The 71857-nt window shown below is 37.2% G+C and overlaps 6 protein-coding genes across 10 annotated transcripts; 1 reads left to right on the forward strand and 5 right to left on the reverse strand.

Annotated features, from left to right (window-relative positions):
• Window positions 1-3085: 3085 nt before the first annotated feature.
• LOC105391254 lies at window positions 3086-11578 on the reverse strand. Its single transcript, XM_011562716.3, has 2 exons — window positions 11370-11578; window positions 3086-3703 (listed from the first exon to the last, which is right to left on the reverse strand). Exons 1-2 carry the CDS (start codon window positions 11416-11418, stop codon window positions 3447-3449), a joined length of 306 nt encoding a protein of 101 aa, XP_011561018.2. The 5' UTR covers window positions 11419-11578; the 3' UTR covers window positions 3086-3446.
• LOC119694322 (protein enabled homolog) lies at window positions 7575-9478 on the reverse strand. Its single transcript, XM_048633466.1, has 4 exons — window positions 8764-9478; window positions 8408-8645; window positions 7890-8321; window positions 7575-7673 (listed from the first exon to the last, which is right to left on the reverse strand). Exons 1-4 carry the CDS (start codon window positions 8941-8943, stop codon window positions 7645-7647), a joined length of 879 nt encoding a protein of 292 aa, XP_048489423.1. The 5' UTR covers window positions 8944-9478; the 3' UTR covers window positions 7575-7644.
• A 7319-nt stretch (window positions 11579-18897) lies between the features above and the next one.
• Window positions 18898-22330, reverse strand: LOC105391268 (glycine-rich cell wall structural protein 1.0). Of its 2 annotated transcripts, none has more exons than XM_048633454.1 (5): window positions 22057-22330; window positions 20551-20812; window positions 20114-20338; window positions 19601-19736; window positions 18898-19108 (listed from the first exon to the last, which is right to left on the reverse strand). In XM_048633454.1, exons 1-5 carry the CDS (start codon window positions 22303-22305, stop codon window positions 19093-19095), a joined length of 888 nt encoding a protein of 295 aa, XP_048489411.1. In that variant the 5' UTR covers window positions 22306-22330; the 3' UTR covers window positions 18898-19092. The 2 variants fall into 2 exon arrangements, with proteins under 2 accessions (XP_048489411.1, XP_037968930.2); XM_038113002.2 differs by having other exon boundaries at window positions 19982-20338.
• A 2878-nt stretch (window positions 22331-25208) lies between these two features.
• LOC105391269 lies at window positions 25209-33277 on the reverse strand. 2 transcript variants are annotated; one of them, XM_038113073.2, is made up of 5 exons: window positions 32826-33277; window positions 32374-32440; window positions 26824-26919; window positions 26093-26161; window positions 25209-25655 (listed from the first exon to the last, which is right to left on the reverse strand). In XM_038113073.2, the coding sequence occupies exons 1-5, from the start codon at window positions 32907-32909 to the stop codon at window positions 25597-25599; spliced, it is 375 nt and encodes a 124-aa protein (XP_037969001.2). In that variant the 5' UTR covers window positions 32910-33277; the 3' UTR covers window positions 25209-25596. The 2 variants fall into 2 exon arrangements, with proteins under 2 accessions (XP_037969001.2, XP_037969000.2); XM_038113072.2 differs by having other exon boundaries at window positions 32374-32443; window positions 32826-33253.
• A 12098-nt stretch (window positions 33278-45375) lies between these two features.
• Window positions 45376-50676, reverse strand: LOC105391255. The gene is made up of 3 exons (XM_011562717.3): window positions 50085-50676; window positions 48205-48385; window positions 45376-45623 (listed from the first exon to the last, which is right to left on the reverse strand). The coding sequence occupies exons 1-3, from the start codon at window positions 50513-50515 to the stop codon at window positions 45450-45452; spliced, it is 786 nt and encodes a 261-aa protein (XP_011561019.3). The 5' UTR covers window positions 50516-50676; the 3' UTR covers window positions 45376-45449.
• Window positions 50677-53304: 2628 nt separating this feature from the next.
• On the forward strand, window positions 53305-57284 carry LOC105391256 (pupal cuticle protein 36a). 3 transcript variants are annotated; one of them, XM_038112776.2, is made up of 8 exons: window positions 53305-53457; window positions 54194-54218; window positions 54769-54775; window positions 54909-55121; window positions 55541-55751; window positions 56006-56036; window positions 56117-56126; window positions 56816-57284. In XM_038112776.2, the coding sequence occupies exons 1-8, from the start codon at window positions 53409-53411 to the stop codon at window positions 57026-57028; spliced, it is 759 nt and encodes a 252-aa protein (XP_037968704.2). In that variant the 5' UTR covers window positions 53305-53408; the 3' UTR covers window positions 57029-57284. The 3 variants fall into 3 exon arrangements, with proteins under 3 accessions (XP_037968704.2, XP_048489372.1, XP_011561020.3); XM_048633415.1 differs by lacking the exon at window positions 56117-56126 and having other exon boundaries at window positions 53306-53457; window positions 56006-56035; window positions 56808-57284; XM_011562718.3 differs by lacking the exon at window positions 54909-55121 and having other exon boundaries at window positions 53310-53457.
• The last annotated feature ends 14573 nt before the right edge of the window (window positions 57285-71857 follow it).

The following is a 71857-nucleotide window of genomic DNA, read 5'->3' on the forward strand; positions in this document are numbered from 1 at the left end:
ATAATACATTATATAAATATATACAAACACATATATACATATACATACATACATAATACATACACATACATATCATACATATTATACCTACATACATGATTTTATAATACATATTTAATGATCTAATAACAGCTAAACAGTTGATTTAAGGTAGTGTTCCTTCACCATTCTCTTAAAGGTTTCCAGAGTTGGTGCTTGTCTGATTTTTGAAGGAAGATCATTCCACAAAGTGATAGCGCGTACTGTGTAAGAAGCACTGAAGAATTTAGTGGTATTAGGAGGGATATTAAGGCGGAGATTGTGGGTAGAGCGCAGTGTCAGGTTGTGAGATTCACAACGAAGCTGAAAGCGTTCTTTTAAGTAAGCTGGGTATGTTGGGTTAAAGAGTATGGAATATAAAAGTGAAAGAATGTGGGCATTGCGACGATGACGAATAGGGAGCCACTTGAGTTTCGCGCGAAAGTCGGAAACATGGTCATATTTGCGTAAGCCAAATATAAACCGTATAGAAAAATTTTGGAGTCGCTCAAGCTTATTTAACTGCTCCTCAGTTAAATCTGGATAGCAAGAATCGGCATAATCTAAAATAGGTAGAAGTAAAGACTGAGAAAGCTCAATTTTGGTGGAAGTGGGCAAGAAATTCCGCAATCTGCGAAGTGAACCTGCTGAAGCAAACATCTTTCTACTAACTACTTCCAGCTGCTTTTTCCATGTCATGGATCTGTCCAGATACACCCCCAAGTTTTTAACTTCTTTACTCCACTCTATATGTATACCATCAAAAATAACTGGTGGAAGGGTATCGAAGTCAATCATGGAAATAAATCTAGGGCTGCCAAGAATGATCACCTGGGTTTTAGTCGGATTGACTCTTAGGCCGAAGTCACTGCTCCACGTCAAAATATGTTCCAGATCAGTATTTGTTCTGTTGATTGCAACGGAGAGATCTGATAAAGGCGCATGGCTGTATATTTGTAGATCATCTGCATAAAGGTGGTAGGAAGAAGATAAGTGATTAGAAATACTGTTAATAAATATGGCAAAGAGAAGAGGGGACAACACGCCACCTTGCGGGACTCCGGCCGTTGTGCTGCACCATAGAGAGAATGACTCCTAAATACGGATTCGCTGCCGGCGCCCGTGCAAGTAACTATGAAACCAGTCAATTACCGTTGGAGATACATTAAGAGAGCGCAATATCCCCAATAGTAATGTCATAATCGACTGTATTGAAGGCATTGCTAAAATCGAGTAGTGACAGCACCGTCAGCTCACCATTCTCCATACCCTGACGAACGTCATCAGTGATTTTCACTTAGGCCGTTACAGTGCTATGTCCCGGGCGGAACCCAGATTGGTACGGATTCATTAAGTTGTTTCGCACTAGGAATGCATTCAGCTGGTGATGGACCAGACGTTCGAGTACCTTGGAAAGGAAGGGAAGGATGGAAATAGGACGGAAGTCAGCAAGAGATGGATTGGATTTCTTGGGCAAGGGAGTGACTTGAGCATCTTTCCAAGCGGATGGGAATGTTTTAGAGGAAATGGAATAGTTAAGGATGTGTGTGATTACTGGGAGGATTATGTCAAGAATAGGAAGAACCATGTTCCGACTGATACTGTCAGTACCGATCGCATTCGATGTGATATGTAGTATGCTCTTCTTAACGTCACAATCGGTAAAGTCACTGAAGTTAAATAAGGAAATGTCAGGAGTTGGTTGAGATGAAAGAAAATTCAGTGTGTTGTGTTTAGTAGCACTATTCATGGCCACAGAGGATGTGAAATGCTGGTTAAGACAGTTAATGTCTATGTCCTTGGGAATAGAATCAGAACGAGATTTACCAACTCCTAGCGACCTGAGGAAATTCCAGACTTTAGCTGGGTCACCGTTTTGAACCGATTCGTGAATATGGCGTCGTTGTGCATCCCTACACACCTTATTGCAGTGATTACGTATAGCAGTGTATTTCTGCCTATTTCTGTCAGATGAGCTACACTTAAACCTAGATTTGGCTGCAGCTTTTTGGCTAATGAGTTGCTTAATTTCATCAGTTAGCCAAGGAGCAGGGATATGTTTAATTTTAACTGCTCTCACAGGCGCATGGATATCATACAGCTGGATGATTAATGAGTTGAAGATATTAATCTTTGCATCCATCGTATCAGCACTATAGACAGTGTCCCAAGCTGAGTTTTTCGCATCACTGCAAAGATTCTCCAGCACCATTCCACCAAAATTGCGCTGAAGAAGAGTTTTAGGTTTGGCTTTGGGGGGGCGAATTTTATAGGATACGTAAATTAAATCGTGATAAGAGAATTGATCAGCCCCAAATTGACCGTGCTTAACTACATGTTGAGGAGATGACACTAATATTAAGTCTAAGAGGGTAGGGATACAATTGGGAGAATGATGCGTGGCACCGAGGGGAAGTACGGATAAGTTGCTGGCTTTTGTAGCTGACATAAGAGAAGAGGACCGACTGTCATTCCTGAGTAAACAGGTATTGAAGTCTCCCATAACTAAAACGTGCCGAAAATCAGGAGTTAAGTCTTCTAGGAGCTTTTCGAAAGAATGGAAGAAATTGTTATGCATGGACGGATTATAATATACTCCAAGCAACGTTTTAGTATGGGACAGAGTGACCTCAATTAAAAGATGCTCACCTGCATTGACAGGGGGGGGCTGGGTTGACATACTTACAATTGAGTAGGGAATATGCATTCAATTTCTTAGCATCTTCTTTGGGTAACATAGAGCAATAAAGAAATAGACAAGGTGGTTTTCCAGTGGCGAGGCGAGACGAGGCAAGATTTTAGCGCCTCGTCTCGTATTTTCAGTAATAACCACCGTCATGCTTGAAAATTATTAAGTTCCCATTGATTATCTGTAAGTAATTTAAAGATTTGTAGTTTAATTAACCACTTACGTCCCAGCGACCCACTGATTTCCCGGGATCAAATTGAACTCTTTATAAATTTACAAGGTAGGTACTACCTACTTATTGAGTTTCCATTTCCGTTTCCGACTAATTTATGTAGGGATGTACATTGGAAGGGTATAGGATTAAAACAAATTGAATTCAGTTACCTAATTTTAATGTTTTCTTTAAAATAAATAATAACTTACTATAGCTACTTAGGTATTCGATTTCTCTCAGGCTTTATTGATAGGTAGTTAAACCTACCTTCAAAACCATAAAGTAAGTAATAAACAGTTTCTTTTGTTTCTCAAGATTAGGTACCTTACTAGTCAACTGATGAAATATTGGTACCTACGTAATTTAGTAACCTACCTAATAAGTAGCTTTTTAGGTGCTAAGAGTATTTTTTGACATACCTTACTTTTGCTCTTAGAAAGTTAAGTTAGGTAAACAATCGAATAGCCGAACCACTGGCGATTCCACTCCATAAACTTAATCATATCACTATCATCCTAGACTAGCCTAAGCTTCTTCCGGTTCATCAGGAGTCTGCGGCGTCTCCGGATGGGCAGGGAAGCTGCTAGAGCTAGGCTCCTCGAATTGTTCCGAGATGTCGGAGGCGGCTTCTAGAAGCTTCCCGGCGCTTCGTCCCGCCGGCAGCGCGTGGAAGGCCTCAGCCAGGTCGGGGTTGATCTCCTCCAGTGGCGTGTCTCCGGTCCTGATGTAGACCGGCACGTAGCCAGGCACTGGCGGCAGGATCTGCCACTTGGGGCGCGCCTCTGAAACAAAAGAAAGTTCAATTAATTAGAGCACACACAGTGACATATAGAGTGGCAATGCGACCTGAGAGGAGGTATCCTTGCCCCAGACTTTATTCAAAGCAATAAATACCTACTGCATTTTTTTAACTTGTCATAAAAGGTAAAAAATCTGGTACCGTGGGTAATAAAATAAGTTGTGTGAATGGGAATTAGATAAAGAATATTTAAAATTGAACATAAATATCATTGACAACATCCTTTCATGTGATTTTAGATATTTGCAAACGATTATAAAGGTAACATAACAAACTACTAAGAATAGATAATTGCTACATCCGGAAATAAATTACCTATGCATCTATAAATCACACGACTCGTGTTTAAATGCAATCTTGCTAAGCGTCAATTAAACAAATCAGTTTAATTTATCTTAACACCACAAATATTTCGAGGTCCCTATCTTAGCTTCAATAACCGCGTATTGTGTGTCTAAGGTCACAGAGTCTATTATACGTAGAAATAACATTGTAGAGATGACCGCATTGGACAATAGTCATGATTGCAGTTCAAGTCATGTCACTTCAGACTGCGAATACGACCATTGTGTAGTAGGTAGGCACTCCTAGTCCGTATCTAGGTGAAATTTACCGGACCTAGCGATAGTTTATTGGTTCTGCAGTTCTGCTACTACACATACAAGAATAATATTTATTAGAAGTTTCCTAAAGAAATATACACATTCTTTCTTTAGTTGAAGTAAAATGTTAAATAAGCTCCAAAATATAGCTGATTTTTATTTGGAAATGTAACGAATTTTAGGACAAAATATTATAATTCCTTAGCTGAAAATATATGTACGGTAACGGTCAGAAGTAGTCAGTACTTACATACCTACACCAAGACATTCAGGACAGAGGTGTATAAATATTTTACAGCTTTACTTGCGAGCTCGTTACATCGGCTAGGGATAGGGCTAGCCGCATACTTGCCCACAAATTATTACTAGTGGGTACCGGTCGTTCAACTTAGACCTTTGCGATTGCGAAGTCTTGAACGATCTTTTATAAAACCACATGGCGCTACTTAGGTACTTAGATATCGTTGACATAAAGACAGAAATCCTATAGCATACATGTCGATGAAAGCTAACTGCACATCTCAAATGTTATAAACAACTTTTACGATTGTAAAAGTGGTCTTCTTGAACATAACGGCAATGAAGCTTACTTCAACTCTTAACGAATGAACATAAAAAGCGCTAGACGACAATATTTTATATTGTTTCAACTTTCCTAAACGTGAAACTAGCTGCAGTACAGCTTATAAACAAATGAAGCCTGTTTCTAGACGCACTAACAAAATTTATTAGGTAAGTATATTTATTGACTGATACACAGTTTATCATTTGAGTAAATTTACCTACCTTCTAAAGCCTTGCTCAGTTCATCAACTTACTAACTAAAGTCTTCTTTGTTTGTCGGGCTAAACACCCGAAAAATATTTTTCTCAAGTTTTCTTAATACTTGACATACCCAAGAGAAACTGGGCATTAATCACATATACCGGTGAAAGCTCAGTTGTGTGCAGAACATCTAAAAGCTGCGTCTGGAAATTTATTGCTAACGGGTTCAGATTGACGTTGAGAACTTATCCTCGTTAAATCTGCACTGCTAATAAATTTTAACTGTTGTTATAAATTCTGAATAGTCCGAACTCTTACACTATTTATGCAGGTACCTGTACCACCTCAGTTTCAATGAAGTTGGGCATGATCAATGAACATTTTAAGAAATTCGCGAGAACTAAGATAAAGTTGCTTGATTCTACTTATTTAAGAGTGTCCAATTATTTAATATTTTCTACAATGTTCGTCATCGCGGCTGGCGTGGCGGGCCGTATAACGGACAACTGTTCATTAAAGTTTTTGCTTGTCAAAAGTTAACAGCACCATGATGTATAAAGCGCGCGGCCTCGAGAGGAGAGCAAGTGCGAGCGAGCTTTTGTCACGTCTTGCACCCCGTACTAGGCATGCTGGTCCTGTTCTCGGCCTTCCCGAGAAGTCCATTCAGCTAAGGTCGCCTTTCAGGGGTGTCAGGACGCCGGACGGTGTCTTGACATAAGTTTTTCATCCAGTATTTAAGGCCCGTATTAATAAACCGCTCTCACCGCTGAGAGCGCTCTCAATCACGCTCTTAAGATGCTGTTCTAATTAATAAACCCTCAATAAACCGAACTTGAGTTCACATTACGAGATGCTGTCATCACCTGAGTGACGTCGTATTAATAAATCAAACTCGGCACTTGAGATGGCTCTCAAGATCCCGCGTAAGAGCGTGATTCCTGAGTGCAGTCCGAGGGTGACTTGAGTGTGTGTTTTTGGTACTAAAGTTAAGTTTTTGTAAAAATTTAAAAATGGATATTGAAAATATTATCAACGAAATTGATTATTATGATGATATCGATCACTACGATGATATTTTATGGCCAGATAGAGTTCGTTTGCCTAAAGTTTACATAAGGGATGCTCAGGATCCCTTTCAAACACCTATTGAAAGTTTCAAGAAAAGGTTCAGATTCTGTCAAGATTCTGTTATATATATCACAAATCTAATAAGAGTTCATCTGCAAAAAGTGGACAACAGAGGACTTCCAATTGCTCCAGAGATAGCAGTACTATTGACGTTGAGATTTTACGCCACAGCATCGTTTCAGGTAAGCCTTTTAAGTAATTTAACTAAAATTCGAACAAATACCTACTTTACATTGGATATAGATTGCTATGGTAGCGGTGGTAGCTCAACGGGTAACGCGCTCGCTTCTCACGTCAGAGATGGGTGTTCAATCCCCGTGACATATACCTATAGCATCGCTCTTAGGTGAAGGTAAACATCGTCATGCAACCTGCATATCTAGACGTTTCTAACTACCTATATAAATAGGTACCTAACCACCTACTTCTTTGCAGATTGTCTGTGGTGATCTAACCAAAGTATCGCAGCCTACGGCTTCAAATATTATTACGAAGGTCTCAAGACTGTTGGCCCAGTTACACAGAAGATATATTAAGTTTCCTGAAGGGGCAGAAGCTAATATAAATAGAGAGCTTTTCAAAGAGTTGGGGAGGCATGGACGCTGGCCTGGGCTTCCAGGGATTGATGGTGCTATTGACTGCACACATGTGAAGATCGTATCGACACCAGCATGTGAGCATCATGAGGTGTACCGCAATAGAAAATGTGACTTTTCAATAAATGTACAAGTTACGGCAGCATGCACGATTCTAGAATTTTTCAAATGTCTGCATTGTACATGAAGTACACACAAGGTATGCTCACAGGCAGGCTCGTTGGTGACAGTGGATACCCAGCATTGCCTTTTGTCCTCACACCAATTAGGCCAGAACCTGAAGATCCTCCTTCAATAAGGTACAACCGGGCCCAAATAAAAACAAGGAATATTGTGGAGAGGACATTTGGTATTTGGAAAAGAAGATTTCCCTGTTTATCCAGGGGCCTGGGAAACAAACTAGTAACAGTATCTAATATCACTGTCGCCTGTGCAGTTCTGCACAACATTTCATTGCAGTTAAATGATGATATGAGCTTCAATCCGACTCAACCTGATGATGAACCCGAGGCAATGGAGAATGTAGCAGCAAATACTAGGGATGGCTTTTTGCTGCGACAGTTCCTTATTGAAAATTATTTTCAATAAGGAACTGACATAATAATAACTGGAATAAGGAATTTATATTAGATTTATTTAGTATTTATTTTTAAAATTTTATTTTATTTTAAATTTAATTTCTAGTCTTTGTAAATATTAGATAGGTAAGTAGCTTTACTTCAAGCATTAATTATTGTTACCTGTACCAAAAATAAAACCAAAATCTTAATTAATCATTTATTTACATTATTACACAGTACACACATTACAAAGATTTAAAAAAAAAGTCTATTTTATTCATTCCCGCTAGCTGTAGGCATACCTGAAATAAAATATTTTGATCTATTAGGTAAATTATTATTAATTAAAATAAAATAAAACATATGCAGTGGTAGCTTTTCACCCGACTGTCGAAGGAGGATAATGTTTTTAGAAGTGGCTTATTTTCACTGACAATGGTATAGGTGGTAGTTGGTGCAATACAAAGTTCATACCTGATAACATTTTATTTTACTGAGTGGTTAGGTGGTACCCTTACCTGCTGTACGCAAATGTAGCTCCGCTAGATCAGCTTTGGCCTTAGCCTCTCTAATTTTGTGCTGAAGCAATATTACTTCATACTTGTGAATTTCCTCAGCCCGTCTCTGTCTTTCCTTATATTCATTTTCCAATATTAAATTTTTAGTTTTCTGGAATGATTGTGCAGCTGATGGTGGTGGTGGAGCGGGTCGTGGAGTTTGAGCAGGTAATGGAGTTTGAGGAGGTGGTGGAGTTTGAGGAGGTGGTGGAGTTTGAGGAGGTGGTGGTGATAGTGGAGTAGGTGCTGGTGGTGACTGAGGACGGTGGACAAGTGCGAATTCCACAACTGTATTGGATGTGGAAACAGTTGGGTATGGATGAAGGAAGGGGGATTCATTTGTGGGTTCTGAGACAGGCTGGGAATCTATTAATATGCGATCATATGTATTTTCTGAAACAAAAGATGTGCATCTGTTATTTTATTATTTTTATTTATTTATCCATTACAGCTTTACAACTTAAACTGTTAAAAAGTACCTTGAGTAGTGTCGGAATCCATAGCATCTTCGATCCCTACTATTAAAGCTGGTGCCACCTGCGACACATCTGGGTCAATGGCAGCATCCGAAATCGAGGGCCCTCCTCCAGTGCCAAGGCGATACTGCCGCTCTCTAGTGAGGGCCACCCGCTGGCCCTGCTGCCTTTCTCTAGTCAGGGCATCCCTCTGGCGCTGCTTCATATTCATCCAGAGACGCCTGAGTTGCTTGTTTGTCACCTGAAAGGGCATTGTGAGAAATGGGTTAAGTTTTAATATAGGTATTATAGGTTAGGTATTATATTTGGGAAGCGGCAAGTTGTTGTTATGCATTTAAAACAAAAAAGGTTTGACTTACCTGAGTGGTCGCATGAGGACTAGCATTGTATTCTCTAGTCAACTCTTCCCAGGCATTGTTTTTTTCTCTCAGCGTAGCCCCGTCCGTATTTTTATTTTCAATAATGCCGGTAAAGTTTTTTAATAATTCCACAAAGTGTTTTTTCTCCATTGGAGTAAAAATATGCTTTTTAGCCGCCATTAGGTACTACTGATTCGAATGCAAATAGAAATTTATAGGAAACACAAACAACACAATAAACAACAACAAACTTTTGTGATTTGTGTACGACGCGTCAAGCAAGTGACACGCTGCGTTTTGTTTCATCGTTTGTCGAAATTCAAAAACGATAAAATGGTTTTATGACTGTTTTAGCGCACTAGATAAACTAGCATTAAAGTAGTTTTATGTAATAACACATTTGTAAGTATTTGAAGTATTAAAATGATGCATTAAATTAGAATAAATTTATCAATAGTAGGTATTCAACTAAATACGTGAATCAAAAGCAGTCACGAAACGCTTTCTCGTTCGGTCAATCAATCATCATTCATTCAAAACTGGCGCTTACTTGAGATCCTGCACTCAAGATCGGTATCACGTGAGTAGAGCTCAATAACCGTCTATTAATTAGCCACGATCTTAAGATGCTGATTGTATCTTGAGAGCGTATCACCTGAGATCGCGCTTGAGAGCGGAGTTGAGATCGTTTTATTAATACGGGCCTAAATCTCTATTAGACTCTATCAGCTCTATGATGGAATGCACATTCCGGAATACTGTGTGAACTGTAGCTTAAAAATGTTCATTCTTTCAGCTACACGGTTGTAAATGCTAAGAATAAATTCACTTATTTTGTATTTTTAAGTTTGTGAATCATCTACCTAGCCTCTAGGTAGGTTTTTACATAGACCAGGTAGGTATACATTAAAAGTTTAAAAGGGTCCGAAGAGGATGTATATTTTTTATACCTACCTTTCCCAGAATCATAAACTGATGGTGACTCATGGTGATCTCACTGTTGATTAGTAGGTGGGTGAATGTAAAATAAATAAAGCAGTATAAACAAAAGCGCAGCTATTTCACTGGTTTTTTTTTACCCGCGACCGATAAATGTTATAATTTCGTCTGTATTATACATAAAACAACGCGGACTCGGGTATGTACATAACAGAAAGAAGACTAAGTAGAGCTCATACACTTTATTAATAAGGCCCGATTACAATATTTTACAGGGTTGGTAATACGAAAGGGGTTGACTCTGGGGGTTATTCTGAACAAATTTAGTTTGGTTTGTGTTTGAAACAACTGGTTTTATGTAGTGTAGCATCGACTATATATGACCTTAGGCATAATTATATTAAGTATGTTTTGTGTAGTATATTTATGGCGTACTTTTTATATTTTTATTACCTACTTACTTCTTATTAATCTAACGGGTTTTTAACGCTATACAATATAGGTAATAATCCATTATGTTTTTTATCTTTACTAGTTATATCAACGATACGCTACATCGTGATACTTTTTTGTTTTAAAGCGAAGTGCTGCTAAATTATATAGTTTGGCATAGTAATCCAAATTCAACATCCATTTTTTGCTCACTTATAGCTCGTGATTAAGTGAGTAGGTAGTATAGATACTTTAGGAGTTAAGTGTTTTGATCGATAATGTTTATCCATAGTATGTATGATTTGTTGAGCAAAAAAAGAGATTCTGATCCGGGGCCACGATTGCGGAAAATGAACATTCACGAACTGTCGGTTGATCAAAGTTTTTAAACTTCATTAAACAAGCTGATTCACACACACTGAATGGATAAATTAGGTATTTATTGTTCATCGTTTGTATATTTTTTTGCTCCAATACTTTTTATAAGTATTACATAGGTACTTTAATTTAATCATGCCTTTTGAAAATGAGTCAATGTTACGGTGTTTCGTGGTACATTAAGTAAGTGCTAAAATTGTTTTACTTCATGCCTACAGGCTGAATATTTCAGTGACGATGAGGTACCTTTGCTATTATCGATTTTACTTCTTATGCCTAAGTATACAGCCTTACCCTTATTAGGTTTGGCTTTGTTCCCTATATTATTATACCGGATAAAATGGTATTATTAGTAACTTTAACAACACTTTAGAAAAACAAAAATACAAGTAGTTAAGTATAGTCTGTTCATGAATAGGTTTAGGTACTGAAGTTATGAATTACATGAACATGATTTTCATGTTTGATTCCCGTTGCAGAGGCAAATATCATTACATTATATGTCTATATATTATAATATTATTACATTATATTATATGTATTATACTTAATTACCTACTACCGATTCTTATAATTTGTATGAAACTATGTTATGTTATGTAAGTAGATGTAAATAAGTAAGAATATTATGAAAGTACTAAGTAAGTACCTAGATCATATTTGTGTAAGGTTCAACTATATTTGCGCAAAAATTATAAGTAAAATCTAGCATAATATACTTAGAAATACAAAATCGCATGAATGCCCATGTAGGTACCAACAACCGCAACTCATTCCCATCTCACAGGAAACATTTAAAGGATACCGGTCCTACCACTACCATTAGCCAGGACGACGCAAACAAAAAATCCACTTACCAACAATAACACACATCACAACACACAGCACAACAGCTACTTTCAGCATGATTAAATGTTTTTTTTTAATTAAAGAAAAAAATCAAATGATTGTGTAAGTTAATCGATTATTCTTGGAGGTAGGTTGCGTTTGGCTGCAGACGGGCGAGTGATGCGCGCGCGGCCGCAACCCGGTTAAAAACGACAAGCCGGCGGACTGCCGGCCGGCGCGCCGCCAGGTACAACTGGACCAGTGAGGTTACCGCCACCGAACCATCGTCACCTGATAAAGAACATATCTATGTCAGATTCATACAAGTTACGTCAGATTTGAAAAGCGAGCGACGCGACGCTGCTTATGGATTGTTAATTGCAATTGCAATTACAAAAGCATGCTGAAGATCGGTGGTGGTACGGTAGCAGTAGGTGCAGCTACACTATTTAGTAGTTACTTAGGTAGGTATATTACCTACAACTATCTGCGTGTGTAACATATTATAATGTGTAACAAAAATATTATAGCTGACCGAGAGGGGCTGACTCAGGGGGTCTATAGCTTGGGTGGTTTGCAACACTCTGTATAAGTTGCGTTTTGAAGAAATTGTGAAGCAAGTCCCGAATTCATTTACTATGTACAGAGGAAAGGCCTTATTACCACAAAAACTAGACAGTATGTAACAGCGCTGTAAAACATCTACAAAATCTGTCAAATTTCATTTTAAACACTTGTTAAACAGTATTTAAAGTTTTTTGTGGTAGTACTCTGTATGTCTAATTATCTTATCGGACATCGACAGACAGACACATATAGAATATCATATTTTTGTTGTTAATATTAACTGTTGGTAATATTACTTACCTAAGTTCAACAAAGTTCAACGAGCTAAATTTAGTTACATTTCCATACTATACTAAACTAAGTAGTTTTATTACATACTATCAGTATGAAGATATCGTACTGGTTTATTTTACTATCAAGCCACCGGCAATTAAAATCGGCCGACCGTACGCAAGATGGGTATACATGGTGTGGCGAAAGCTCTTTTCCGTAGATCTACATGAAAGTTTTATTCTGCTGGATATACAACAAGATAGCAACAAAAATGTAGTAGTTGTGGTGGGGTACCTAGTCAGGAGTTAATTATTATTGAAAGTATAATAGTTAAAGTAATTACCAAGGAAGCAGTAAGGAAAAAATATAATAAAATAAAATTTCACAAATACCTAATACTAAAGTCACTTTTGCACTGTACAGTAAATAAATCTACGTTAAACAATGACCGTCTTGTTTTACCTGTCTCTCCAAATAATAATTAATTATCATTATTCTTCAGGAAAGCTTTAGCTAAGTGCGAAATTGTTTAAAGAATAAGAGCAAGTTCTCGGGTGCTCCTTGCTTATACCGCAAATGGCCTGCAAAGTGCTTTCATCTTGATCCAGCAGTAATAGTACAAATAAACTAAGATTGTCTGATTCGATGCGCTAGGTTGAAGTGGTTATCATTGGATCTCAAACTTGGTGTCAAAACATTCATCATCATCACCATCGATAAAAAAAACACATGTTAGCCTGTACCTAAGAAGAAATTGGAAGTAGATTTATGTATAAATACCAAATTGGATATCCGCAATCTTAATCAATAGGTCTCAGTCAATCACGATTATTTTATCGGAATTAATAGGAATTTGCACACCATTACATAATCTTCCTATCATATACTTATGAACCTACTTAACAAATTTTCCTTTAGTGGAGAAAAATATAAATGAGTATTTTTTTAAATCAAGTCATCGTGCTTATTAAGCTTATTATAAGAGTTCAGTGAGTGTTCAGGTCTGCACGTTTAATTCAATTGATTTATAATCGAATAAAACGTGAAGACTGAAGAAATCCTAAATATTAGTTTGATGAAGCTTACTAGCCCAGGGTTGAGAAGCGCTGGTTCGCTGAGATGACCAGTGGGCACTGGCCGGTGCGGTCATTGCACTGAGAGGTCGATGTTCGATTCCCGGCCTTGCTGCCGTCCTTGAGGACTCCATTGTTATGTAACGGAATATATCATTTGTGAAATTTCATATTATATACTAAGTACTTGCAAAAAAAAACTCATTATTTTAAGTTATGGCGCAGAACATTAATAATTATTATAAATAATAGGTCTAAAACTAAATATTTAATAAGTGGATGTGTGTTTTAAAATGGAATCATGAAAAGCCAGAGATAAAAAAATTACGACGTAAGTCTATAAGTAAAATATCGGTAATACCTATGTACTAGGGCATGCAATACCGGAACTATTTTTAATACCGGTATTGAGTTCCGGTATTGCAACTCAATACCGGGATCCCGGTATTAATACCGGTATTAGATTTCCTTGTAATAAATGGCATATATTGTGATTAAAGGTCGTATAGGTCAAAATAAAACGAGAAAAAGCAATGAAATGCAGTTTTTTGTAATAGATTTTTACGAGAATTGAGTATTAAAGTTTAAATTTTACAATAAATTATTATTTTTACATCCAGTGTCCGTTTACACATGGACAACAGTAGATATCAAACGGCCGAAAACTGCATCAAACGGTTAGAAACAAGTGCGCTTTCACAGTACATAGGAATACTATATCTTAATCGCTTTATTATAGCCTAAAAAAGTCCGATTCCGGTATTACTTCAATACCGGTATTAACTTTCAATACCGGTATTAAAAAAAGAGTGAATTTTGTCCCTGATACCGGTATTACGAATACCGGTATTACGGTATTGCATGCCCTACTATGTACACAATGTATAGGCACAATCTTTAAACACCTAAGTTTCGTTTGCTCAAATTTATGTTCGTCTATACCTATGTATAATCTTGTTTCTCCTATTGTTATCTTAATAAATAATATATTAAGTATGTAGTAAATGTAAAAATTGTGGTATTTTTCTCCTACATCCCGAAAATCACGATATTGTATGATCAAAAAATCGACAGTTAACGAGCAATATAATTATTACAAACCCCATGAGATCGAAACCTAAAAATAGGTGCGACGACGAGCAAAGCGAGGAGGAGCGTGTTAGGTGCACATGTTCATCAAAACCAAAGCGGAGCGCAGCGAAGCGGAGCGGAGCGTTTTTCAAACAGCGGAAACAATACAAGGCACCAGTTTGCGCTATGTAGGGAGAGGTTCTGTCAAAGTTAAAGCCAAACGAATATTATTACTTTATATAACCTATGCCATAGCATTATTAGGCTATTCAAGATTTGGCCATACCATTATTAGGCTAAACAATTTTATGCGAAATAACTTTTTACTAAACGAGATTTATGCCATACGATTTTCGGCGTAACGAGACTTTGACCAAACGTTACTATGCAATACGAGATTAGGCAAAAAAATCTTATGCCAAAAAAGGTAGAACCGTAATTTATGGTTCTACCTTTTTTTGCCTAAAGAGTTTTAGACGAAACGAGCCTTATGCCACATAAGTCTTGGCAAAGTGATGGTTCGGCCAAAAAAGTTTAGACCATACGAGATATGCGAAATGAGTTTTGGTCAATAAAGATTATGCCAGATGAGCGGAACCCGTAATTTATCATAGTAAACGAAGGTCTAAATATAAATGAAATGTTTGTACCTAAGTGTTCACTACGAACACAAAAGATTCATATAACGAGCTTGCATACAAATGTTGATAACCCAGAGAAAGGTGAAGGACTTTGCTCTAATAGATTAGACGCAGACGACTTTTGCGAGTGCGTCAAAACTCAAAACATATACATACTTACCTATCTATAATAAGACTCAGTGTATAGGTATTACGAGTAGGTATGTGTATTCTAGTAAAGACCTAAATACGATTAGGTATAATGCGAAAAAAAGTTGGAATGATTATGAATTTCCAAAAAGAAGTTGAAGTAGAGTTTTTGAATGTTTGACCACTTGTAATGAACGAATTATATCCAATGGTATCAATGTGTGTGCTACAATTTTGTTAACAAAGAAAAAAGTGTTCCTATCCTCCAATCTAGTCAGCTCTAAGTATACTCAAATCGAGCACCCTTCAACAATTTCAACATATCGTTTCCAGCTGCTACTTATATTCCACGAGATATTATAAGCATGTACCAAAAACTTCGCCTAGATATCTTTCTCAAGATGAGAAACGGTACCGGGGATTAGTCTATACTGTCGCAAAACGTTTAATAGAACGATACAGAGTCTCCCAAACTTAGTTTTTCGCCATATAGAGTGATCCCCAGGTGTCGAATGTATGTGAGACAAGATAGTTAGACAACAGCCGCGGGGCGTATGATTGATCCGACCTTCTTCGCGGCCGCCGCCGCCGTCGCCGCCGCCGCCATCTCGTCTCAGCGATAGATCATTTCAACCACATCTAGAATTTAACCGACTTCGAAAAAAGAAGAAGAGAGGTTCCAAGTCGTGTGTATGTTAAATGTTAACTGATATTATCGCCAGTTATGGACCGATATTGATACTTACTTAATTCATTTTTGTCACAGTAGTTAAACAATAAAATTGTACCAACAATTTTTTATTGATCGAGTTCTGTAATCCTGAAACAAATGAGATAATAAACTTATGAGGATTTGGGAGTCACCAGGAAACAAAGTGATAAATGCCTAACTAAAATTATTTAACTACCTACTTACTTATAACATATTATAACATATAAAATATAACACGAGGTACCTACAAGTATTTTTCTGCACTGTTTTTGCAATATTATAAGTAAGATATTTATTGTAGAACGTAGAAGTGATCACGATTAGTGATTACGTTAATTGTGGTTTCAACAAAACAAGCCATCGTGATCAGAATTCATTACCTTAGGTACGGTTTACATGCACTTACTTATTATGATTTTGTATAGACAGGAATGAACTTAACCATCAAATCACGACAACTCATGATCTAACTGATAGCTTTATAGATTTATACACTAACCTCTACCGTATACCTACAAATAGCTGTCTATATTCTAATCCTAACTTCCTAACTAATATTATAAATGCGAAAGTAACTTTGTCTGTCTGTCTGTCAGTTACTCTTTCACGCCAAAACTACTCAACGTATTTGAATTAAATTTGGTATACATACGGTCTAGACCCTGGGAAAGAACATAGGCTATTTATCCCGGAATTCCCACGGGAAAACTTTGTAAGGCGAAGCGAAGCGCGCGGGAACAGCTAGTTACTTATAAACAAGTATACTTATACTAAACACTACTAAACAGTGCAGTGTAGCGATGATTTTTACAAAATATGTATCAGCAATTATAAAAATGTGTTTCATAAGTAGCTATGCTCTATAAATGACTCGTCTCAATAAGTTAATCTGTTTGTGTGCAATAAAGAGTATTTTATATTATCTTAATCGTTGACTCTTCGTCTTCGGTTAGCCTAGTTACATTTGAAAACGTTAAGTAGGTATACCAGCATGCATTACCGTGACAGAAGCGATTAAAGAATGCCTTTACACTAACCCCCGATAGAAAAGTTATAGAACGTTTTAGCTAAGTAATGTAGGTATTGAACAGCTGTCCCTCTCAGTCAAAGAACACATTGTTCTGAACGAATAACTAACGTTCTACTTATTACTTTTCTATAAATAAGGGGGTAAAATATAAATATCAACATAAAATAAACAGAAAATAAAAAAACCTAAGAATGACACCACAAAAAAAACGAAATTTTATCTGGTTGGGTCCTAATTTTAACGTTACCAGTTACCACGCCATCTAGGTAAGTACATACTAGCTTAAAGTTATAACGCCCCCCTTTTGGCAACGGGGGTTAAAAAGGTTGAAAGACTATTTCTTAATTCATGGGCGTTGTTAATTATATTTTATAATTGTATTGTTGACCTACCACTTTTAGCTCAAGATTGTTATCTGAAAATTTGCATACAACAACGTCCATTTATCTGCAGTTAGTCGCCATAGATATACCTACCTACCTAGAATAATATGTGTATGAGTTCTTATATTAGGTTTTGATGTATAATTAAATAATAATCTTCAATTATAGGCAGAGACACCTCCATTTGGAAATATGTATATCGAACCCAGGGAGGGTAAAATATAGACTTTACTTTTGTTTTACCGAAAAGTAACGGTTAAATCGGTTTAAACAAATTTTTTATTTAGAATTCATATTATCCAGTAAAGTTATGAGCTAAAATAAAATTACTTATCGGTACCTAAGTAAAAAAAAAAAAAAAAAATTAGGTAAGTAGGTAGGTATAGGTACTTACTAGATACTCTGTGTAAAAAGTATCGGGAATGGATCAATGAAACAAAAAATGTTTGTTATTCATCCAAATTTATTTTATCACCTTCAAAGTATGCTCCTTCAGAAACGATACATCTACGCCAACGAATTATCCGCCGACCGAATGGCGTAGTGGTTAGTGACCCTGACTACTGAGCCGAAGGTCCCGGCTTCGATTCCCGGCTGGGGCAGATATTTGTTTAAATACAGATATTTGTACTCGGGTCTTGGGTGTTGATATTTATTTATTTATATTTAGTATCTATCTATATATGTATTTGTGTAGATATATCAGCAGTCCGACACCCATAACACAGGTTCTGCCTAGCTTGGGGTCGGATGGCCGTGTGTGAGATGTCCCCACATATTTATTTATTTATTTATTTTAACTAATTTATTTATAAATACCTACTGTGCAAAGAACTCGAAATCAAAAAGTGCCTGAAGTTATGGTGCTTAGCATTGCTGCGTTAGGAAACCATTGCTGCACACCTAAAGTAGTAAAACGGAAGTCGGCATGGACTGTAAACCCACGAAGAAATAACAATCCAAGTAGGTATTTGTAAGATAGAAACATTTTAGTAGTTCGAATTTAGGATTGCCGACTTACTGAAAAAAAAACAGTTAAATAAACAGTCCTCACAGGCAAATAGAGTTTTCATTGTTTGAATGAAAAATCTTTAAAATCAAATTATCTACTTAGTTTTAGGGATTTTAAAGACTTTAGGGAGGGAATGCGACAGTTGAACACTAATGTTAGAGTGTCTGATTATCTATTTTTGGATCGACAGAGCGTCTATGTCTGCTATTGCAACTACCAGGCTTGCTGCTCCAATTTACTCGGGCGCTAGGCTGGCTGGGATGAAAGTATAACGGGATAATTATGTGCATAGATTCCACTCCGGAGCCATGTTCAGGGATTTCATCCCCTCTAAGAATACAATTTAAATTGTACATAAAACATAGACCTAATATCATTTTCGTTACAAACAGAAGATTTTCATTTCCAGACTCTACTAAGTGCTACTAAGTTTGCTACGTTTTATACTCTAGTATTATAGTCTCGTAAGTATGCTACATTGTTCTACGTATTAGGAGGATTCTCTATAAATTTAAATTTTTTTTTTATTATTTTGCACCACTATATGTATTTTTTTAGGTTCACTAGGTAACATTGTTTACTGAAGTAAAGACTTAAAGAAATATTCATACAATATAGACAAGTAATTTACATATAAAAATATAGGAGATAAAAGAAATAGGTTAGTAGATTCAGTTATTTTACACTTATTTTATTAATATCACTTGAAATACACTTAAAATAAGTTTGACTTTGTCCATTAGGTCGTATAATACCGATTCACACACTGGGTAGCTAGGTATTATAGCTGCTTTTCTTCATACATTGTAGTAAGTAGTTGTGGCGTAATATTTTGAGTTTTTGAACTTTTTCTTCAGAATATTATCGTTTTCCATATCTGTGAACAAAATATTTCATTTTAGTAAAATGACCAGCAAATTTAATTATTTATTGTTACAATGATAATTAGATAAGTATACATCCTACTAATGTTAGGTATGTTCATTACTCTTTCACGGATCATCAAAATGGGGTTTCATGAAATTTGGTATGCAGTAAGCTAATACAATTATCATGGAATTCCCAAAGGTTACAAAGTCAAATTCGCAAGCTGGGGGCATAGCGTGAGTTTTTCAATACCGATCGAGCAGAGAAATCTAACGCAAAACGGTATGGCGCAGAGCTAGTACAGCTATTTATCGCAGGGTGAAGGATTACTCGCAGCTTCTCGTACGGTGAAAAAACTCGAACTCGAACTCAGGTCCCTGATCAGAATGCCCACCTATAAGGGGAGGCCAAGAGCAGATTTTTCTTAACCGTTAACAATTTTTACCTGATGATGCGATAGAATATTAGTCTAATATTAGATTATAAAAAAAACCCAACTAACCCTGAGCCAGAAGAGTAAGAGTTGGCGGTGGCCGTGGCCGTGGCAGTAGCAGTGGCAGTGGCGCCCCCGCCCCCGCCGCCGTTGTTGTAGCCCCCGGAGCAGCCGCCGCCGCAGGGGGATGGCTGCAGCACTGGACCTGGAAGTGAAAAACATAATGTTAGTATATATACGACAAGTCATTAAAAGTTTGAAGATAAATATGAATTTAACCAAGAGACATAAAAATGGCATAGGGTTGAACTATAAAAATAAGGGTAAGAAGATTATAACGATTGAATTAATTAGATAGATAGATATTCCTTAAAAAAATATATTCTTTTTTTTCATTTGTACACAAATTACTTATAAAGTAAAATATACATATTTTGCAATTTAACTTACCACCACCGCCATAGCTGCCGCCTCCTTGATGGCCTCCTTGTTGTCCACCGTAGTTCCCACCGCCATATCCGCCGCCGCCGCCGCCGCCACCGCCACCGCCCCCGCCGCCGCCTCCACCGCCGCTGCCGTAACCGCCGCCGCCCCCGCTGCCGAAACCACCGCCGCCCCCGCTTCCGTAGCCACCGCCTTGTCCCCCTTGGTAACCGCTTTGTTGATGTCCTTGGTAACCACCTTGGTGACCTTGGTAACTGCCTTGGTGTCCTTGGTAGCTACTCTGCTGGTATCCGCCTTCGTAACCACCCTGGTATCCCCCTTGGTAGCCCCCTTGGTGACCGCCGCCATGATGGCCTGAGTAACCTGGAATAATTTTAAACATTAACCTTAGTATGCATCAAACTAAACTTTGCAACAATAGACAAAAAATATTATAGCTACCTATACATTTCTTTCTACTTCGTCTTTTTTTTAGTCTGTATTTTATCCAAAATTATAATTAGTAAATAATCAGCTCAATTTAAATAGGTACTTTGATTAATAAGTTAATATGCTCAGATTCATTTAAAACTTACCAGCATCTTCTTTAATGACTTTTACGATGATAGTTTTGGATGGCTCTTGGTAGCCGCCGCCGCCGCCGTGGCCCCCGTACGACCACCCGTGGCTGTAGCCCCCGGAACTGTAGCCCCCAGAGCTGTAGCCGCCTTCGTGGCTGCCCCCGCCCCCGCCCCCGAGCCAGCCTCCCCCAAGGCCAAAGTGCAGGAGTTTCTTCAAGTGACGCTTGTCGCGACTCTTTGGCTGGTCAACCTCGTTTCTTTGTTGATCTTCAAGTTTCTGTAAAATGTTTTTTTTAAGATTAGTGTAAATTTATTAGGTAGGTAGGTTATATTATGTAGGTATTATCCATTTCTTTGAGGCAGTTTACGGATTTACTTATTAGAATTAGTTCCTACAAATTTAACGTTAAAGACAAATTTAAATATACCAAATAAACTAACAGGTATTTGGTGTTTTAAGGATGATATCATGTACATTAAGCCAATTATAGTACCTACTTATAGCGATGTTTGAAAATTGAAGTTTTAAATCACCTGTAAGTTTAGTAAACTTGCATATAAAAGTGTGTTTGTTTCTTAAAAGGTTTTTAATTGCTTCATTTGCCCCCGCGCTATATCCACTCAGAATTAACTAAGGAACCACCCTGCCAAGTATGAGCGCACAGTCCAATTTCTAACGTATAATATATTCGCACTGCAGATCCTACTATACCTACCAGGAAAACACAGTCAATGCACAATGATAAAATTGATGAGAAAAGTCAAAGTTTAATCATGCCACAAACACGCGTTAATCAATGTAAATGGCTTCTATCTATGTAAATAGCTTCTTATTGCAATATATTCATTTGTTATTACCGTAAAATATTGATGAGCATGTACCTAATAACTAAAAAAATTAAAAACATACCTATCCGATTATAAATGTATATTTTTTGAGATATTCACTGAAATAATTGAGCGCTTCTTTATGTCTGAGTCAGTGAGATGTGACTTTTATAATATGGCTAGCTTCTTAAATTGAAATTAATGAATTCAATTATATATTTGTTCATTAATGTTCGTATTTTTCGCGTCTGAATAAAATAATTGTTTACTTACTTATTAATTAATCGGGTACTATATTTATAATCAAACAACAATAAATTACTGATGAACATCTGCCCTGGCTGAAATTACTACCCGGCGATACCGCAGCGAACGCTTAACCAGTGCACCATCTATCTCAGCCAGGTAATTTTTATACGCTTAAGGTACGCGTTGCTGATACCGATAATTGTATGTCTACCGATTTTAAAATAATATGCTTGTTTCCTAAATTACTTTTAGTCCGCTTTGTAAAAAAAAATAATATGACCAGTATCTTTTTAAAATAATATCCTTAAGTCTCTAAAATACACACGATGTACATAGAACTTTGATTTTCATGCCATGGAAACTACCCCATTACAAGCCGGTGAAATATACCTACTATATATCAACTACAAACTCTTTTATTATTATTTTCAAACACTTTCTTACCTGCACATAAATGGGCTGCTGGGATCCGTGCAGAGACTTGGCTGAGGGCTCCTGCTTGGGGCCCTGGTTCTGCCGGGACAGCAGCACTAGCACGGGGAACTGTCGGGCGCGGTCCGTGACGTGCGTGCGCGCATCCCGCGGCGGGGCCAGCACGGGCGCCACGAGCAACACTTGTTCACCTTCACCCTGGTAGCCCGCCGCCACCGCCGCCAGGCTCAGAGCAAGGACCAGCACTCGGCGACCTTCCATGATGACTGCCGCGGGATGAGCCGCGCCGACCTATTTATACCGCGCCGGGTTTTCCCGGCTCCGCGGTATTGTCTTTGCGGCTGCTACTCGGAAGTAGGTCCGTGGGACGGTTTTCATATTTTGAATTTGTTATTGTTATTTTAGTTACGACAACTATTGGCACAATCCGTCAGGTCTCCAGTGTGCTTAGTTGTAGGTAAACTACTGTAAAAGTAAATAATAAAAACAAAATAGAGCTTTTACCAAAATGTTCGTATACTTCTTATTCTTACATTCCTGTTTTCCCTTGACCGAAAATGAGGCGTGTATGTTTTTCAGTTGTGTATATTCAATATTATATGAAAAAAATGACTGTCGTCACGTAGTGCAGAAACCGTTGACCTAACCGTTGCCTTTACAGGTGACGTGATCGGATTAAGTATCTGTTCGTTCAAAGATTAATATGTAAGTTATTGTAACGGTTGGGGTTTATTTTAATTATATTTTTATTTAATCTAGGGTTCATCATCATCATCAGGCCATAATAATCCACTGCTGAACATAGGCCTCTCCCAAGGAGCTCAGCAATACTCTATCTCTATCCTCGATCTTCCTCATCCACACACTACCGGCTACTTGTCTAAGGTTGTCGGTCCAGTGGGCTGGAGGGCGGCCCACGCTACGCTTGCCAGTTCGTGGTCTCCACTTGAGAACTCGCGTTCTTAACCGTGATACTGGTAACCAAGACTCAATAGTTAATTTATGATGACAAGTCAATAACTTCTTGCATGTAATCCAGTTATCGATCTATGTCTTTTCTAAGTGTGCAATTAAATAAATAAATGGCATTTTTCTCGTCTGTAGTACTCGGAAGTCTGGTCAGGAAAAAAGGATTCCCACATTATCTGATGGCGTAATCAAAAGCGATTCCACAAGAGTTCCACTGCCAGTATCTTCTGCGCATTTAATTAACAGGTTTTGTGATTCACAATAACATAGCAGTGGATCTAACTGAAATAATGACTACCTTCAGTCAGTGACCAAACCAGCTGATGCAGGTCAGGCACCAGATAAACTGTTTTCAAATAGGTTGTACCTATATACTTAGGTACATTCTAGAAGGTGAGGAAAATGTGGTAATTAATTCTGTCAGAATAAATAGTTCTTTTTCTTATTGAGTTAGATCTGAATAAGAATTATGTACCTATACCTGACTTAGATTTAAAGCAGACACGTGCTCATGGAAATTCTTTTACTACTTTTTAGGAGACCAAATTTTGTTTGTACTTTTGGTATTCACAATTTTTACATTGTTTATGTTAAATATTCTTCCATAACACCATACCATTGTACCCTCAGTTGGGTGTGGCGGAGATAACAATTCTCCATCTTTGCCTGTCGACAGCAGCCAGCTTTACATCAGACCATGTTGTTTCAGGACCTATCCAGCAGGAACATTAGGTATAATATAACCTATTATAAATTACATCATGATCATCAAGCACCATCTTCACCAGCATCCCATCATTGCCAATTATTAGATATTACATACTTTACATATATTGCATGATTAGATAATATTTATTTTTGTTCAGACCTGACTGGTTTTTTCAGTTAGTCATGTATGCAGGTAGGTAGGTAACAGATGATATGCAAATGTAACTAGGTAACAATTAGGTCTTAACTAATGATACCATCGTGCATGTTAGCTGGCAGTAAACACAGACAAAGCAAAGAAAACTAGTTTTTGCTAAATTATAATCAAAGTTAGCATCCGTTTATGAAAGTACTATATGAACTAAAACACCATGAGCTCTTCACTATCTTCATGTGAATTAGTGAAACTTTCCTCATCATCGTCAGCCCACCCTCATATAGCAACTGTTAGAAAGCATTATATATTTCTCAAATTTCTCTGTCCTGTGCTAACCTCATCCACACAATAATTATGGTCCAGTCAAACACGTGATAAAAGAGATTAAGATGCAAATTGGTTAGGTTCATAACGGCCCTACTTAACTGGTATTCTTATGGAAAAGTCTGCGCTGACCAATTTCGCATTAGCGCGAGCACGAACAGTCGAACACATAACAACAACAACACTATCCAACATGCCTGCGTCCTCATGACTCTGACAAACCAATTATAAACTTTTAAATTGAATAAAGAATGGATGATAATAACCGAAATTATTCATCAGACGCGACGGCCGGAGCGTGATGGCCGCGCCGCCCAGTCATTTGCACATCGCGCACGTTGGCACGCTGTACTTGGTTATTCCCTTAAACCGGATACTGGTACAAGCACATACTCTCTATTACTTATAGCATAAAGCGTAAACTTCAACGTGTAAGTAGAGTGCGTAATATTTTTTTTCGTCGCTCCTTGAACATCATCTCGGTAGCCTGTACCTACATTTATTTTGTTAATACAAAAAGCTTTTGCGTTTTAAAATGATGCGCTAAGCTACCGAACAAGTTTATCGTCTTGAGGTTTTTTTGTATTTGTTTTAGGTATCTACATAGGCAGGGCAGGTTGAGTTGTGTACGGTGTCAGCGGTAAGACATGCAAAATCTGCATTTCGTTTCAGTATAAAGCAAGTTTTTGCGTACTTTATCATCATTAGCTGTAATGGAAAAACGCCCCTCTATCTGGTCTATAGTTTCGGATCATATAAGGTTCATATGCAGTTTCAATCTCTGTTTCTTCTGTCCATGGATTGGCTCCACCTCGGCCATCACGTCACGTCATGGTGGCGATGAGACCCGGAGGATCCATGGGTTGACTCTAGCTTACGATTTCTTTTGTTTCGGAACGCTAGTGAGCTAACTCTTGTTGCATTAATCGACATACCATTGCATGACATCTCTTGAACCTTCAGTTTTTCTAAAGCTAGAGTACTTTACTCAATTAAAACATACAAATTCTGTCTAGAAGATATTTTATTGCAAATTGAAATGGTTGTAGAATAATTGAATACAGTGTATACTTACATACCTCTACTTAGTATAATAAAGCAACAACGTAACATTAGTAATCATAGTTTTACTGCCAATTCATAGTCGGGTATTACCAGTTAATACAATCAGAATAGGATTCCATAATTTGATGAAACACAACATGTTATTATACCTCTTCAGAGGTTGGATGAAAAACGTTTTTCACCGGAACGATTTTTTAACGTTTAAAAGTATGTTACGTATACATTAGATGTAATCAAGAGGGATTCCCTAAAATAGGTCATTGTTCTATGTACTTATTTATAATAATAGTTAAATATAGTAATACAGTAGGTATTGTTCCAGCTGGGGATTACATCCTGCGGTAGTAGCCGTAGCCGGTTCGTCCGGTCGGGTATCTGGAGTTTTGTTCTGAAAAATAATGATGTTGTCTGTTTAGTTCACAAGCTTTGTTTAATGCACGTGTGGTCTTTGACCTTGCAATAATAAGGTATTATAAATAACATTATTTTACTTTGATGATTCCTTTTTCATAGTTTTGTACAGTGTTATGATAAAATATGGCCTAGATGTTGTGGTTTCCACTCAAAACTATGTCCACCATACCATATCTCAACTGCATTACAATATGAAACAGACCATGACAATTTTTCATTTTAAAAAAAAGATAATCATCCACCTAATCAATAATGTTAAGTATAGGTACAGTGAAACCTGGATAAGTGGAAAACCTCTAAGTACTTCTGGTAAGTACTCATGCTGAGGTCACACCACTTTAACACTCAATTCATGGTACAAAGAAAACCTCTATATATCTGGTTTTAGTGGTAATTAAGTAAAACACCAACCTTCTACAACCACTACTGTTGTGCCACCATTGTTGTTAGGATTCCTGTAGTTGTTGTTGTTATTATTGTCTGAAAAATTTTAACAATTAAATTTTGGTAAGTCTGGTATTTCCACTACAGGCTGCAGTGATAAGTAGGTATATATTTTTCAAAATTAATTAACATTTTCCTTCCATTTAAGCGTTATGATTGGCTAATTTCGGTGTGAAATGCGTTAAAGATGGTTTTATAAATATTCAAAATGAGTTGAAATAAAAATAAAACTGATTCACACTTCACACGTTATATTTCAAGCAAATAATTCGAGAATGTGCAACTGCATCTTGTGTTTTGATACAGACCTACATAGTTTCCTTGCAATAACACGTGTGTAGAAGTTACATATAATCTATAATTTAACAGAATCATGGGTTTTTAAAACACTTCTGTTTATATGATGGTATTCTTAGAATTCACCTATTTACGCGCGGTGACTCTTCTCATCACGGATGTTCTTATTAATTTCGAATAAACACGTCGTAAAACTATAACTATGCTAACATTTTCCACATATTTATAATAAATATCAATGTTAGCATATACTCTCTAGCATAGAATAACGTACTGCTGTACTTGTTATTCTATGTCTCTAGGTATTTCCCTAGCTTTTATTTCACGTGGTGGAAACACTATGGCGGGGTCAGCGTCATTATCATTTTTATTTTTGTATAGCAATGTATAGTAATTATTACCAGGTACGTTGACGATGACTGTGTCGTGCTGCTGCCCGTAGCCGTATCGGCCATGCTGCGCTCCTTTCAACTCATGAGCTGAGACTAATGCATGGTCTGAAAAAGGATAAGTTTTCTTTATTTATTTAAGGATTACTTACAGATACACATTAGGTACATTGAAATGGAGCTCAACAATCTTAACAGCAGTGCGATTCTATAAAGCTAATTGTCAAAACTCGATTATGAATCCGGAGTGAGTTTTCAAATTGACACATCGAATTTTGAGATTTTGACAAATAATGTAAGAGATGACATATACACAGTGAAAGGTGAAGGGAGAATGAAGATCGAAGTGAGATGTCTGATTTTACAGAATCGCAATGCAGTAAATAAGGTTATTTGACTATACACTCTCGAGGTATGAAAAAGTTCCAGCGACAAACGGAAAAGGCTACCGTCGGCTAGCGCCGTCTGCAATATTGAAGTAGAATTCACATTTTTAATAGGGAAGTTATTCTTTGCTATAGAATATCGCGAGTGTATGTCCTATTTGTTTATCTAACAACGCAATATTTCATTACACGTAGCATGTAAACCATCCTGTAGGACGGCTGGACGATGCCCACCATCGCTTGGGTGAACGGGGTACCTGGATTTGGGAAGACAACCTGGGTGGTAAATAACTTCGATGTGAGCAAAGACACCATTATCACCACGACAACTGAGGCGGCCGTCGATATACGAAACAGGCTAGCGCATAGGATCGGGGACATGGTTAGAACTAGGGTACGTACGATGGCATCAGTCCTAGTAAACGGCTTTAGAGAACATGTCGGATGCCAACGCCTGATAATTGACGAGGCCCTGATGAACTATTTCGGGGCAATCGTAATTGCCGCCCGCCTGTCCCGTGCCAGTGATATTGCTCTAATCGGAGACATCAACCAGCTACCGTACATAGACAGAGAGAACCTATTCGAACTAAGGTACAGTCGCCCAACACTGGTAGCAAACATCACCCAGGAGCTGTTGTGCTCATACAGAAACCCCATGGATGTTGCATACGCCCTAAGAGAAGTATACTCAGGCATATACGCAGCCACAACGCGTATCCAATCCCTGCAGCTGAAAAGGTTTACAGACGCAGCAATTCCAAAATCCCAAACCAACACTCTATTCCTGACGCATACACAGGAAGAAAAAGAGACCCTGACCAGCCAAGGGTTTGGAGAAGGAACGGGATCACGCGTCTTAACCATACACGAAGCACAGGGATTGACGTACGAATCCGTCATTATCATAAAAACAAAAGATAAAATAAAGTTGCACGATAGCATACCTCACGCAGTAGTGGCGCTGTCGAGGCACACCTCCGCCTGCACCTACTATGCGGATGACACCGAGGACGCTATCGGCAACCTCGCTAAAACGGCAATAACAGCACCGAAGAAACGGATCCTCGAGTACAACCTAAAGATGGCAATAAAAAATCGGGACAAAGAGGTCGTTGCCCAGCAATCAAGGCTTTTGGCAACGCAAAATGGAGCGGAATAGGAGAATTTTGATTTTAATTTTATATTGACGGCCAAACCGTATTGCATGTATTTTATAGTTTTGTTATGTATAGTATATAGCATGTATTGTATAGTTTTGATATGTAGGTATTGTATAGTATATCATGAATTAATATTATCTGTATAAGAACTAACCAATAAAATTAAGATAGTTTTAAGAACACTGTCACACATTAAGGGCCCGTACAGGGTGACGTGCCGCGCCAATTTTGGGTTTTCAATGCTCTTCACACAGCACACGCAGTGACACGCACACATGTAAGTTTGCACAGTGGGTCGATAAACTTTTACTCGCCAACTTTATTGACAATTATGTTCAAGTACATTTTGGGTGATTTTAGGGTAAGTAAGTATAATTCTTACTTACACTGGTAGGCACCAGGAAAGAGTAGAAATTAATAGGGGTGCCACTTTACTCTATACTCGGAACCCGATTAGCTTTCTCAAACAAATGTGGTATTTACTTGTAGAAAGGTAACTACAAGTATTAAAGTGTAGATAATAAGTTTCGGGCATCCTCCAGCCAACTGAACCCCGACGACAAAGCAAAGTAAATACATAGTGTCGCAAAAGGGCTATACTAAGCCAAAAGGGGATGACTCAAGGAGTCATTCTGGACAACTTTTGTTCTACGAGATTTGCAAATTCGCGAAAAAAAATATTCGTTTTCCATGGTAAAAAGACACAGTCATGTCCAACAAAGTTTCTATTTTGATGTAAGAGGTATTGTTAGAAGCGTATTGATGGCGCGATGGTTATAGGCTATGTGACATTCCATTAAAATGTACATAGCGCCCTCTAGAGGACATAACGTGATGATCGAAAAAATAATAATTCAACTTTGCCGTGTAAGGTATCAAATGAAAGGGCTTGATTTTCACATTACAAAAATATGCATATTGAAGGTATTTAAATAACAACACCAAAATTATTGAAATAAAAAATGATCATGAACTACTGACGTAAAATTTCATAAAATAAAAACAACTAAAAAGTTACAAATAAAAAAATACAATTATAAACAAACGAAAAACCCGAATGTACGCTAAAAACATGAAAACAAGTCCCAATGTTAATGGAAAGTATCGCAGGCGGGGAACAACTTGACCGCCACTCAAGGCCGTTTTCTAAGTAACATTCAGCTAAATGGTGAACCCTCTGCTGGTCCCCGCCTACGATACTTTCCATTAACATTGGGACTTGTCAAGAAAACTCAACAGGGGTTTCCATACTAAAGTGAACAGGACTGAAAACCATCACACTTTTTACCTTTAAATTGCGCTAATTTTGTTAGTTTTTCTGTTGAATTTTGTCCACCTTTTCTGATTGTTTTGGCCATATCTTGGTGATACCTAAATCGATTTGATATTGAAATATCTCATTTGAAAGCTTATAAGTTGACAATGTTTTTAAGCTGAAGTGCACAAAAAATTGTTGTATGAAATTCTTTTTTAATTTAACTTATTTCTTTTTAGGTTTTGAATATTTTTAAAAAATGTTTATCTATTTTGAGGTATTGTGTCTAATTTAAGTCAAATAATGCACATTTGATTATTTTAATAAGTTTATTAAGATGTTACTAGTTCAAAACAAACAAAAAAAGTATTGAAATATGGCTAGTTTTTTTATTTTTGGTTTTAAACATGAAATTTTGGCAAAAATTCAAAAAATCTTTAAATATTAAATATCTTAGAAATGGTTAAGTTTCGGATAATGCATTATAGGGTATAATCGACTGGAAATGCCTTCCTCTATCACCTCCTGAAAGGATCAGGTCTACTTACCAATAACCCTGTATACCGCTTTTTCAATACCTTTAAGTACATTTTTTGGTAGCAGCATAATATTTTTACTTAATTTTAGGGTTTCGAACGTCAAAAGAAAAAAAGCAACCGTTATAGGATCTCTTTGTTGTCCGTCTGTCTGACTGACTGTCTGTCACCGCCCTTTTTCTCAGAAACGGGTAAAGATATCAAGCTGATATTTCGCATAGATGGGGAGTACCCCAAAAAAAATATTATGGTACTCCCTGTCCCACACAAGTAAATTGGGGCTTATATTTTTTCTAGTTATTTTAATGTGTATCCTTTTTTTTCTTTGTTGTTTTGTATAAGTATGTGTTTCTTTTCTTTAAATCTGTATTTTTTTTGTTGTTGCTGTCTATGTGTCGAATAAATGTATCTTTATCTTCAAATCACGCCATCTATCGTTTGTTTTTTTTTGAGGCTACTGTCTATAGAAGAAATTCCGTCATTGACAATTTTACGTTACGAATTTATTTTTATTTATTTTATTTTTATTTTTACATTTTCGTGGAGAACCAACAGCATTTTGTTAACTAATAAATTATTATTACTTATGAACACATAACAACTTGATGCCATTAACAGAATGAACTTAGTAAACCCAGTAAACCTAACACATCCAGAGGAAAAACAAAATCTCTTTCTCTCTCTCTGAAAAACATAGGTACTTAATAGCCCAAACTCGATGCTTTTAGCTATTAACATCTTTGAAATAAAATTGAGCCACCACCGTGTTACTGCCCTCATCAGATCCTCACGAGACCATACCTCAACCAGCACCAAGAGACTGTATTTTTGATCCCTAACCTAATGTTCGTGCGTATTGTCATCACTTAGATCCATTCGCTATATTCCTGCTCCTCATCAGACCTTTACGAGACTGTAATATCACGAGAATATTGCACACTATCTAATTTAATTTAATGTATTGAATATACTGGAAGAATTATGCTTCCTCAATTTCAAATCAAATTATGTTGGTGTCATAAAAGTTGAAAAAGTGCAATGACAACCAATGTGCAGTGATTTTGTATCTGTACACGATAAGATCGCGAGCTGTCAGTGCTGCCTAAACCGACGTGACCCTTCTTTGGAGGCCAGCGGCCAACTGAGTCAAACGTCACTTGTGTTTATGATTTTATAACACAGAAAGCCGCCATAGATATATGGATGAAGATTTGAGGGAAAAAAATTGCTCAAGTTTGGGATTAATTTACACAAAATAAGTGTGTGTTTATTAAAAAACAAGGTATTTAGCGCCTAGTCCAAGCCTTTAACTTTATAATATGATAAAAATCATATGAAAATTCTTAATAATTACGACACAGTTGTTACAATACGGGAGTGTGATTGACTGGTTTTTCTTGATATTCTGAAATTAATTTACAGTTATCCATAATCATTTACTTAAATTCGAATGATTCAGCACCTAGCTAGACTCTTCAACTACCTGTGTGATTTTTTTCAAGGCTGTAGAGCATCATTTACTACATAATTCTATGACAATGCCAACCCTCGATTCCCTATTGCAGACCCTTAACACCAGGCAAAACAACAGCGATGACAAAAGGAGTGTGTGGCCACTGACAGGCGTCTGTTAAGTTCTCTGAAGACAGCTGACACTGGCCCTACCCTTCAAATGTTTGTTGCCATTATAATTGTAAGTGTGACTGTGTGAAACAAAGAAAAAAAAAAAAAAAAAAAAAAAACAAGAAATGCACAACTGGGGGTTTTTAGTCGGTTAAAGGCCGACACTACCTGGGTCCCCTTCCCAGGTGTCTGTGTAGATTTTCCTCCAGGAGTGCAAAAAAAAAAAAAATTATTAATAATATATAGGTATATATATATAAAAGATAAAATATATATATTATAAGCTTCCACATTGAGTAGTGAGTAGTTAAAAGATGAAGACAAAAGACAACCAAACTCTCACAATATATTGATCTCTCAAAAAGGCACGGACATAAAGTCTGTGGAGTGATAATAAAATCTTAAAAAAAAAAAAAAAAAAAAAAAACCATCCTGTAGGACAGGCCTTCTCGAAGGCTGGAGGGCTTTTCACATTTATACGTAAATAGATAGATAATTCTTATCAAACAGAAATTAGATGGCACAATAATAATAATTTAATCTCTACATTGATTTAAAAATCACAAAAATTCTGGAATATAGATAGATTTGATGTTTACCTGCAATATGGCTATTCCCCAACTGCCTTTTGAAGCGGAGAACTAAGGTGTGATCATCATCAGACGGCTTCTAAAAGAAGTGATCAATGGTCATAAAGTCAGATGTAAGTAATTAATATAGGTGTCATAGTAGAGTAAGTATACTTAACTTATGCCGAGTTGCAGAAAGGGACTTTAAGCTAATGTCGACATTAAATCTATGTCTGTCTCTTTCTGTCCGTATACTGTCAAAGCAAGGCAACAATACATTTAATGCCGACATTAACTTAAAGATCCTTTCTGCAACTCAGTGTTAGCTATTAAAATTTAGTTTATAATTGGCAGTGGCGTGCTTTGGGAGGCCGACGACGTCCAGCAGTGGACTGCTGATGATGATGAATTAAATGCCAATCTTGATGAGCCATTCGGCGACATTTTAGTGAATAATTTATAACCATAGTCAATGTACTTACGTCCAAGGGAAAACAAGTCAGTTGAACTATCACTGCGAAAATAATAAGAATAATAAAACTTTCACTGTTATGAATAGCTGCCATTTTTTACTTTATTTTCTAAATATTTCAGTACAAAGTAAGATAGAATTGTTCCGGACACTTCGTCAAGGCGCCCTTATATATGGAGGATGCTGAGTAGTTACGTGCACGTTAATTTCAGCAATTATAATTATTATGTTTCATGGTGTGACACTATCATCCCATGGAAACGTACTTATTACGTATGCCTACACTTACCTTCCTTTTAACTACCTAGTACCTATACCTAAGTACATAATAATTGTACAAAGTATATAGGTGTTATACAATGTTGGGAACTAAAATCAATGACTGCTAAACCGATTTCAAAAAACATTAATATACATTGTCAACCATAGTTATCAACTATACGCAGTCGCAATTCACTAATCACAAGAAGAAGTTTTTTTAAAACAATAAAGAAATGTATTTTGTTTCTGGACTCTTTCTTTCTTGGGAAATCTTAAAGACTGTGCCTAGCAGAGCTAGATAATTCTGCCACGCTACTTGTATGTAGTAGTTACATCGATTGGAGATTTAAGTAGGTTCTATGTTCAGGTGGTATCAGAAGTAAGTAATAAACCCACCTTTAGAATACGTATAATAATTATGTTAAACGGTTTTATAAAATAGTGTTTTTTTTGCTACTTAGGACCATTACATAAAGTGTTCTTATAAAAACTTAAAACGATTCAATAAAGAAAATGTACCAATTCAATAATTTAATAGAGTTTTTCAATGTTAATTGGTGAATAAGTACAATTTGTTGAAATCTCATAAAAAGTGAATGAGGTACACGCTGTTGAATTAATAGGGCCATTATTTTATACAACTTGCAAAAATAACCACTATTTAGGTCTAATGTCGATTCTGTACCATTTTAACTCGCAGTACTTTATCTTCTTTTTGTTTCCGATCGGACGAGCGGCCCCGTTTTAGCTTCTGTAACAAACACTCATTTTATTAAAATTCACATATTATTTATTATAAATAAGCATTAGCTATAAAAGTAATATAAGTAGTTGAAGTAAATGCCTGCAGTGGAAAATACAGCCGCAATTATTTTAATGTAGTTAAACCATTTGATTAGAAAGATAATGAAACATAATATTAACTTTATTATTGTTTAGACGGGCGTTAATCTACACGCGTCATTCTGCTTGACTCATTAGATCAAGTTCACTTACTTTGACATAAATAGGCCGGGCCTCGGCGGCGGCGTTCACTTGTTTTTCCTCTCGCACAGTTTGGCCCGCTCGAGCGTTCGTTGACAGGAGCATTAGAAGGGGGAAGTCTTTGGCCCGAGCAGTGGTTGCTTTCTCCCCTGTAGGGGGCGCCAGCACCGGGGCCACTAGCACCACCCCCTCGTCTCTCCGGATAGATGCGAAGCTCCCCGTAACACACAGCAAAACTAAACTCTCAACTATCCACATCGCTGCTGCTTGTCGATAACGTAGAAAATATTGGAGCTATCATATTTATAATATTCTGTTCTCAATAACATCACGATTTGTGAATATGTCGGGCTCAGTGTTCCGGTTTGGATCACGGTGTTGAGTAAAAACAAAGGCAATATGTATGAATTGAATATAGTTCGCGGATGCAACCGTAATAAAAAACTGTGCAAAATTATTACAATCGGCAAAGTTGAAAAAGGCATGTCTGTTGGCTTAGTTTGAAAGAAGGTGAGGTCTGTGCGGAGATTACTGGTTGTATCGGTAGAGAACATCCTAGGAAGGCGCAAGTATGTCGAAAAGATGTCGAGAGTATGTCCAAATAAGTGCTCTATTTATCTGTAATTTTATTTATTGTACGAGTAATAAAATGATTTTAACCTGTACGGAAACTATCAAATATCACAAATAGATATCACCGACCGGTTCATAACTATATTTATATGTATAAATAACGTGTCTTCAATAAATATTCTACCATTAAGCTTGACCTTTGCAGACTTCTGGTCTATAAAGTATTTAACAATAATGTATTGCGATGAGTCATGACTCATGATGCCTCATTTAGAATCAATTCACGAGGTACCCAGGTACTCCATCAGTATTTGACTAAAATAGGCTCTTCTGAGTAAGATTATTTTAAGTTAATAAGAACAACCAGAATTAAGAACAAATCATAGCGGTCGAATTTATTAAAAAGTAATAAGTACATAAAATATAATAATCGTATCACACAGATCACACTTTATAAGTTATACTTAGGTACATTCTACACAATTCATATTTAAGGTAATCGTCCGCCTCGGCATCGTACGCAACGGACGCATCGCATTCAGTATTCTTTGTATAGAAATTCACACAAGTGCGTCCACTTCATCGGCATTGCCGAGTTGCCGACGACGCCCCGTTTACATACATTTATGAAAATCCGTTTGGTCCGATACGTAGACGAGCTTTATAAGCAGCTATTTTATTTCAAAATTAAATCAAGGTACTATCACAATAAAGTTTATAATCAACACAGAGTACACTCTTTCTTCGGTGGTTCCAGGTCTTTTGAAGGTTCAGCTTGTTTACCATTTCTGCCCACATTCTGTTGGACTAGACTTCCAGAGGTTCCTAACCTTCCAGTAATCAGGGTATTGCCATTATTGTAGGCTGCAGCTGTTGTAGCTTCAATCTTTGGCGTGTATCTTGTTGTTGAATACGATTTGTTAATGTCTCCTGCCACGGTCTGTAGCGTCGGTAACGGGAATATTCTGTATCCATGCACTGAACACAACACAAATGCCAGCACCACTAGTACAAGACAGAATTTCATTTTGACGAACGAGTTATAGTAAGACAAGGTATTTTGGCGGTATATCGGATGATAATGAGTGACGACAAGTTTATAAAGGCAGGTTGGGTGCCGAAAACAAGACTGCTATAAAAATCGATCCTGTTTACCCTGAGATCGTCGCGATCCTTTGTGACCAGCGCGCGCCACGCCGCCGCCGCCGCCACGCCGCTGCGGCCATCACCTTTAACTTCCTGTGGAATTCTGGAGACTCGCCACACACGATAGTTCCTGAACTTAATAAACTAGTAAATAGGTAGTTGGTAATTTTCAAAAAGTTGATTCTTTATACAACTATATTCCTGTACCTATGTATAATTATGGTTTGCTTGTAATTAAAACATAGTTGTTGTTTTTCGATCATTCTCTCACTTTTGTTAAATTCATAATAATATCTACCTACATATTATGTAGTGTAGGAATTCCAGGTATTACTATATTTGCTTTAGGTATTATGTAATTTCAAATATATGCGACGTTAGTAATTAAATAATAATATTAATTGTTACAAAGTATTTTTTGAATGTGTCGGGGGTTTTTTAAATTGTAGATATACCTATACTCTTAACCGTAACCTATAACAGAATATTGGAGGCATTTGTATGCAGAATAGAGAACAACATACAGGTATAAGTCCTTAGACTTAGACTCATATGACTTCAAGGTACGGTGGCCGCTTTATTGCCAAATTTTTCACATCACGTAGTAGGAATAGAACGACTTGCCAGATCAGGGATTATATACTCTATGTACGATTCTACTGTAGTATAAATACCTATAATATATTTGTCGGAAATAAACACAGCAGAAGCGTATCAAATTAAACACAGTGATTATCATAATATAATATACTTACATAATTTGCTATTTCAGCAGCAGTCGTAAATCCTAGACAGAGGCTTTAGGGCAGCTTGAAAATATCTGACAGTCGGTTGCCTACTTACATAACGTGACCATTTATTTTTTTTGTCAAAGCGGGACACCTGCGGAATTTCACATCCCTCAAAGATTACAACTAAAGATTATTACTTATCTTCTTATCTTTTCGCTCAGTTTGCTCAGTGCATCAATTGAAAGTTCAATCCCTACGATGAAAGAGTGAAATTTGAAAGACATGCATGAATGGCGAATGAAATTTTTTTTATATTATACCTAAGTACTGACTATGTTTTTATAAATATACCAGACGGGTACACTATATAAATCCGAATGACTTTTTTACGAATATGAAAATAAGATTTTTTTAATTATGAATTTCATAGTTCTAGTAAATTTTAAGTTTCCGAATAACGAAAATTACGAAAAGTTGAAAAACGAAATTTCAAACAACAGATTTATTAGAATGACCAAAGTAAAATTTTCGAATGTTATAATTTTGATGTTTTAAATGTACGATTTTTTATTATATCGAATTGTTTAAATAACGAATCCCGAAGTTTTAATATTCCGAAAACACAAATCCCCGAATGTAACAATTTAACTTTTTTTTTTGCTTCGCTCCGCTCCGCTTTGTTTTTCGACATCTATCTGCACCTAAAAGCTCATCCTCGCTTTGCTCGTCGTCGAACCTATCTTTAGGTTAAGGTCCTAAGGTTTTAAAGGTTAAACACCGTAAAAGTCCGAGCAATTGTTTTGCTTTGTTGTGTAACTTAACAACAAATATTATTTCTATTTGTAGAGATTTCTCTTTTAACAATATTTTTATTCTTTATTTGGAACGCTCCGCTTTTTTTCGATATCTATGTGCATCTAACACGCTCCTCCTCGCTTTGATCGTCGTCTTACCTATCTTTAAGTTTTGGTTCTAAAGTTTTTGAAACGTTCATTTTATCATTGATAAAATCACGAATTATAACATTTTCGTGTTTATAATAAATCTGAATTTTAACAAACGTAAAAACAAACCTTTGTGATTATTATACGAGTATCTATTCGATTTTTATAAATCGATATTTAAAAAATAGTTTTTGCAATATTTTGTAAATTAGGTAAGTCCATATTCGGTGTTTCAAAGTCTGAAAAAAGTTTTTCGGAATTTTTGGGTGTTCTCATACCAGACGCTACAAAATTCTTAAACATCATACTTAGATTTTTTTAATAATTTGAGTAGTTTAATTTAAAGTTCTTATCAATAGTGCATCTTATCTTATTTTCATATTCATAACAAAGTTAATACAGATTACTTTTTTGGAAAACATGTACCTACTGCCACGCATTTCTTCTTTGTTAGGAATCGGTAGGTGAGCGAGATAAATTTATATACTTACGAACGAAGTTACTCGCGGAGTCTCGGTGGAACTCGGACTTATATTACTCCATATAGTCTATGTGAGTAAGTGATAAGAAAAAAAAATAGTTGTCTCAAGTGATTAAAAGAAAGAAAGGAAATATGGGATGAAGTTACAAAATGTAGATAATTTAAATTATCGTTTGGTCAAAGCGGGACATTTTTGCCCTCGCGGGGGACAGCGGGACGGACAGCTCGAAAGCGGGACTGTCCCGCCAAAAGCGGGACGTATGGTCACGTTATACTTACACCAACCCGCACTAGGCCAGCGTGGTGGACTAGGCCTAAAACCCCTCTTTCATTGGAAGGAGACCCGATCCCCAGCAGTGGGGACGTGATGGGTTGTTATGTGATGGCATAATTAATTATTAACAATATGTAAATGGAATTCTATATAGGTACCTACGTTAATCATCGGGATACCCCAGATAATGCGGCTCTCTCATATCGGCTATTAAGATCCTTATTTATAACGAATGTTTTGAATATCATTTTATGGATGTGACGTAATTGTACTTTAGATGAATTTGTGATGATACTAATGACATCATACTGAGTAGTATGATTTAGCATACCGTTTACTGGTCCATACAAAGATTAAGACTATATACCATACATACATGATTAGGTATGTAGTTCAATCATAGGGGTTGAATGTTGCACTTTCCAGAAATAAATAACTCTCCATTGTCGTAACACTTTTATGCTGTGAGATTTTTATGAGATTTTTTAATAATTTTTATTTAACTGAGTTGATACTCTGAAATCATAAATAAATAATACAAAGAAACTCCAATACTCGAGGGGATAAAAGAAAAAAAAGGTGTAAAATAAATATAAAATTAATATTTATACCTAATTTGTTAAAAACATTTTTATATTTTTACATAAAACAAAAAAATAAAATAACTTTAATAACATTATTAATTTATAAAGTTTAACGAACCACGCCCTGTGGACCGTGTAAGCACGTTGAACTCTTTTGTATGGGATCAATGAATCATGCCGATTGTCACAAAGCGCCTGATGTTTACACTAACATTATGTATTAAAACGTTAACATTGCCGGTTGTATGTGCAACTGTGTAGCCTATTATAGAATAAAAACCGACTTCAAAAAACCACTGAAATGTAAGAAATAATTTAAGGTTTACACAAATTCTACTCGTATGTGACAGTACAAATATACCTAAGCAGGAACTGTTCTTTTTTGACGTTGGTGGGTGAATTTCCCGCAGCCAAAAATTGCGTGGCATCAATGAAATCGGTACTAAAAAACCAAGTTATAATTTTCTAATATTTTTTTCCGGTTAAGTGAAATAGTTATCTATGTGTAGCACTAAATATTTTATTAATAGGATTAATGGATATTTTTAAAAAAAATATTAAACCTCCAAATCTTTCATTGCCGTGTCTGTCCCTACGTCACCACGTTTTGTATTATTCTTCATTGATGAAAAAATATTGAGTATTGATAGTTAAACTTAGTTTCATTTGATACATTAATAGTTAAAGTATTGTCACGGAATACATTTATTGAAATATATAAAGAATATAACGAACGGTAAGTGAAAATTCATGTGTCCCAGAACTTCTGTTCATCGCCGTGTCCTAAACATGATCAAGGATATTGTTTTACCAATGAACTTGGGTGCCCCCCTCAGTGCGCTAATCGTTTCTTACAAGTGTCGCCTAACTGCTCGACGTGGAAGGAGGTACATCGGTGCCCGCGTTTTTGCGCTATAGTGAAAATCAGTAAAAATTTTGGGGACTGGACATTTTTTCTTTCATTGCCGTGGATAGATATAACTTCTATAAAATTAAGTTTGTCTTCTAGAGTAAGCATTCAAAAGAAAGCTTTTTGAAAATATTTAACTTATAAAGTGTTTATTTCTTCGAATAGTTAATACTTTTTTAGTTATTTATATTTAATGCCTTGGTTTTCATCGCCATGCTTTCATTTCCGTGGCTTCCGTGGCCAATATTTGCTATGGCAATGAAAAAAAAGCCACGGCAATGAAAAAAATTTCATTGCCATGTCCTGTAAAATAATTTGTATTCATTGCCGTGGTTAGGTTATTCATTTCCGTGGCCAGGTTATTCATTTCCGTGACTTATGTTTTCATCGCCGTGGTATGTATGATTAGGCAAAGTAACATATCTTTACCATCTTTTACCTGTAATACAGGTAATACCGATCACTGACATATTACCTACAGGACTAGTCAAATTATCTCTTTTTGCAGTGCGTTAAGACGGGTGCGTATCGAGATGTATAAAAACAAAATATATAATATTACATTAATAATAACAATCGAATCAATTATAATGAACGTTATGTATAAATAAGATCGGTGGTAGCTCAGTCGGGTAAGCGCCCGCTTCCCACGCCAGTGATGCGGGTGCGAATTCCGGCGCTGACATGTACCAATGTGTTCCTTTGAATTTAAATACAATGTATACCATCGCTTTTACGGTGAAGGAAAACATCGTGACGAATCCTGCATATCTACCTATAGATTTAGCACATCTAGATAATATGTGAACCCAGCCACCCCCTGTGGACCAGCGTGGTGGGAAATGTTCCAAGCTTAGAAAGGCAGCTTAGACCTTGAAATAGAATATTCACAGTGCACAAAGGTCCCATTCGAGAGAGCCAGGTGCAGGTACTTACACCTCCCACAGATAGTGGAATAGAATATAATAGAACATACATCTCTGCAGGAACTCAGCTGGATGCTAAGTGGCCTTAATGCTGCTTGCAACGTGTAGGCCTCCGTATGTACTTGGGCAAGACAAAAGTCATTTAGAATGTTCATATAAAACCGGAGCCGGTGATCGTTCGTGAGACAACTATCGAAGTTGTGCAATAATATGATTACCGGAGGCAGACTATTCGGCTAGGCAGAAGCAACTTCGACAAGGAGGCTGAAAGGCGCATCCAACAGTCTTCAACCATTGCGCCCTGCCAGTTATGAAATATGGTGCAGAGACGTGGACACTGATGGTGGGACTGGTCCACCGATTTAAAGTCACTCAGCGTGCTATGGAGAGAGCTATGCTTAGGGTTTCTCTTATGGATGGTATCAGAAAAGAGGTTATACGTCAGAGGACTAAGGTTACCAACATAGCTGTCAAAATATGCAAGCTTAGGCAGGTTAGCCGTTAGTGGCTGGATTCGGAAGACCGAGGACCGAGTGTTGTGGCGCTCCTTGGGAGATGCCTATGTCCAGCATTGGATGATTATAGGCTGATGATGATAACATGTACATTTCATATTATTATACCAATTAAAATATACTATGATTTAGCATAAAGTTCATAAAATATTCTATCATATCACGTAATCTGTGTTAAATTATACAACACCATCAAAACCTCTAACACCACAACTTAAAGATAGGTGCGATGACGAGAAAAGCGAGGAGGAGCGGTTAAGTGCACATGTTCATCAAAAGCGAAGCGGGAGACGCTCTATGTTTAGGTTTTGGTGCAAGCCTACAAGGAGTTTTGACTGCGTTATTATTATTGGCGCTATGTAGGGGGACGCTTAGCTGACCAACATGTGCACCTAACCGCACCTATTTTTTTGGTGCTAGGTGTTTTTCCGGTGTTGTGTAATTCTGCACAGATTATGTCATATTATAGTATATTTTATGAATTTTACATAAAATGAACAGTATAAAAATTGGATATTATATCTTATGAAAATATATATGTTATAGGTAAGGTTTATGATCAAGGTTTGTGAACGTTATTAGTGTGAAATGAACATTTTCTTTCATAAGTCGCAATACGGACCCCACAATGCTACTTAGAGAATTCCATACTATATTCTTATTTTTTATACATACAGTCGTTTTTTCTTTCGTTCCAATATCTATCCAAATATTTCTGCCATACATACCTGTCTAAGTTTGCGTTTCCCTCACAGTCTTTTTAAAAAAATGCAGTGGATTGATTCTTTTATTTCCATTGTATACAGTTCTTTCATTGCCGTGGAAGTTTGTTTCATTGCCGTGGGCCTTTGTTTCATTGCCGTGGACGCTTGTTTCATTGCCGTGAACGCATGTTTCATCGCCGTGGCACGAAATTTTTAATCATCCGTATCTCGTTAAGTTTTTAACTTATCTGCTACCCATTTAGTAAGAACACTAACATGAACAAAAACTTTAATAAAAGCGTTTTTCTAATATAAAAAACCTTAAGATAAAAAAGTCCACGGAAATGAAGATTTTTTAGGACTTGTTGAAATCCACCCTGGTGCGGTGACAAAGTAATCTAAAGAAATATGGCACCAACTTCAAAAAATAACAGTTCCTGCTTAGGTATATTTGTACTGTCACATACGAGTAGAATTTGTGTAAACCTTAAATTATTTCTTACATTTTAGTGGTTTTTTGAAGTCGGTTTTTAATTTTTTTTAATTATTATTTTATTTTATAGTTTTTAGTTTATTTGCAATAATTTTTAATCAAAAGTAAGGTGCAAATGATACCAAAAAGTCCTACTAATCAATACGAATCATTCAAGCCTAAACACGAAGTAGTTGCTATATACCGTTGAGGAGTTCCCCTGACTGCCTTCCGTTTCCATCATCAGATCAGCTCAAGGTCACCATCATATTTTTTTGTTATAAGAACTATATTTACGTTCTAAATTTCATTAGAATCGGTTACTAGGTGCCCAAAATGGAAATTCATACCCTGTTTTTACCCCTTTACCCACCCTTGGGGGTGAACTAAAATTCTGAAAAAAAATGGGACCACCTGGGAGCTCAATGCAATACAACAAAAAAAGAATTTTCAAAATCGGTCCATAAACGGCTCCTTTTTTTGAAGTCGGTTAAAAATCTTTGATATTTACAATATTGTTGTTGATATTTACAGTAGTGTTTAATGAATCTGAACTAAAGTTAGGATCTGTTTCACATTGTCAAATAGTTACTCATCCAGTAAAATATCAATGACATAAAAACTATTAAATACTTTTGCTATTAACGAAAAAAATGCATGAAACTTTATTTACCTGATACGTAGTTACAGTGCCACCGTAAGTAATTGTATATCCTGTAGAATGGCCAAAGAGGAAACTACAGATGCACTCATTGCAGCCACGACGTGAAATTTACTTATACTCAAGATTATTAATACTGTAAAAATTCAACTTTATATTGGTTGTTTTATAATTGGGGAGGGTATAGAGGATAGGGTAGTAGAGGGCGGTATGAAGTTCGCCGGGCCAGCTAGTTATGTATAATATACTAAAGTATAACATAGCCTTTCCCTTTTCGCTGAAAGATTGTGTCAACGAAAAGTTCGTATAGTTGTAGGCGTAGAGTATATTATAAGTTTTAGGGTTCTGTCGTCGATTCTCTCATGCATGAATGGTTTTTCCGGTGAATCGTACGCAGCTGAAAGGTTTTGACGGTGCAAAACTCTCAAGAGAAACATTCCGTTGGCTACACATCCGTCTGTGACATTGAGTATGAATGGTCTGGAGACGAAATAGGCAGACGTTCCCCTCTGGCGGGGTGGTAGGCCAGAAAGGCCCACCGATTTATAAAAACTAGTTGCAGTCTCAATTTTCACTAGACTCAATCTAGTTGGCAAAGCGTTCGTTTCATAGAAAATGATTTGTTTACATACTAAAATGATAGCTTCAATTCATAGAATATCCGGATTCCGGATTTGATCACAGATTTGGTCATGGTTTATTGTTATTAGCAGTTGCCTAGCAACCAATGTCAAAAAAATGCAATATTGATGTACCAGTAAGTAGATTTATGTATTGATCGACAAAAAAGGTCATAGTTAAAGGATCTCACAATTTATTTTATTTTGCAACGTAGTCGAGCGGGCTTCAGTGATCGTAACTGATCACTGAGGTTAAGCAACCACTGGCACGGTCAGCCATTGGATGGGTGACCGATTTTAAGTGGATCTTTTCTAGACCCTTCCGTGCTTCGGACGGCACGTTAAGCCGTGGGTCCCGGTTGCTGCTTCGGCAGCAGTCGTTAAGCCTAGTCAGAGGCCTTCGGGCGGCTTGAAAACATCTGACAGTCGGGTTGCCCACTTACCCGACAACTCTTTCAGCACAAGCTTGCTTGTGTTGGGGTCCACCTACCCGCACTTGGCCAGCGTGGTGGACTACGTCTAAAACCCTTCCTTCATTGAAAGGAGACCCGTGCCCCAGCAGTGGGGACGAAATGGGTCGTGATGATAGTTACAAAAGTTAGTAAGTATAATATATAATTCATACATAGTTATGTAAATAAATGCTTCGTTTAATTCATAATTTAAATAATTTATAATTAGTATTTCCAACCCATCCTCTCGAATCCATCGATAACACTTATCGATAATTGTTACATCCATTGGCAATAAAAATGACGACACTGTGTTCATTATTAAATGTCAGTCCACATAACCCTTATTGCTGGGAATTAAAACTCATAATGACATGTCAAATGGGACATAATCAAGCTAAACGGTAAAATTTCCCCCCGCAAAAATTGGCAGACTTTTTTGTATCAAGAAAGATCGCTATGACGCTTCCCGAGGGTACACCCGAGTCCGCGTTGTTCTATGGTCTGTGACATACAGTTGGCACATTTCAGTTTCAGAATAGTTAAAATTTAACGAAATTTGAATTTGAAATATTTTGGATAAGTATAATTATACAATTCCTAGATGTACTTATACCAAAAATTCAGGTGCTTTAAAACGCATATTTTTCCATGGCCTATTTGCATACATCTTATAATGAATTATGTGTATTTGTCAGTATTTGTGTAATGCCCTCGTTGACAGCCACCATTGACATGTATGTATTTAGGAGCTACGCACCATGGAAGTAATGAGTACAAACGTACAATTACTTAGTACCTACTTGTTACTTCCATACTACGCGTGTGTGTGTACTGTAATGTGAGCAATAGTCCTTCCTTTGGGTCCAAAATTGCCCGCACGTGAATTCCAAACAACTGTGTCTTTAACCATTATAATGCTTTAAGCTAAGCTGCTAAGTAATGAGAGCAATCAGTAGCGTAGAGTGCCAAATTACAATGATTATATGTTCAGTAGGTATGGCCACTAACACATTTGCAAAGCAATGTGCTAAATCTATCAAATCACCTTGAGCGCTAGATCTACGACGCCATCTCCCCTGTTTTATTTTATTATCATTATATAGGTAATGATAGCTATATAATAATATATATTATCTCTTACTAGTAAGTAAAGTATTAGTATTAGCTGGCGACTAAGGATTTTAAAAGCCTTCTATCGAATTGTTATTTTTAAATGCAAGGTCTTAATATCCAACAACTCAGAGAGCCTAAGATAAAGAGTGAACGGGGAAGAGGGCGAATGAATAATAGTATGAGTAAGTAATATTACTTTAAAGATAAATAATAAATACTGTTTATTCGCACATAATATCCTAGGTTCGCATTAACTTAAAAGACTAGAAAAATAGCACGTCTAATCGGAAACGAATAGAGCGGCTATAAAGTCGTCGTTGTCTTTGGTGTTCGGCCGTCCACTCCTGAAAGTGGCTGCTCCGACCCCCTTGCTCCTCCCCGCCAGGCCTGGAGGGAAGAAGAAGTCAGGAGCCCCGCGGTGCCGGATGTCCAGTAGATCCTCGCCGAACGATGCCTGCGAATGTAGGAAAGACCAATATTAATTTTTGACTATTGATCTGTTGTTCATCAGACTCATCAGAGTGTTAAGAAATGTGTAATCCTATAAAATGGCGACACTAAAAAGTCCCAATTTGCTTTGACTGTTAAATATGATCTCTCCTGACCGTGTTTGGTCAACGTAACTGCAAGCTTCTCTCATGTAGTCTCTCTGGTGGCTATTGTAGCCTAACTTATTTGTAAAAGTGCAACCGCACCTTCGGCAGGTCAGCATCCCTCCACTCTGATCGGTTCTTAGCCTGTGTCTCCCAGTGCAACGGATCTATGTCACACCTCCTCATGTGACGCTTTAACTGCCAGTTTCTATAACTCTATCTATCTATAACTGGTAGTTACTTTCATACGATTTTGACAGATTGTAACATTTCATTATGTCAAAATCGTATGAAAGTAACTACCAGTTATGGATAAATAGAGATATAGAAACTGGCAGTAAGACATCTTTGTACCTTTTCCGTTTAGGAGTCATTTGCTGATATGTCACTAGAACCTTTTCATTGCTCGCGAGCGCATTTAATAATCGAAGTTAACATTATATTTAATGTATTTTTTATTCAAATGTAATCTTATACATCATTGTTGTTAATTGGACCGCGATGATATAGCTCAATTTGTGGCGAATTCATCCCGTCCCATCCTATGATTCCGTCAGGTGAGGCCATTGCACACAATACATGGTGAGCCGATAAGCTGTAAGTTATTTCCTGGTGAGTAGTGATTGTGTGATTATTAAAAAGGTAGTTTTAACGTCATTACAATGTTGATGTTTCATTGACCCCTGTAATGTAGTTGTTTACATACCTATATTTTTTTGGATATTGCTTTACTTTCTTAAACCTTTTTATAATTACTTAATTAGGCATAAAGCGAGAATATTCCAAGAAAACAATAAAAAAATTGAACTTGCATGGAACACAAAGAAGAACCAGTCGATCCGTCAGAGGTCAAAGACATCGGAAAGTTTCCATGATCTTTCATGCCGGAAATTACTCCAAAATAAGTGTTTATAATAATGTATTTATATTTTTCTTATCTTGCATTTTAATATGCAAAAAGATATAAAAAATATAAACAAAACACGTTATGTATGAAGTGTGAGCATCATCTAAATATTCTAAAAAAACATTTTGTACAAAAATCCAGTTGATGTTTGACAGTGAAATCGAAGTTTCAGAGAAATACCTACGGCGCGACGGACTAAACAGTTATTGAATAATTAAATAGCATAAGCTCTAAAATTTATAACAGTTGACAAATAAAATAACACGTTTGGGTGGTATGCAGATATTACAAGCTTGAAGAAAAATAATGATTTTGTAAAATCTCATTTTAGGTATCTCATTTATAGTAAATACGCCAAAAAAGGAATAAACGCGCGTGAACTTTGCCATAACCGCGATCTATTAAAATGATTTTTACGTATTAGCGCTGCCGCTGCCCCGTTACCTATTTGCAAAACTCACTATCATACGAGTAAAATATCTGCTGGAATTCTCTTCCTGGACAATATTTATTATGTTTATTTATTTTCTGTATATCTAGTTTCTTCATTTAATTTAATGATGTAATTGTATTTATAGTTACCTAAGCACCTTTTTACTATGTAAGTATTTCTTTTTTATTTATTTTTATAAAAGTAACAATTGTTCCTATTTTACTGGATTTTGGAAGTATACCTACACTATACAGGTAGGTAGTACATCCATGTTTGCCTGCAATATCCTAATGCGTTTTATTTTAAACTTACAAGCTATTAAGATACACCGATTTAGCTTTGAAATTACTAAGTAAACCTAGTACTACTAGTATCATGATAAAACCAACACGGATGCGGAAACAAATTTTCAAAACAGAATTTGAACTTCGCTAATAATGTCATAAGTATTTCAGCAATTTATTGGTTGCTGAGCCTTTATACGCAATTATGATTCTATTTACAATCGGTTGTAAGATGTGAATCGGTCATCAAGGTGACCACTGGTGGCTGTGTGTGAGATGTCATTGCGGCTAACACAAGGTGACGTGTTGTATTAACTTGTTAATACTGTCACAACGTATATTGACCTCAATTAACAAGTGGATCCAGGCTAAACGGATAGTTATGAAGTGTGTAATATTATCGTATTACATATTCGCCTCGGGTGGTTATTTAATATGGATGTTTATTGCTTATTTTCAAGAGTATCTAGCTTGTGTATCTGAGTGTAATTAGCTGATCCGGGTTGGAAAATATCGTGGTCCATTATGTTATTAACTAATTTTAAATCGTTGCGTTTGCCTCTGTCAGCTATACCCAAGGAACATAAGAACTACTCTAAAGAGAAGGTAATACCTAAGGGGTGGCGTTGGCTTCCCAAAGACTGGTAAATCAGTATTAAATTCAATAGAACATGATTGAAAAGTTATTCCATACATTGTGCTTGACTGACTTTATGATACGGAAGATCTGGTAAATTGTCCTGTCTTCCCTTATAATTCTTATGAGTAAAAATAATATATTAGCCGATATTTAATTCCAACGCATTTATCGTTCTCACCTCAGGCGGGGGCGTGAGTCCATTTATAGAGTTGAACCCGAAGGAGGAGGCTGCGCTCTGGCTGGCGGCGTGGCCGGCGCCCGCGAAGGCTGCGGAGGACGCCGAGGAGGCTGCTGCTGCTGCTGAGGAGCCGGAGAACGACGCCGCCTGGCTGCTCGCCTGGCTGCCGCTGAAGCCGCCACTGAAACATAGTGGATAGCTCGTGAGGTAAGGCTGGTAAAGATAAAGATAAATAAACATTTAATTTTTTTACACTTCTGATATAGTTCATTCGCGTCTTAAAAAGTGGACTTTTTTTCTACCCATGAGGTAAATAAAGATTTATTAGACACACTGACAACAAAAACAAAACAATTCAGAAATTAATACAATACAAAAACAAACAATAACACAACAGTTTGGTGGTCTGTCTGTGGCTCACTGGCATTGAATCATTGGGATTATTGAATTGGGATCATTGTTCTCGAAATGTTCTGGTTTATTAGTTGAAGAGATCTGAACAACGAGTTGTTGTTTTATTGATTAGGTGGATACAGCCCCTTTTAATTGATATCAGGTAGTACTAACCGCAAGTCAAAGTGAAGTGTCTATAGGTTTGATACCGATAACCTGATGTATGTATCTAAATTATTACAAATCTGCAAACAATCTTAAGAAAAATATATGTATAAATAGCTCCATTAAGTACCTAACTGTTTCTCCATCTGATCTAGGACTAGATGGCACGAGCTTCCTAGAGTTCACCACAAACGAGTTTAAAGGGTTCGATGGACACAGACGCGCTGTTACTAAGTTGAAAGATTTGCCGTTTATACGGGTTTTTTGTATTATCATATGCTCACCAAAAGGATACCTATGCATAAATTATTTAAATAGATTTCGAGATTCCATGCATATTTGCATAAGCAGTTAGCATTAGCATCTAGTTTCGAAATAAAATGTAATGTTGTTTTGCGTTGCGGTGGTGGTGCCGAATCTATAGATGAAGAGTCATATGTTGATATTCTGTTGTTATTGATCTGTTTTACCTAATGTAAATATTAAGATACTTTAATGAATGAGATTTATCATAAGTATATTATTTATAGATTTCACTGATAGATTCAGTGAGAGGCCTACCATGTCCTATAAAGGACTTAAATGAATATGACATAATTTTAATGTGAATATAAATTAATGGTATTATTAAATTTTGTTACGTATTGATTGAGTTGCATAATATTTAATGGTAAATTTATATTGATTATAATTATAATTAGATATTAATCGAATGTTTACTTAATTGAATGATTGTATTGTTTAAGATATTTGGATATAATAATATTGGATTAATTTCAAGACATATTTTTATATTTAACACTTTGCATGTAGTGTAGATACAAAAAATATTATTATTAATGTATCTGTAATTGATTAATGTATTTTTTTTAAACTGTTAATTTATTTTATTAATTTGTTTAAATTGTCAATATTTGCATTATTATGATTACTTGTTTGGTAATAATTTCTTAAACTAAAGTCAATGCATATGTTTGTAAAACTTATTATTGAATAAAGGCTTTATTATTATTATTATATTATTTATATCTTAGGTTATACAATATACCTATATATACTTACTTAATTGGTAGATAAAATACTGCCCTCCAATTTCTTTACTTTAGTTTTTTTTCGGTAGGTTGCCTCTTACAGATCCTGTGCTTCATAGGTTTTCACGAAACTTTTATCTATATATATTTTATATAGTTTTCAATAAAAGAAGATACCTAACCCTATGTAATTTATGTGTAAGAGTACGTAAAAAAGTGTTTTTCGTAGTATGTTAACTATAAAGTATACGCAAGCAAACGAACAATAAGAACAATAACCGCCAAACTTACTTGCCGAAACCTGAAGAGAACGACGCTGATTGGCTGGCGGAGTGCGACGCGCTGAAGCCCTGGTTGAAGCCGAACGAGAACGACTGCGAGGCGGCCTGGCTGCCGAACGGAGTCGCTGCACTGCCGCTGAACGACGCCGTCAGCCCCCCGTCGCGGGACGGCTTCACGTTGAACCCACTCCCGAACCGAGGGTTGTTGCCCCCCCGGGGCGGCGGTGGCGCGTGCCTGAATCCCGGACCCGTCTCATTAGGCAATAGAGTACTGGGGTCACGCTCCAAATGCTCAATATACGGCAGAACTGGGGGAGTGATCACTGGCTCCAACTTCTTATCTCTCCTTCTTTCATCAGGGAACGCGAACCCACTAGCCGGAGCGGCGCTCACTAGCTTCAGTAGCGAAGTCAAGAGGAGGAGATAGCAGAGAGGCGGCATGGTGCAGGATACTAGGGTCGGATGGACCGCAGGCTGGTTTTAATAGGGTCGCGCGAGGTCAGGTGTAGTTGGCATGCGGCCCGCGCCGCAGCCTTCAGAAAACCCACTGAGGCACGCGGCCTGCGGACGTCCTGGCTTGAGAATCCCCGCCACTGCCTCACGTGAACTTTGATCTTCAATTTGCACAACTGATAATGAAGTGATAAGTGATAGGAGTTTAAATTTCACTGTAGTATGTAGAGTCGTAGGTAATAATGTTGTGTACACCTTTAATTGGCTTGTACAACGAAATTATAATTTTAATGTCTGTCTTAAAAATGTTAGTTGTATAAGCTGCTGGTGTTAAAGTTGAAATAAATAAATAAATAAATAAATATATGTTTTAGTGTCAAGAATTGTATTAAGTATCACAAAATATAAACTAGACTTTTTTCACAGCCTAATTAGGAAAACTTAGTAGGTACAACCTATATTGGTAGTATACAGTCATCATTGATAGGTAGCTAAAAGTAATTCAAGCTAACAATCTTATAGTCGAACTTCCTTTTGCAGCCATAATGTTCTGATTGTTCCAACCTGACCTTTGTTTGTCTCTGGCTTTCAGGATACCTGCGCAGTCTCATTGGGGAAACCCGTCTCGTATTATGGCGTTCGCCATTGTTATCGACCAATAAATATATATCAAATTTATTATAGTTCAACTAAGTACCTATGTAAGTATTTTTCTGAAAAACAAAATACAGACAGGCTGAAAATCTTACAAGGTATTGTTGAAAACTGTCTATGAAATTCTATGAAAGTCAAACTCGACGACTTGTGGTAGGTAGTTGTGGTCGGCCCGTGGACCAATAATTTTCTACTATAGGTACTTGTACTTACCTACATTCCCAATACCTTTAATTTTTTTTGCGTGTGAGATGATACATAAGTATTAAATGGCAATTGGTGGAGATTACCGCTCGCATCCGGGGCCGCACGTCCGGTGTCACGGTCGCGGCGGCGGCGGTGGTGGCGTGCGCAGGCGCATGGAGCAGGAGCACGGTGACGCGGCAGCGCATTCAACAACACAACACCCTGTGGAAAATAGTTTGATTAAACCTAAATGGTATAACTTTTGAAGCTATTTGATTTGCTTACTGAAAAGAACACAAGAGTCAACATGAAAAAATAGCTCTAAGAGGACGCATACATTCTGAATTTAGGGCTTTATAGGAAAGCAGATAACAGTTTTAAGATCAAATCCAATGGTTGCATAGTAACATAAGCAAATAAACTTCGGATACTTACTACGCGGTGTTTGTTTTGAAATGAAGCAATGTTTAAACATGGTTTAAATTTAACTGTTCAATGTCAATACCGCGCCCATCACACGACACCGATCGATGCGTTCATGTGTGTTGCGTAACCATGCATGGCCAATGCATACTAATATTAGTATTGCTACTGTTTTGGTACGCAACATCTATAGCATTTTGTTTCGAGTTGATTCTTAAAAGGCCTCTATCAATTTGTTAAATTCTTACCCCCTTATTCATAGAGAAGTTACAGAACGTTTTAATTAATAATCTGTTTTGTCCCTCTCCGACAAAGAACAATTTGTTCTTTGACAGAGAGGGACAAAACAGTTTATCAGTTAAAACGTATTGTAACTTTTCTATGAATAAGGGGGTTAGAGACACACCTGACCATAAGTAGATAGGCATTGAAATCCGCAGTAGCAAGGGAGTGAACCGCCCGTCCTTTGTTCAATTTGATCCCTCTTGAAAATTTGCCTTTTCCCAAATATTTCTTGAGTAATAAAAAGACATAATTATCGTACGTATATTTTTTGCAGTTGTTTTGTGAATTCGAAATTATGAAAGATAATAAAGAATATGGGATTGTTGCCATTGTTTATTTATTTAATCACTCCTTCAACATAAAAAATATATTTATAAAACAATAATTAGGTCTTGATGTCTAGATACTGAATCACAAGAGTGATTAATGAATAAACAATATTATAGACCATTTTTACTGCGTTTTCACGGCAACATAGGGTTGGTAATTAGTCATGATCATGCATGACAAAACGTTTCGTAAAGTGAGTTATCACTATGATCTATACATTACTAATTGGCTCGTAATAATTAGATTAGTTATAAATAAGTATGAGAAGTGATGTATCATAAATCATCTATATGTTTTTTCAGTAAAAATACATGGAATATTTGTTCGGTGATAGAACACTCGCGACTCGCGAGCAATGAAAAAGTTCCACCCACAAAATGCCGACACCGAATGGCCCTAATATTATATACCTATTTATTAAAAAAAAATATTTCTTTTAAAATTTGAACACAATAATTAGTCTCGCGACCAATCACGTGAGTACAAATGTACCTAACAGCGAGAAGCAAGTGACTTGGTGAGTCACCTCAGACTCCCTTCGAGGATTATATAGTTGTGAGCATTATAATATATGTAGGTATGTAAATATGTAAAAATATTGAAGAAATAAGCCCAGCACTACAGTTACACAGTCTGGATTCTACATCTACACTCTAGATGCTTCCATTTCAAGACATTAACAAAATATGCTTCACATTATACTCGTAAATATCGTACATGCCTATTGGTCAGATATGACTATACTAAAGGTACACAGAAGGAACAAAACTTCAGTAAGTATGACCTCATAATTACAATCATTTCTGAGAAACATTAAGAACTCATTTACATGGTAATGTTTGAACAACTGAAGATCGTGTGTGTGACAATAACACTGTACTTGCACGCGTTACTTAAATATGAAATGAAAAAATACTGATTCAGTATATTTTTGACTGTTACGGTTGTAATACATATATAGAAGGGATAGAAGTGTTTAAGAAAGTAAATAATTTGCCATATCATGGCATTCATACAGCTGTTTGTAGTCGTGATGTTCGTGGGCGCACAAGGTAACTTAATTATTGATTCCTGTAACATTCATAAGCAATGCTTTTAAGTGTTTAATGTACTCTACTAGTACTTAGTACTAAGTGATTTTGACTAAGCGAAGACGAACACTATATGAATACTTATACACCAAATAAGTGTTTGTTTTCTAGAGGGTCAGTTAAGCTTATTACTTACACCCCTCTTTTGAGTCATGGGTAAAAACCTGTAAGCACAACCAAATAGATAATAGCTTTCAGATGATTCCAAATGATATTAAAAAGAGAGTTAAACTCTATGGGCCTTACTACAAAAACTTAGACAGTATTTAACAAGTGTTTAGCGCTGTCAAACGGCTATAAAATCTGTCAAATTTCGTTTTAAACACTTGTTAAACAGTGTTTTAAGTTTTTTGCGGTAGTACACTATAATTTTAAAGTACAGTCTTATTTAGACCTGCAGAGCTAGAGCTTTTTTTTTTTTTTTTTTTTTTATAAAATGAGCTAGTTTTCAATGATTTTGCGGTGCATATTATTATAACGAAGCATTTAGTGATTTTGTCTTTAGACAGATGTTTTGTTTAATTGTAATTATTGCGCCATTATTATACAGAATTGATGAAACAACAGAGTGAACAAATAACATAACGATTATTTGTTTTACGTGCGTCATTTTATTTATGTTCACCTTTACTTTCACTTATATTATAAATTGTAAATAAATTGAAATACCTACTTGCATTCTTTTATTTTTTTACAGCTCAGTTCCACAACATGTTTGCTGGGTAAGTGGTTTTTACTAAAATTTATAATCTAATTTATACTTTAATCGAATCTGACAGTACCTAGGTACACTATCTTTTATATGTACTTTGATTTAAAAATTATCAAATAAATATATTTGAATTTGAAAAAAAACGCTAGGTACTTCAGGAGAATACAAAAAAATATATAGATAAATACTACTGAACTAAATTGTATATATGACCCTGCAAGCTTGGTCCCACATTCTACAAGTAAAAAATCATGAAGGTACCGAATTATTTGGTTTTGTCAGTTCCATTAATACCATCATGCTAAAATAAATTAAAGAGGTATGTCCTTACAGTTTCGTACATCCAGTGATTGCAACTTTAACTGTAGTGTGCCTTATCTGACAGAGCACTCAGTAATTCGGTTTTTTTCGATATTATTAAAGATTTTTTGGGTACAATATTATTGCTTTCTATGATCTTTCTATGATCAGCTGATTAAGTACATTATAAGTAATTATAAAACCTCTGAATTTTTCCTTGTTTTATAACTTTTTTCTCATCATTGCTTTCTTTGTTTCAGAAATAGGGTAAGCATATTTTTTGCGTCAATCTAGCAAGCGGTGACATAGCCAAATGGTGACGGATAAAATCGCTTAGTGGGCATGTAGCATAACTTGAGCCCTCGCAATCAGGAGGGTAAATATCACAATTTTCCCTCAGGCTTCGGACGAGAACCAGGCTGGAGATGAGCCATTAGCCTTCGCAGGGCCTGGCTTTGCCTCCGCTGGACCAGGCTTTGCCTCCGCTGGCCCATCCTTTGCATATGCTGGTCCCGGTTTTGCCGTCGCCGGGCCGTCATTTGCAGGCGGTGCTGCATCAGTAGCCGGCTCAGGCTGGGCTGGTCATAGAAGACCAAACTTTGGCAAGCGAAATGTATGTGAGGCAACTGCTGTGTGAATTTTATGTACAACTACTAAATATATAAGTTTTTTGCATAAGCATTTAATGGATAAAATAGTGTATGTTATACAATACTATAAGAATAGAACCTAGCCGAGTGACGTATCAACTGTATAACGTCACGTTCGGAGCGGCGGGCGGGGCGGCGGTGGCGCACCGGACAGTCAGCAAACTGCCACAACTATTCAGTGTCCAACCAATCCCGCCATCATCATAATCATCACGAGATTCACGAGCCATCACGTCCCCATTGCTAGGGTACGGGTCACCTTCCAATGAAGAAATGGTTTTAAGCCTAGTCCACCTCGCTGGCCTCGTGCGGGTTTGTGGACCCATCCACCTTTGTCCAACTTCTCCAACCCACCACACTCTTAACATCACTAAATTTCCAGTTCCCGCACTTGCCGGGCTTCCCCGGCGTGCCGAACTTCGGCCCTGTCTTGCCGACCTTCGACTTCAAGATGCCAGTGTTCAAGCCACTGACCCCTGAGGACATCATGAAGCAGGCGGAGGCGCACGGCGGCTCCGGCATGACCATGACCTCGGTCAACGGCAAGACGCAGGTCACCTACATGAAGGACGGGAAAGTGGAGACTTTTGAACGTACGTTTTTGTATGGTTTCTAAGCTGTCGCTGCAGTCCGTTATCGACATAGATAATAACCCTAAATGGATACTACGTCGGTCCATCAATGCAGGCAGACTTCAAACCTGATCACAGGATTATATAAGATACGAAGTTGAAAGTAGAGCAATCATAATGCACCCTGGACACGTATAAATATTTTCCGTATTTTAGGAAATAAATACAGTGTTTCAGTAGAACTTACTAAATTTTTATTGTTTTATTTTTTACAGTCGGCGGGGAGGATGAAGCTGAAGAGGAAGCGTAAGCAATTTTCATTGGAAAAAATATGGACTTTTTTAAAGGTGTAGAGTACTTATTAACGTTTTATTTGTTTGTTTCAGCCCCTCTGAGGTGAGTTTACAGAAGAGTAAATTAGCACATTTTCTTACGTTTATTATTCAGAACAAATATACATTTACTTAATCAAAACAGATATAAAGTAATATAAACACTAAATACATGTTAAATTTCAAAAATAATATACACAGTCTATTTTGTGAAGGTAAAAATTACTCTTAATTACTGGTGAATAAGTTAGTAAATTATAGTTTTCTGTTTTAGTATACAAGCGTCTACCCAATAGTAAGGTATAATATTTTCCCGGCACAACACGGTGTGAAGCTACAAACCAATCATCCATTGAATTTCACCGCATTTTTTATAAGCACTGATACCATTATTATGCACTTCAGTTTTTGAAAGCTTCTTTACTTGACTACTAATGATAGGTACAATAACCTTAAATGGGCACTAATACAAATAATTATTGCACCGCATTTAACGAATTTTGCACTGTTTATTAAAAATGTTTTCACCAAGATAATGTTTAATAAAACGATTAAAAAAAGTTATGTATGTACATATCAGATCTACGTTTTCCAACAGGCTATGTTGTTATGAGTGAAAACCGTGTTCCAAATTACCCTTGAACCGAGTATTCGTTCGGTGAACCATCCGTCGTTGAACATTCAGCGAATGGTGGGATTGGAAATGGGTGATTTGAGAAACGGTTCGTAGTCCAAACAATTCTATCCTTTCAGTTCGAGAATGAGCCGATGAAGAAAACCGGGCCGAGGAAGTTCCACAAGGGGATGTCCACGTCGTCATTCTCGTCGTCCGTCAACAACAACGGCAAGGAGAAGCGCGTGGGCGGCACGACCGTCCACGTCAACGACAACGGCAAGACTAAGACACATAGCTTGATTTACGACCAGAACGGAGACGAGGAACCTAATTATTTCGTCGATGAATGATGAAGTAAATTGATTACTCGACTCGCATTTTATAGGTGGCCAGTGTTTTACGTTCTATTTTTGAAACTATTTTTTTATTATTGATAATGACCAATAAGTAATCTGTTAAGTACTCTGATATTTCGACAGTTTTATGGATAACTTAATTATCTATATTGTATAAATTATTAATTTACTTTATTATAATTGAATGATACAAATAATTTAATAATGCGAAGTGCCGCTTGTTTGTTTTAAGTAAATAACTTATAAAATGTTCCTTTCTTTCTTTTACTATTTTCGTACTAATACTCCTTTTGTCTGTAAAACCAAGCATAACAGGTCTTGGATATGAGAAACCCAAAATCCAACTCTATGTACTTATAGTCACATAAACCACTGCGCACTGACTGTTTTTGTCATCAACCAGTGTTAAGAAGAGAACTTGCACATTACTGTAGCTTGAGCATTGCTTTAAATCAGGCGTTAGTTTAAGATTCGGACAAGATTTCTATAAAGTACTTTTTGTAACCTATTAAAATGTAAGTCCTATAATACAAATTAGTTAGGTGCGGTAAGTTAACTAAACGGTGATTCGGGATATATACATTCTAAAATTACGATTAGTACCTATACTTTGTAAATTACCTGAAAATATATGTGGAAAGTTTCCAAGTACTTATATCACAAAATGAAGGGTTTAATATCCTGCTTATCTTTACATGTGACGAGTGTCAGTCTAGAAAGAGCTAAGTAGGCTCAATCTAGAACACAAATTTTCAATGGAAAAATACAAAAATGATTAGTCATTTTAGCAAAGTTAATCGGAGAAACAATCAATGATTAGGTATGATTATAAACATATAAACACAATAGGTAACTGTAATCGTATTCAGGGTTCCATGCATGAGTGATATGATTAGTTATTTATAAATTAATAAAAAAACCGTATGCTTAGTCAGTTGTTCACATCATTTTATTATTCTAACTGAAATAGTGAAAGAAGCTACATGTTCGGCTCAAAGACTACTGAGCTTATAAGTATTGGTTCCATGCCCCAAAAAAATAAAAATGCGGCTGGCTTGTTGGGCACTTTCGAGCCAGGAACGATACGAGGCGGCATCTTTGACTAGTTAGACTAAGTTTGAGGCGAATACTTTGAATTTTTAAAATTTTATCTTTTAGTTCAGTTTTCATAATTTTATTTACAATTAGGTTAGGCTTCATTAGTTAAATGTTAATTTATATTATAACCTTGAATAAATAAATACACAACAAAAAAAGCATCTCATAATATATTCGTTTGAAGGGCCGATCAAGTGTACGTTATGATCGCAGTTTATGATTTAATGACCAGGAATGATTTCATGAGATCTAAAGTTCAGATTGTTTATCAAAGTCAGAGACTGTTTATTTTATTTTAAACCGATATAAAACATATCGCGAAGTTACTTTTTAAATGAAACGAAGATCTCATTTTCATTGTTCCGTTTTTGAAATGAGGTGTCAAAATAAATGTATAAATCTTAGGCCAAAAAAGAACCAAGGAACTTACTCACTCAACTCATTTTCCATAAATTCTGATAAAGGATGGATAGGAGGATGCTAAATTTTAAGTCGATTAGTCATAAGAATCACGTTATTTCATACAAGCTTTGCACCCTCCTTTTCCCCTTTAGAAATCGATTTTTTAAAAATCGTTTCTCGACGGGATCCTACGTCATACAAGGAACAATTTCTGCAAGTTTCAGGAGGATACGTTCTGTACGGTGACTCTAAGTTAATCGGATACATTTTTACATTGAAAAATAATATCAATCATAGAAAATAATAGGTTAATAATAATAGGTTTTGGACATGGGTCCGAAACAAGAAAAAACCAAAGTATTCCACAATTACAAAAAAAAAGTTAGTCCAAGTTACGAACATCCTGTTACCTGTATCTGTATGGGGGTCAATCAGGGGATACATCACTACCAGAGGCTTCTCTCGCTCTCAGCAGGTTTAGTCAGATGATGCTGCAACTACTACACTCACGGGCAATGAGAAATTTCCCGAAACATATGGAACGTCAATGGCAGATGGACCCTTTTATTGCACGTGAGTGTATTAATAATATGAGGTGAGGGGACATCTCAGAGCCTGTAATATGGGTATCGCACAGCTAATATAATCTACACAGATACATAGATAGATACGTATTAACACCCAAAGCCCGAGTACAAATATGTAGGTACCTATCTTTTTTTAAACAAATATCTGCCCCAACTGGGAATCGAACCCGTAACCTTCGGCATAGCAATAGCAGTCAGGGACTAACTACTACCCCATTTATTCAAATATGTACTTACTATAATTACTTACTCATATACTTATACATTATACATCACTTTTACGTTGCTTACTCTAATCTAAATAGGCTAGAACGCTACTGCATTGGTCGCGTCATCTGTTGACAGTTTCCAGCAGACTCTACTGAGTAGACACTAGCGCCCTCTGCAACTGCGGCAATCAATAATTGATCCTTGTCACAGTGAACTTTTCAAGTGACGGAGCCGATAAGGTTGCAACATACTTTATATATAATCTGGCATATTTCAACAAGAATCATTCTTAACAAACATTTCAAATTCGATACATTTGATCAGAATATATTAGATATGTGGAAGTTTATTTTTGTTTTGGTTGCATTAGCGACATTCACTACATACGGTAAGTAAATATACCTTTATAACTTATCCGTCTTTTAATCATCGCCAACGTCATCGTCCCCTTCTGGACATGGTTAAAGGTCCCCTAAGGGCCCTAGCACTCAGTCCACGGCCTTCGTCATTTAGGTATACACTAGCGAGGAAGGAACATAAAGTACTTCTCTCTGTTGCTCGCGAGCAATGAAAAAGGTCCACTGACAATAGACCAAATTATCCCTTATCAGAAAAGACTAGCTTAATGTCACCGTCTACAATACTAAAGTGCATTTAAAAGCGGATCATAATATTACCATAGACAGAAAAAATACCAACTAAAAACGTAAATATTTTGATCAAATCCAAAGGACATCGGAATTTTTTGTATGAAAAATGTATTACGTAATATACCTATTACGAAAAAGTCACCTTTAAATATGAATAAAAATTTTCTACTTAATTACGTTTTCCCATTGCTTTGATTTACAATAACTACAAAATATTAAATCTTGTTGGTAACACTATGATTTAAAAGTATTTTGGATTATGTTCGTGACTTTTCAACAAGCAGGGAAAGTTGCCATACAAAACGCCCAATGTCCTTTAGGCGCACCCTAGACGATCAATTACGAGTATATTGCGGAATATTGAAGTTTGTGCAATATAATTGATCGTCTAGGGTTAATATTGAAGATTGAGCAAACGCCATTTGGATACAAAACGCAATTCAATCTTATTGCACAATACATAATATATTGCACAATATTATTGTAGGTCTAGGGTGCCCCTTAATGTTATAAAAAATTGCGGTCAATTGGTCTCAAATTTTTGTAAGTGGAACATTTTCATTGCCCGTGAGTGCATTTTAAAATTAAGTAGGTACGTAACTCTTCTACATATGTACCTAGTGCCATTTAAGTCTATTCACTTTTATAAGCATAGAAAGAACAACTCGTCTTCATTCTCAATGTTTATAAGCGTGAGCGTGAGCACGACTGGTATTGGCATTTGAATGAACGCAAGAGAAAATGCCTAGGTCCTAAGTTACCTTTATAATTTCTTAGAATAGAATATACAGGATGATTGGTAAGTCGATGTATTCCTTAAATAGGTTGTAGACGAAGGTATTTCCAGTCGATTGAACCCCATAATGCATTATCCGAAAGTCAACAATTTCTGAGTTATTTAAGTTTTTTTAGGTTTTTGCCAAAATTTATGTTTAAAAGCAAAATATTTCAAAAACTACCCATTTTTTAAATACTTTTTTGATTGTTTTGCATTAGTGACACATTAGCCAACTAATTATAATCATTAATTGCACAATATTTAAATAATTTAGACACAGTGCTTCAAAATAGATGAAACATTAAGAAAATGTTACGAAAGAGGAAAACAAAAATGCTTAATTAAAAAAGAATTTTATCTGACAATTTTTCAGGCACTACAGCTCAAAAACATAATCAATAATTTATCAGCTTTACAATGACATATTCCAATCTAAAATCGATTAAGGTATGACCAAGATATAGCCAAAACAACTGCACAGGCGGACAAATCTCAGTAGGGAAACGAACAAATTTTGTTCCAATTTTAAGGTAAAATGTCTTATAACTGGACTTTGTAGAGCTCCAAACCGTTTACAAATTATTGTTCTCCGATAGCGCGGTTCCTCAAAAGCACATATCGACTACAACAAGGTTGCTTCACCGAAATAATGCTTGTCCGATAACACGGTTAGCCGAAAGCACTTTTCGATGACGATAGGTTCAACGATAGAATGCTTTTTCGACAGCACAGTTTGTCAAATTGTTTAACCACTAAATTGCATCTCCTATAACACTGTTCGGTGAAACTTTTCAGCTGGCACAGTGTTTGAACACGTTGAATTTAAAACAATCATTGTCAAACAGTGCTACTGTCACGTGCTACTGGCCAATCATGTTTTCGGACCGTCGTCGATCAGTAGTTTTGGGGAACCGGGTTGTAAAGAATTATTTTGTTTTACCAATCATAACTGAAAATTACAATCGGCTAACCGTGTTATCGGACCAGCATTATTTCGGTGAAGCAACCTTGTCCTAGATCTGTGCCTTTGAGGAACCGCACTATTAGAACACAATAATTAGTAAATGGTTTGGATCTCTACAAAGTCCAGTTACAATACTTTTTACCTTAAAATTGGAACAAAATCTTGTTCGTTTCCCTACTGAGATTTGTCCGCCTATGCGGTTGTTTTGGCTATATCTTGGTCATACCTTAATCGATTTTAGATTGAATTATGTCATTGTAAAGCTGATAAATTGATTATGTTTTTAAGCTGTAGTGCCTGAAAAATGGTCAGATATTTATTTTTTTAATTAAGCATTTTTGTTTTCACCTTTCGTAACATTTTCTTAATGTTTCATCTATTTTGAAGCACTGTGTCTAAATTAAGTTAAATATTGCGCATTTAATGATTATTATTAGTTGGCTAAGGTGTCACTCATACAAAACAATAAAAAACATGTTTAAAAAATGGTTAGTTTTTTAAATATTTTCTTTTAAACATAAATTTTGGAAAAAACAAAAAAAAACTTAAAACTTAAATAACTCAGAAATGGTTGACTTTCGGATAATGTATTATGGGGTTCAATCGACTGGAAATGCCTTCGTCTACAACCCATTTAAAGGAATACATCGACTTTCCAATCACCCTGTATATTTGAATAAGTATACATTTGTTTCTTGTTGTTGTGTTATAGGATTCTATAAGTAGGTATTGTTTGTAAATCTACGATAATTGTTTTCTAGTTTCATGATTAAACTACGCATAAGCATAAGCATATCAATGATCATTAAATTTCATTATCCAGATTCTGAAGCTGCGGCAATACACGGACGAGCAGCAACAGCCGCCACAGCCGCAACGCCCGCTACAGCCGCCACCGCTGCTACTCCTGCTACCGCTGCCACCGCTGCTACCGCTGCCACTGCTGCTACTGCTGCAACCGCAGCCACAGCTGCAACTCCCGCCACGGCTGCGACTGCTGCCACCAGAGCTACTGCTGCCACCGCTGCCACTGCTGCCACCGCAGCTACTGCTGCCACTGCTGCCACTGCTGCCACCGCTGCCACTGCAGCCACCGCAGCTACTGCTGCCACTGCTGCCACTGCTGCCACTGCTGCCACTGCTGCCACTGCTGCCACCGCAGCTACTGCTGCTACTGCTGCTACTGCTGCTACCGCAGCTACTGCTGCCACTGCTGCCACCGCTGCCACTGCTGCCACTGCTGCCACCGCTGCCACTGCTGCCACCGCAGCTACTGCTGCCACTGCTGCCACTGCTGCCACTGCTGCCACTGCTGCCACCGCAGCTACTGCTGCTACTGCTGCCACTGCTGCCACCGCAGCTACTGCTGCCACTGCTGCCACTGCTGCCACTGCTGCCACTGCTGCCACCGCAGCTACTGCTGCTACTGCTGCTACTGCTGCTACCGCAGCTACTGCTGCCACTGCTGCCACTGCTGCTACTGCTGCCACTGCTGCCACTGCTGCCACCGCAGCTACTGCTGCAACGGCAGCAACACCAGCCACCCCGGCTACCCCTGCGACCCCAGCCACCCCAGCCACACCAGCCACCCCGGCCACCCCGGCAACACCGGCCACCCCCGCGACCCCCGCGACCCCCGCAACCCCAGCAACCCCAGCAACCCCCGCAACCCCAGCAACCCCTGCGACTCCAGCAACCCCTGCGACCCCCGCAACCCCCGCAACCCCCGCCACCCCAGCTACTCCAGCGACCCCGGCTACAGCAGCGACACCCGCCACCCCAGCGACACCCGCCACTCCAGTCAAGCTGATAGAAATGAAAAACCCACGTTATCTCTTCCCTAAGTCCGTGGCGGATATTTTTAGCAACGTTCACTTAACTGTAAGTACCTACTGACCAACCCGATTTCCTTAGTCTTTTGGATCGGCTGATTTCATATTTAATATGATTTCATATTCAAAATACATGTACAAAAGGTGGGCTAAATGAAAATGCTAAGAGCACCTTCTACCAGCCAACCTCAGGATATTTGAAGTATAAGATAATTAGGTACTTAGGTGGCAATGAAACACGAGTGTGCGTAACGAACGGTAGTTTATTACTGACTTGCAGGTACCCGCGTAGTTACATACATTACACTCCTTCCGGTCTAATTTGGAAACCTGGAGTGACACAAGAAACACAATTATAATTATCACTTTTTATAGTTAATATCCTTACGAGGTCTAAGATTATATCTATGTGCGAGGGTGTGCGACGGGTCATTAGATGCGGTAGGTACAGATTGATCTACCGATTCGGACTCTTGTACGATTGAACTAATTACCGGTCGCTCATCCTCTATTTCGACAGAATCCCTTCCTTCCTCACCACCTAAAGCATCCACAAATGGCTCATCATTCGGCTCATCTATCGTGACAATATTCGAGGTGACGTCACCAGTGTGAGTCACTACATTAGGCAAAGGCGCCGGCGGGGGTGAGGTAGGCGGGGGCGGGTGCGCGCACGCTACGACCGGCGGCGGCGGCGGCGGCGGCGGCGGCGGCGAGCGAGCACCAACACCAACACAACAATCAACCTGTTTTGTGCCCGTGAACCTTATCAGCTGATCTATATGTCTGTTTACATATTCATTGTACTGTTGAGCAAAAACTGAATAAAGTCGCTGACCTATTTTCTTATGTATGACACCTTTTGTCCAAATTGGTTTGCGAGACACGTACCATCTCAGCCAAACCAGATCACCAACGTTAAATTTTCTACTACAACTGGTTATACTAGTAGACACATTGTTTCTGGTGTTATCGGTATTTTTAGCTGGTACAACTAAATCTAATCTACAGCGCAGATCTCGTCCATACATCAACTTTGCCGGGGTCAAGCCGGTGGCGCAATGTACGGTGTTTCGATATTGGAACAAGTACCCGAGCAAGTCCTCATCGACACATCTAGAAGGTTTACTTAATATACATTTGAGCATTTTCTTACAGGTACGAACAGAATTTTCCGCTTGGCCGTTGCTGGCTGGGTGATATATGGGCGATGTCACGTGTTCAATACCATTTACATCACAAAATTTTCTAAATTCTACTGTTTTAATTTTTGCATCATTATCTGAACATATAACTTTTACCAAACCAAATCTGGAGAATAGGTACTTTAATTTTGAAATAAGAGCCTGTGTGGACGTTCCGCTGCTCATATGGAAGCACTCTAGCCATTTACTGAACGCGTCTACAACAATTAAGTATACCCTTTGCCCAATAGTCATGTAATCGATGTGTATGCGCCACCACGGGCCGGGGGGCCGCGGCCAGGGCGCGGGGGCGGCGCTCGGCGGCGCGGGGCGCAGTGCGGTGCACGTGCTACAGTTACCTATACACTGCTCAATGTCCTTATCAATATAAGGCCACCACATCCTACTTCGAGCTGAACTTTTCGTCTTTACAATGCCAAAATGTCCTTTATGTAACTCGTACATAAGACGTTCCCGCAACAAACTCGGTATGACAACCCTGTGGCCACGCAGTAAGCAACCGTCTTCTACTTCTAAGTCGGATTTGCAACGGAAGTACGGCTGTATAGCGGCGCAAGTTACCTTGCGAGGCCACCCTTTTAACATGTATTTAATGACTGTCTGAAGCGTTCGATCAGCCGCTGTGGCCGTCCTGACGTCATCAACTGATACGGGTAACGTTGACTCATCGAGAAAGTGCAGAGGAGCCGCCGCGGCGTCCTCCGCGTCCTCCAGCTCCGTGTGTCGCACCGGCAGTGGTGCTCGAGAAAAATAATCTGCAACTATATTTTTCTCCGACGGTAAGTACTGTATTACATAATTATATGCGGATAGATATATCGCATACCTTTGTAATCTAGAAGCCGCCATCACTGAAACTCCGTTTTTTTTACCAAAGATAGCGATAAGTGCCCAACAAGCAAAATGGTCGAATAAGGGCCCATTTATAGCACTTAAAATCGAATAAGTATTGATTAATGGCTGAAATTTTACTAGATTGTGCCATAAAAGTGGTACAGCTATTAATAAGCATTTTTATCTAATTTGCGCTGTAACAATGTCGAATACACATCTACTCGACCTATATTCGACCTATATAGCCCGTTTATTCGACATTTCTATAAAAGCTGCTTTATTTTATTTAACGCACACATTAGTGCTGAAAGAGAGCTTTAAGAGTTATTAATTCGCTTATTGATTGTTCAGGTTGCTATTATAGAACTATTACTCATCATTGTATTATTTGGATCTAATATGCTGAATAAAAGATTTTATTTTACTATACTGCATCATTGTAACTCTTATAGCTTCATTAATCGACATTTCGAATAAAAGCTTTCAAATAACTGTAATAGCTCACATACTATTTGAAATGCTCTTATGGCACATTAATTCGATAAATAATTCAGTAACAGCATTTTGGTTACGTTTATACAGTTTATAGTATTTTAATGTGACAAGCAAATAAATAATTCCATTGCACATTCATTTTTTTATTACGTGATAAAATGGATTACAAGTCATGGAAATTAAAAAAGAAAATTAAAACAAAGATACGGAAAAATTCAAACTAAGGTTCAAACAAAGTATTTGTCTCAAAATTCGTCAAGTGCGATGGCCGAAACGTCAAGTGGTTCCGTTGTTCCACAGAAAACAACTGAAGAAATCGTGGGCCTGGTGTCTCGGTCCATAAAACATATCCTCCCTTCTCAATTGTCTGCACAATCTTGAAAACCATTCTGGAAAAAAAGCGTGATTAGTATCTTTTTTCCTTTATTCAAGTTGTATACTTGCTTGCTTTGCAATCAATCAATCACTTTTAAATGTTTGCTATATTCTATTCTGAAAATCAATGTAATAAATTTTTCATCGTGTGAAGAAAATGAAGTTTTTTTTTATAATTATATAGTTGCTAATTTATCATTAAGTATGAAATGAAGCAAATATGAACCAATCGTTAATTAATTACATTTAATAAAATACATCAAATGACATTCACCCCAACTCGGGTTAGTCAAGCTAAGGATTTTGCATTGAGGAACCCTAAATTTATTTAATTATGGCTGCTTGTTTTGCTATTAGTGCAACATTGTAACTATTATTGCATCAAAAATCGATTAATAGTGCTGTAATAGCGATATACGAACAAACATGGCTATTATTTTATTTTTATAATTTATTTAATTAATTTTGACCATATTTACTATTTTTTAAGAAACATTTAACGTAGCCCTTAAACATATGTTAAAGAATTCCTATTACTTTATCGATAAAGTTAAATGCGCCTAAGATTTTTCGTATACGAATGTGTAAAATGCAACAATAGAAATTGCACTAGTAATAACTCATTTAGTTATTAATGGAGACTTACTTACCTTTATGCTTTTGTAATCAGTCATTACGATAGATCAGTCACAATAATCCACAGATTTTCTTCCATATATTTTTCTGCAACAGTGTGACTAAAATTCAGCTAAATAGTGGGGAAAAAGTAATTTTGTTGCATTTATCCCACAAAAATGAAGAGTTGTAGCAACTCGACAGCTATTATTCTACTTATTAGTCGATTAATGAGCACCACATCGCTGTTACTGCACCCTTAGTGTAGAAGCTGCAACAAAATTGCTATGACAACCCTAAATTGGGTACAGTTTACTTTTACTCGACTTTTAACCTACTATATAAGCTTCTTGGTTACAATCACTCGACTTTCATAGCACTGAATTGCTGTATAATTTGTGCCCTTTTCGCGTCGAGACAGCGCTGCCGTGACCATTATTCGACTAATTACGGGACTTTTACAGCACATATTAGCAAAACAGGAACGTGGCCGTTACCTTTATTGCACATATTTTTGCTACTTGGGTGGCTTATGGTCAGTCTTAAGTACAAACGGAATATCACGCCCATACAAATATTGGTGGAAGTACTTTACACCATAAATTATAGCCGTCGCTTCCTTTTGGATTTGACTATAATTTTTCTCACTCGCTGAGAGTGTCCTCGAGGCAAATGCCAACGGTCGTTCCTGTCCGTCGGGGCCCTGCGCCAGGCACGCCCCCAGCCCCGCCGGGCCCGCGTCCACGGTCAGCACCAGGCGAGCTGCCGGGTCAAAATGAGTCAGCACGCGGTCGGACGTGAGCTCTCGTCTGATCTGATCGAACGCGGCCTGTTGCCTATGGCCCCACTCCCACGTTACGTCATCACAAACCAACTCATTCAACGGACTTAGGATCGTCGATGCGTTCGGAATAAACTTCCTATAATAATTTATCATACCTAGGAACCGTTTTATTTCCCGTACATTTGTCGGCGGCGGGCATTTTGTTATAGCCTCAACCTTTTTAGGACATGTTCTCAAGCCATTTTTGTCGATGACAAAACCTAAATAAGTCACACTTTCACGGAAAAATTCGCACTTCTGCTGCTGCAGTCGAAGGCCTGCTTCTTGTAACCGTTTTAATACAGCTTCTAAGCGTTCCATATGTATTTCTTTCGTTGGACCTGTAATACAAATATCGTCCAACCATACTACTACTCCTTCTATCCCTATTAAAAGTGTTTCAATCGCCCGTTGAAAGATCGCCGGTGCATTGGCCAGGCCGAACACTAAACGAGTGTATTTAAACAAGCCTTTACTTGTGCTAATTGTTGTTAGATCTTGCGATCCATCATCGCTACAAAGTTCTAACTGATTATACGCCATTTTTAAATCTATTTTTGAATAATGTTCCCCGCCCCTCAGTTTGTTAAACACTTCTTCGATACGGGGCATTGGAAAACGTTCTACCTCAATGTCATTGTTTAAAGTCAATGCGTAATCCCCACATATTCTTATCTTTCCATCAGATCTTAACACGGGCACAATCGGTGTACCGTATTTGGAATATGAGACAGGTACTAATATGCCTAACTTTACTAAACGGTCTAACTCGGTCTCAACTTTATCCTTAAGGGCAAAGGGCACGGGCCTTGGTTTATAAAATTTGGGTTTTGCACCTTCTTTTAATTTTAAGTGTACAACAAATTTATTGAATTGCCCTAATTCGTCCTTCCATAAGTCAGCGTAACCTCGCAATAACTCACTTATCTCCTTATTATTCGTCATGTAATTTACAGATGAAAAACATATGTTAAACGCGGACATAAAATCTCTTCCTATCAAAGGGGGCCCTCCATTTTGAATAACAATAATATTCAATTGTGCAACCTTGTCTTGATATTTAACTGAAGCTTGGAAATAGCCCAAAGGTTTGATTTTATGTCCCGTGTAAAAACAAATTTTTAGCTTACATTCTTCTAATTTATTTTTAGAAAACATTTGAGACCATATTCGTTCTGAAATAACTGTTATCCCTGAACCTGAGTCAATTTCCATAGTTAATGGGCAATCGTTAATTGTAACATCAATAGTGAATGGTTCAATATTAGCATACCTCATGTTGAACATTTTGCATTCGTCGCAATCGCTGCCTGAGCTATCCTCAGCAGCGTCGACCTGAGTAATGTTATTTAACCGTGAACGGCACTTTCTTTCACTGCACACCTTCTTGAGGTGGCCTTTTTTACCACAACACTGACACTTATAGTTCTTGTACCGACAAGAACCTGCACTGTGACTTTTCATGCCACACACTTCACAGCTGTTAGGATAATCAGCGCCATCGCGCCTCGCCTCGCGTCCTGCCGGCGGGCCCGGGGCGCGCGCACGGCCGCTCCTGCTGCCGCTCGCGCCCAGGCGGAACACCGGCTCCTCCTTCACGCGGGGCCCGTCGCCTCCTACAGCTGTCCTCGCCATCCTGACGCATGCCTGTTGCTGAGCCACCTCTAGCGCTTTCGCAACCGTCAGGGTCTTCGCGTCCTGCTCGAACAATCTGTTCCTTTCCGGTCCATCTGGCAATCCCAGAATAAACCGGTCGCGAAGTAGCGTGTCTAATGCCGCTCCGAAATCACAAAATACAGCTAATCCTCGCAAACGAATTAGCCACTCTTCCATAGTCTCGCTACTTTCTTTTGTAGCCATATAGAAGGTAGCCCGATCAGCAAATGTGGATCTCTTCGGAGTGAAGTGGGTATCCAAGGCATTCACGAGGTCGTCGAAGGTCAAAGTTTCAATGTCCTTTGGGTGCACGAGGTTCTTCGCCAAACGGTAAGAATCGTCCGATAAATAAGTAAGAAGGTAGTTACTTTTATTATCGGTTATTTTGTTCACTATAAAAAAGTTATTCAAACGATTTTTAAAAATGTCCCAAGCGTGCACTTTATAATCAAAACTTGTTATTTCGCCGAGATATGAAGGCATTGTCACTTTATCACCAGACTCGTAGCCAATGAAGTATAAGATAATTAGGTACTTAGGTGGCAATGAAACACGAGTGTGCGTAACGAACGGTAGTTTATTACTGACTTGCAGGTACCCGCGTAGTTACATACATTACAATATTTCAGTACATATTTTTTCCAGCGGCTTCTACAAAGAAATTAAACCTTCGCTATTGCTAACTACTACATGTATGTAGTATCGTTAAAATTATTATTATTATTGTCCTATCCTAGATATTTAAAAATGCTCGCTAGAGGAGGTATCTAACCTCTATATTATGTTCAGGAGGATTGTATAGATGGTATCCTTTGAGGTACGGAAGCGTAAAAAACTTATCCGCCATAGTCCGATACTTAAATAAGTAATAGGTTTTTTTTCTACTGCAGTAGTTAATATTAACTTATGTTTCAGGAACCAGTGAAGACTCACAGTACCTCAAACATTCAAACGTTCTCAATAAAGGATGGAAGAGGAATACTGAATGGCCACCAGGGATCTAACACTAACTACAATATTGAAAAACACTTTTTAACTAAAGTTGACTTTTAATTTATTTTCTTGGATAAGGCTGTTTTTTGTTAATAAATTTATTGAATATCTAAATCTAATTCCAGCTCTGTCACAGTTTAATGATCTTTGACTTTTTTTTAAATTGTAAAACCTAAATTAATTTTTGGACCCTATCCTATGTATGTACAAATCTTCAACGAGGTAGTTTGGGGTTTCTAGAAAGTCGTGATCGTGAATAAAATTCAGTATTAATTACTCACCTAAAAAAACTGTAGTAAAAATTTAATATAGTGCCACAAACTTATCTGTTCCGGTGAGAGCGAACTAAATTGGTCCATACCTCATTACTTACTAAATGAATTTCATATTGACATAGATTATATGGACCAATTTAGTTCGCTCTCACCGGAACAGATAAGTTTGTGGCACTATAAGAGTAAGTACATGTAAAATCAATAAATGAGTATATAATGTATAGTTATTATGTTTTTTAAACTGTACCTACTGTCCACCTTAAACTTACGTAGTAACTAATATTTAATCTGTGCGTAATCCAGCCGTTATGTCGAGAATGATGTCGTTTCTTAGTTTACGCCAAATAAAAAATAGTTAATCTCTGATTTTTAATTGGAAAGAATTCTGACATTTTATAAGTGATGCTACTAAAAAAGTTCTTTACCGAAAAAATGAAAAATTGCGATCCATTTCTGGGCAATAATTTTTTCTTAATATTTTTATACAAAAAGATAAATCTAAATATTTACTTGCTCAAGTAAACTAATACAAAAATAACAAATATTTCAATATAATAGCTGTTCCCGCGAGCTTCGCTTCGCCTTAATAAGTTTTCCCGTGGGAATTCCGCGATAAAAAGTAACATATGTGTTAATCCAGGGTGTCAGCTAACTTCATTCCAAATTTCATTAAAATCGGTTCAGCCGTTTTGACGTGAAGAAATAACAAACATACACACATACATACATACATACATACACATATACACTTACAAACTTTCGCATTTATAATATGAAGTAGGATCACGACTCACGACCCATGTATCGAATTAATTTTAATTGCTTTATTTTATTCTTTAGCATGGCATCACTTCCTACTAAATTCAGGGATAATAAACCTTTTTAATCAATTTCAAAAAAAGATTCTCTATTCGGTAAGTACATATAATATGTTCGGTATGTATGTAAGATTATTGGAACTGTACCATATTGACATATGACAATATACGAGTATTAGGGCTAATAAACAAATATTCAAAATTTTATAAATG

The sequence above is a fragment of the Plutella xylostella genome, chromosome 5 (assembly GCF_932276165.1).
Source record: "Plutella xylostella chromosome 5, ilPluXylo3.1, whole genome shotgun sequence".
In the NCBI taxonomy this organism is placed as follows: Eukaryota; Metazoa; Arthropoda; class Insecta; order Lepidoptera; family Plutellidae; genus Plutella; species Plutella xylostella.

Coding starts and splice junctions, on each gene's coding strand:
- LOC119694322 (XM_048633466.1), bottom strand. CDS start 8,943: ATGGCGGCTAAAAAGCATATTTTTACTCCAATGGAGAAAAAACACTTT. Junction 8,322..8,407: donor GGATTCCGACACTACTCAAG/GTACTTTTTAAC, acceptor CTTTTGTTTCAG/AAAATACATATGATCGCATA. Junction 7,674..7,889: donor GCTACATTTGCGTACAGCAG/GTAAGGGTACCA, acceptor ATTTTATTTCAG/GTATGCCTACAGCTAGCGGG.
- LOC105391254 (XM_011562716.3), bottom strand. CDS start 11,418: ATGCTGAAAGTAGCTGTTGTGCTGTGTGTTGTGATGTGTGTTATTGTT. Junction 3,704..11,369: donor TGTGATGTGTGTTATTGTTG/GTAAGTGGATTT, acceptor CTTTTGTTTCAG/AGGCGCGCCCCAAGTGGCAG.
- LOC105391268 (XM_038113002.2), bottom strand. CDS start 22,305: ATGGAAGGTCGCCGAGTGCTGGTCCTTGCTCTGAGCCTGGCGGCGGTG. Junction 20,813..22,056: donor AGCAGCCCATTTATGTGCAG/GTAAGAAAGTGT, acceptor AACATTTTACAG/AAACTTGAAGATCAACAAAG. Junction 20,339..20,550: donor AGTCATTAAAGAAGATGCTG/GTAAGTTTTAAA, acceptor AAATTATTCCAG/GTTACTCAGGCCATCATGGC.
- LOC105391269 (XM_038113072.2), bottom strand. CDS start 32,909: ATGGCAGCTATTCATAACAGTGAAAGTTTTATTATTCTTATTATTTTC. Junction 26,162..26,823: donor AGTCATCGTCAACGTACCTG/GTAATAATTACT, acceptor AAAATTTTTCAG/ACAATAATAACAACAACAAC. Junction 25,656..26,092: donor AACAGTAGTGGTTGTAGAAG/GTTGGTGTTTTA, acceptor ATTATTTTTCAG/AACAAAACTCCAGATACCCG.
- LOC105391255 (XM_011562717.3), bottom strand. CDS start 50,515: ATGCCGCCTCTCTGCTATCTCCTCCTCTTGACTTCGCTACTGAAGCTA. Junction 48,386..50,084: donor TTCTCTTCAGGTTTCGGCAA/GTAAGTTTGGCG, acceptor ACTATGTTTCAG/TGGCGGCTTCAGCGGCAGCC. Junction 45,624..48,204: donor GACTCACGCCCCCGCCTGAG/GTGAGAACGATA, acceptor CTACATTCGCAG/GCATCGTTCGGCGAGGATCT.
- LOC105391256 (XM_038112776.2), top strand. CDS start 53,409: ATGGCATTCATACAGCTGTTTGTAGTCGTGATGTTCGTGGGCGCACAA. Junction 55,122..55,540: donor CAAACTTTGGCAAGCGAAAT/GTATGTGAGGCA, acceptor CTAAATTTCCAG/TTCCCGCACTTGCCGGGCTT. Junction 55,752..56,005: donor GAAAGTGGAGACTTTTGAAC/GTACGTTTTTGT, acceptor TATTTTTTACAG/TCGGCGGGGAGGATGAAGCT.